The following is a 67500-nucleotide window of genomic DNA, read 5'->3' as shown; positions in this document are numbered from 1 at the left end:
AAAAAAAAAAAAAGAGTGCGCGTTTATCCTTTTAATTTTCTCTGACTGAAAGGTATTTCAGCATTCCTACAAATACCAATTTCAACAGATCTGTCCTTTCTGTGCCAAATTGACCAGGATTCTCAGGATTTAAAATTTTCAGTATATCTTAATTTTGCCTCTCAGTATTCATGTTCATCTTAGTTTATCTTTCCAGTACGTCCATTGATAAGATTTAACATGGCTGAAATACAGATTAATGCACCCAACGTCAAGATAACATCTACTTAGTCATAAAATACTCACCTTTTTATGTATTTCAGCCTGTAAAAATATCTGCTTGAGAGGAAATTCATTAATGCTCCGAGGATGAAAAAACTAGAATATCACTTAATTTGAATATGTTGACCCCTTTCTCCATTAATTTTCGTTTATATTATATACCTTAGCAACTCCATCAAAGAATAATGATTACATTCTTAATCTTGAACACCTTCACCTCTCTCCACTTCATTTTCCTTTCTAAGGAATGTTCGAATCAGTTCATGTATGTATCCATTTTATACTATTTCCTTTTTTTGGGGTTTGACGATAATAACAAACCTCGTAATAGGATTCCACGCGATGGCTGACGGGAGCAGAAATGGCATGCAGTTTCCCAGTGGCGAACTCTATTAATCTCTCCGGACTAAAGTGAAACCCAGTTACTGATATCAGGTTTCCAGAGGGTCATAATGTTGAAATGAACCTAAATAGGCGGTAGAAATTAGGTAGGGAAGGTGACATGAGTCAACTGGTCCTCCGGGTTTCGAGTGTTAATATGGGAGCTATAAAAAGCAAAAAAATATATCTACCTCGGAGTAGTCAATGGCCAGAAGTACCCGGAAGGCATCGAAAGGCCCCAAGTGAGGCAAAGTAATGAGATAAAGTGGAAAATAGTAATACTTAGGCAATTCTTAGGCATCATTGTGACTAATTGCTAATTTCTTTTCAAGTTTGTCGATTTTCATTAAACATGGAAGTATATACTGTAAATTTATCGAAGAAATATGTAATTAAGAATATTGAAAACACTGTTTTTAAAGCCAAAGAAGTTATTAGGCTTAAATCGCGCAAATCTGGCTATCAGACACTCAATTTCTTATATTCCACGAGTCAAGTGTCATCACATGAGATTTTCTTAAAAAATGTGAATTTCCTACTCAGAGAGAGGTGACTCCAGGAAGTACTAATCTAACGCGACTGGAATGTGGTTTCCAGCCCCATTCGGCTGTTCCAGAAAATTTACGAACCACCAAGTGCTTAACCATCTAACAAGAAACCATGAATTTTTCGAAAAATTGACCCTAGTCGGTCACCGAGAACAGATGACTAAAACTAGTATTGATGATTACATTTAGGCCTTAGCATGAGAAAGCTTGTTATTTACTTTTATATTTCCCCTTTTTTTATTTCTAATCTCATTTACGATTAGAAATAAATTATGAATATTGAAAGGTTGCAATCAGTACACTAGAAATCAATTTATAGATTTGTTCGAAAATCTGCCTGACAAATTATCATATATTATCGTCACTGACATCTAACCTACATAGCGTTTCTTAATGCTCCTGCAAAATATTAAATCCTGTTCGTCAAATTGGAAATTCCACGAATAATATCAGCAGAAAGGAAAATGGAAAAATAGCCTGATAGAAAATGCAAAGTCACCAGGAAATTACTATGCGCTACGCAAGGCGATTTAACCTGAAAGGGATGTCACTTTCGAACGCTGCCGATTTGAAAAGGGATGTTTTTTTTCGGTCCCGAGGGCCTTTCTAGGTCTTTCTGGGTCTTTCTAGGTCTTGCTCCCGTTACGGATCGCCTTGCATTATCTGGCGTAATGCGTCACTGATACTAAGTTTTTTTTTTCTTTTTCTCCAGAGGCTTTTCAGAGTTGTGCGGTCGAAAGTCTTCGGGAGATTGATAATAAATACTCTTTGAATAGGATTTGATATGGCTTTGCTCTTTTTTCAAAATCTCTCTCTCTCTCTCTCTCCTCTCTCTCTCTCTCTCTCTCTCTCTATATATATATATATATATATATAGTATGTATATATATATATATATATATATATATATATATATATAATATATATAAGTTTCCTACACTAACTTTCCCTAAGTTTACCTTTATTTTCTTCTCTTTCCCTTTCCCTGTCTCTCTCTCTCTCCGCTCTCTCTCTCTCTCGTCTCTCTCTTCATCTCTCCCATCTCGTCCCTTCTCCTCATCGTCTCCTCTCTCTCTATGATATTAATATATATATATATATCTATATATATAAAGATATATATAATATATATATAGATATAAAACATAACTTTGTTAAGTTTATTTATTAACTTTTCCTTTTCCCTTCCCTTTGTCGTATTCTCCTCTTCTCTCGCTCTTGATCGCTCACTCTCTCACTCTTCACTCCTCTCTATCTCTCTCTCCTCCCTCTCCCTAATATAATATATAATATTATAATATATATATATATATATATATATATCTATAACAACGACTTTGCTAAATTTATCTTTTTCTCTTTTTCTTCCCTTTGTAGTATTCTCCTCTCTCTCTCTCTCTCTCTCTCTCTCATTGGTCTCTCAAGTTTCTTAACGAGGGGTGTGGTTATAATTACCCGGAAACACATAACTATAAGAAAGTAACAACCTGGTAGATATCTTTGTTATGAAAAGACTGCAAATAATATAATGAACTATTTTTTTTGGTCATTTCTTTCTGTTATTTCGTTTTCGATTCATGCGGAGAATTCGATGCGCTGATCGGCCAACAAAAGGTAAACTTTGATTTAGTTTTAACTTTCTTGGAGGTCGTAATCTGGCCATACGTACATATATACAAAAACGTTTTTACTAATAATTTCAAGATAGCAGAATACATGCACAAATATATATACATATATATAGTATATATATATATATATATATATATATATATATATATATATATATATATATATACATATACATATACATATATACATACATACATACATACATACATACATATATATATATATATATATATATGTATATATATATGGTATATATCATATATATATATATATATATATATATATATATATATATATATAGATATAATATATATGTATTGACATTATTGATAAATTCATGTGACTGAGGAATAAATTCTTGATCCCTTTAATTCACAGTTACACCTGAAAATGAAATGGAAAAATAGGATGAAAGAAAGTTAACCAGCAAAAGTTGAACGACGCAAGAAGGCGAAGGTATTCATTTATTTTTGATGCTGCTCCAACCAGTCATCGGTGAAAAAGAAAATTTTTGGTTTCAGTTGGAAATGATTTCCTTCCTTAGGATTTCCTGGTCTGTCCGTTTGCCTGTCTTTATTAAATTCGATGTGGGAATGAATTAAACTGTAATGCTTATTTTTGCTAGTTTTGTATGATAAATTCAATGTGGGTACTGTTTTAGCTGGAAATGTATCTTATCAAATTCTTATTATATCATTAGATAGCAGTGTCCCGAAAGGTTAGGAATAAACAGGATCTGTTTACAGCTATGAATAGAAATGTTTTATGATATACGAAACAGGAACTGTTGATTAATGTTTTGTTGAGAGAAGGACTGATGGCTATGAATATTTTAATTGTTCTTATTTAAACTGTCATGAGCACTAAAAGATTGGTATCTCACGGATCATTGAAATCTCCACATTAGATCATAGTTACACCAACCTTTAGTCATTCCGCTTGTCAAAAACGGTTATAGAATATCATTCTGTATAATAACCAAATCATGAATTAACTAAAAGAGAGTAAAGCAGAGAAAGAAGTCTCCAACGTCTCGCAAAATTTACGACTGGCCGCGCTAAAAGATAGGTATCTTATAGATCATTGAAATCTCCACATTAGATCATATTTACACCAACCTTTAGTCCTTCCGATTGTCAAAAACGGTTATAGAATATCATTCTGTATAATAACCAAGTCATGAATTAAATAAAAGAAAGTAAAGCAGAGAAAGAAGACTGAGATATCTTGCAAAATTTACAACCACTGGCCGTGTGGACAAGAAACTCCAAATTCACAGGATCCAGCGAATTCGAAAGATTGACCGTGCAAGAAGATTCCAAACGTCGGTCTTAGTTTACATAACCGTCACGTTTTCTCTTGGATGAATCCCAAAAGGGAGCGTTTCCCCACTTGTCTCGAGGTAAATACTGCTGATCAGTCCAAGTAACGGTTACTGCATCGGACAAACTGCGAAAAATCGTTAACGGGAGAATGCTGGTATGCAAAAATTATGTGTGTGTGTTCATGCGAGTTTAGAAAATGAAGTTCTGCTCAGCTTGAACTAAGCCGGGATTTAATTGACGCAAGTATAAAGGATGTCTGAAATGAAAGTTACTTTAAGACATATGTAAAACATAAATTTTTATAGACACAGGGTTTTTTTAAGAATTGAATTTCAGTGCTTAAGGCGTCAGGAATTATTCTCAAAATCTAAATCTAAAACAGCAGACGCGTTTGATCTTAGATATGTCCACGAATAGAGTCAATCAAGATGAATGACACGGCATATTATGCATTATTCAATTCTTAAAGAACCTTTCACTTGAAAATAAAGAGAAATATTATGTGCAGCTGATTCTGAGCGAAATAAAAAAACTTAATAACAATGCAGATTAAATAGGTTTCTTGTTCTGCAGAAGCTACCATTATGCAGCCCCCTTCTTAAGTTGACTGCCCATCGCGATAAGGGATATAAACCTCTTTCAGTGTAAAAGGACCAAATCCCCTTTCACCTGATAAGGTATTGAAACCTCTTTCACCTTGAGCGATAAGTATCCAATCCCCTATATTGGTGCGTAACGAGTTCTATGGAAAAGCTCCGGGGATACTATGTTCCATTTTCCAATTAGGGACGTTACATACAATTTCTACGCAAAGAGAGAGAGAGAGAGAGAGAGAGAGAGAGAGAGAGAGAGAGAGAGAGAGAGAGAGAGAGAGAGAGAGAATTTCTCAAGGCATAACCATATTGAAGGAAATTTTCATATCGTAGGAAGTCCGCTTGCCTAAATTCAGTACACGTTGTCCAAAACGACCTACCTTGTTGCAATTTTAAGGCGATTAAATGAGACTAACCAAAACGACCAAATTTAATTCAGGCCTTTGACCTGCTTATGCCAACAGGGTCATCAGCCTAACTAAAGCCAAGTTGGCCATAACGGCCTGGATTAACTCAGGGCTGCGGTCTATTGTCTTTTGAAAAAACGAATATGTGAAAACTGATCTGTATACATTGTTGGATATTGTTTCTATCTCGCAAAGAACCGAATGAAGGAATGATTATGACATTTCTCTGGAGTTTCATAAGTGAATGAACACTTCCAATTGCTTTTCGAACATCATTTCAAATGAATTTTGTTCCATTATTCCTTTTGTTCTTACGGTATTTGGCATTTCAGCCAATGCCAATGACCTCTCTCCATACTGCATTTCCAAAACGTATATTCAAAAGACTTCTGAAAATTTCACTTAACACTTAATACTTTCCAATTGAGCTTCTTTAACTTAAAAATGCAACTCACTTTAACTCCTCTTTGTCACGAGAGTAGTTTCCTCCCCCCGCCCAACCCCTCCCGGCCCCGCGCCTTTTTTTGATCTGGAAAAGGGGAAAACGAAATCACCATAAAATGGAAATTTTATTGATTTCGAAGACGTGTTCATTGGGGAATCCCAAAACAGCACATATTTTCACTCTTTTAATTCAATAATTACGAAGTTATCATTTTTAATAAGTTGTGACCGCCACTTAACACTATTTAAGTCTAGAGTATGGCTCTGGTCTCCAGTATCAGCAACATTTTATAATTACCTGTTTTTGAGAACAGCGACCTCGACTAGGGATTAATCTGAGAGGATACGTCGTCGTCTGACTCTCCCCAAGCTGGACGATGGTGGGTTTTAACGTAGTATTCCCACCAGATTATCAATATATCGATAATATGCATTATATATCTATAGATATACACACATAAATATACGTCAATTTACTCAAGTTTTTCCGTTGCTTTTTCACTTCTCCTTTATACAACCTGGTAATGGATTTTCCTCTTAAGAAATAACATCAATATAATAAGAAAAGAAGAGTAAATGTTTCTGGAACTATTGAGGCATTCAGAGAATGACTGACCCTCGTTTTCGTGACGCCATTGACCCACGGAATAACTTCTGCATGAGCCTAGCATTCATGTGTGTGGATAATTCAGTGAAAGGTAAATAAAAAAGTAAACGTTGCATCAGGTTATTGCAAAATGCATTGTGAAGTATCTTACTCAAGGGCCTGTATAGTTATAAATATTCTGACCTGATATTGACAATCGTACAGAAAAAATTTTATAAACCTCCTTTTAGGATGCAAAGCCATATCGGGTATGTCATGCAAATATCAGCTTTCAGATGCCCGGTTTTCATAACTAGGTATTCATAACCGATATTTTAGCCATGCTGGTTGAAAATGCCTTTAGGCACACGCATGGATACCCGTTTCGAGACGAAGAAATACTCGTAATAAATATTGACAGCAAGGAATGTTCATTCGGTCATTCAGGCATGAACTTTTCTGTTAGGCAAGAAATCACTTGAACGAGGCTGAAATTTAACTGCGGATGTGAGCAGGGAAAGAGGAAAATAATTCAAGTAGAATAGTATTGATTTCAGCCATTTTCCCTCCCGTGTGTTACAGCGTTATTGCAAAATATCATTTATCACTGTAATGTTTATCATAATGCGTCAGGATTTTATTATTTCAGTAATTTTTTGTGCTGTGCGTTCACAGATCAGGCCGAGTGCTGTCATGTCTTTTGTCATGAAATCCTAAAGACGTGTTTATAAAACAAACTTTTCTAAAAAAAAAATAAGAGCACATTATATTAAAAGGTAGATATATTGTATTCCCAAGTCAGTACAGGATTCAATGAGCAAAAACTCAGCAGTTATTTCATAACCGTAAACTATAAAAATTCCTGAAAAAAATAAAGCTCTTTAGTGCAGGGGACACGATTTCATTGCAAACACACTACACACAAAGAGAAGTGTCTATACGCGAGCAAACTCTGACACATACACGCGCTCGCACATCAAACAATACGAAGACGCCTAAAAATTCGCGAGAAATGTATATGATATTTGATAACCGAGACTTCGGGTAAAAGTAAACTGAAGCATTCCTAAAGCAGGTCGATTTTTTTTTAAGGCGCTCGACTTTTCCTTTCATGAGACAATACGAGAGGCTTCAGCGCTCCTGCTGCCCAAAGAAAGGGTTTCCCCAACGGCAGGGATGCCATCTCCCCCACAGGGTTAAGACGCTGATTATGTTGGAAGTCGTTGGAGCTAAATGGATGAAACATTACTCTCAGCTGGTATTCGGCAGCGTTGAATGAATGGAACCTCTAAATTGGTCTTCGGTCTTGAAAGGATGAAATATCACCCTAAATTATTATTCGGGGCCGTTGACAGGATGAAATATTACTGTACATTGGTATTCTTCGTTGATTGGATGAAACATTACTAAACTGGTATTCGGTGGTGTTAGGAGGTGGAAACATTACCGTATTTTGGCACTGGGTGGTGCTGAAGGGATGAATAGTACTCTAAACTGGTATTCTGTGGCGCTGAAAGGATGGAATATCACTACATTGGTATTCGGCTATCTTGAAAGGATGAAACTTTGCTCGTAATAGGGAATCGATATATATGAGGGGATGAAAAATGACTGAATTTGCATTTGGTGGCGTTGAAAGGAAGCTTTGTTGTCAGTTATAATTGTGTGGATTGAGAAATCACTCTTAAGAGTGCGTTAGTATCGTGCGAAATAGGGACTGAAGAGCGATGAAATGGTAAGTATTGCTTTAAATGTGGATTACAAGAAATAGGAACGAGTTGTGTTGCCTAGTTAAGTACTGCATTGTGTCAAAATGATTAAAACAGCTCTGAAGAAGGATTCAATGAAGCTGAAATGTTAAATACTGCCTTAAATAACAATTCAGTGGGTTGAAATGACAAGCATTGCTCTTAATAATCAGTAAAGCCTCAGTGGTGTTAAATGTACAATGATATTGTTAATGCAGTTTCAGTTACGCTGAGGATGTTATTCGATAGATAAACGTTGCATTAGCAGGATTTCCTTACGTTAAGCGGATGAACTGGTCCTGCAAGACGGTCAACTGGCTATCGAATGTCAGACAGCCCAGAGGATCCTCCTTCTTCTTGTTTACAGCCATAAAAACGAGTTGCTCATTTTGCTGAGCAATTAGTATGGAACCCGATATGATGGATGTTTTGGTCACGCTTCATAAACATCTTTCATCGCCAGATCAGTGTCAGTGTAACCGCAAGGGTGTGAAATTTCAGGGTATACACTGTTGCTCACAACGGAGAGAAGCATTACTAAAAGGTGTTTGCAGGTTCCCTTCGGTCCCTAGTTGCTTCTGCTTTTTAAAAGCCCTGCGCTTTGCCTCGTTCCCGCTTCATCTCTCTGACTATTACTTCTTAATGCAACTGTTTAGTTTTGTATCAGTTATACCAGTAGAGTCTTGCACTTTATTTCCTTTATTTGCTGGATCTCTCTATATAGATTAAATGTTCTCACGGGACAACATAATCGCTAACACATTACCTACGCTTACAGATTTCAACCCAAATGACATTGACTTTGGTAGGAACAAGGTTGGGTTACCGGCTATAATTTGTGGGGCGGGGGTTAGTGGAGGTGGGATGTGGGAGAGGGGAGTTAATGGTCACGGGGCTTGTAACTTTATCCTAAAAAAGTCGCCATTTAGAAAACTAAATGTACCTTTTTAATGTTGCGCGTGTATAATTAATTAGGTGAAGTATGAAAAAGGCAATGAAGAGGGAATAAAGAATTCAGAAAAAACCATAATAGATACATTGCTGACAATGAATAAATAACAGCAAACGAGAATTCACAATTTAAGTAAGCCTCATCATGTCCTGCTTTTCATCATACTTGTTGAAGAAGATAGATTTTCTTTTCGAAATTCATTATAGGAAAAGGTTGGCAACCTGCTATTCATGTTGCGTAATATTATCAGAGTTGATGTTAATTAGTTAAACAAGCGGACGAATATAATATTTAGATATATTAAGAGACACTTCAAAGCATTTTTGACTTGAGAGGAATATTATCATTCTGAATAGAATGTGTAGAGTTTCTTGCTTCACTGGTGCGACTCATACAAAAAGTTGATATCCTTTCGAACACGAGTCTATTTTGGGTTTCCCCTAAGGCTGCGTCCTCATCACAAACAGGTTGAATGTAAATTGACAACATGTATTCAACTTGTATTCAGCTTGTATGCAGCACTGGTTAGAAACCAGTACTTCATGTGACTTGTTTTGAAATTGTTAGTGATCCGTATGTGACTTGTTTTCAAATTGTTTGTGGTATGTGTGTTGACTTGTTTTCAAACAGATTGTGTTATGTATGTTGACTTTTTCAAACTGATTGTGTTATGCATGTGACTTGTTTTCAAACTGTTTGTGATGTGTATAGGACTTGTTTTCAAACTGTTTGTGATATGCATATGACTTGTTTTCAAACTGTTTGTGTTATGTATGTGACTTGTTTTCAAACTGTTTGTGATGAGTGTGTTGACTTGTTTTCAAATTGTTTGTCATATGTTTGTTGATGTGTTGCTTGTTTTAAAACTGTTTGTTATATGTATGTGACAAGTAGCCGACGTGTGTTCATGATATGCATTACTGTACTCTGGAAGCGCTGTGATCCTGGTTGGCTTAGAACTCACCAGTTAAGTTCCTGATTGGTCTCTAATTTGGAAATCTGGAAATCTTTGCAGTCCAGTATTAAGGAGAATGCAGATTTATTTTGCAACTGGTGATAAGTCTTTAAATAATTCAAAATATGTCACTATAGCAGGAGCATACAAGTTTGGCTCTGAATCATAGGAATTATTAAAAAAAATTGAGGTTTCCTCGAGAATTTTCTTTTTGTCTTTTTTTGGGGCATATTTTGAGATAAAGATAAATTAAATCAGTTAAGAAAAAGCGAATATTTAGCAATAAATGATTTCCATTTTATGCTACGCATTCTTCAGTAATCGACATTGCATTAAGGTAGCTATTTCCTGTAAGTTTTCTTCACAAAAAAAAAAAAAAAAAAAAAAGCCGTCGGTATGCGATTAATTCCTAAGACGCCTCATGCTATCTGTACCGGAATTTACTATTACAAAATATTAAATATAAAACACTTTTGGGAATAAAATTAACTTTTGGGTATCTGAAAACTTATTGTGACCCATTACTAAAAGTATCAGGCCCCTTTATATTAGAGCGAATGTGTTCCCATGTCAATATTATATCTTAAATTCCTGTAGGTGCAGTTGTCTTCCGACCGTCTACTGGGTCTTACAAAGGGTTACATTTCTTCCATTAGACCTTCACCAGCAAAAATAGAGGAGATAAAGGAAAAAAGGAAAGAGGAATAGTGAAAAAAAACGATAAATACATGAAATCAAAGCTGTAGGATATTACGAAAATAAGATATCCATTTTATTCAATGTATAATCCAAGAGAACGAGTCTGGAATGAGAGATATCTTAATTTCAAAATCGTATAATTTCCCTGTGACTATAACTAAACCGAAATTTAATATAAACCCTTCTAAAAGTTCTTTGCCATTTCTTCCCAAACGTTGCGTTCCAAATCTGGCACCAGATACGCGCTAATGGCTTTGTGACTTTGTTCACAGGTTAAAGCATTTTGGTACATGTCTCATTTGCATATATATATATCAGGCCGAAATTGGGCTTCAGGTTCGTAATCGCTTTCTAACACCACTGCAATGCGGTCGTGACGGAGACTGTGCGAATATTTCAGAATCGTAAACGAGAACCGTATTCGAAGATACGCTGGGAATATTATGCCTGTTAAAAAAAAAAAAAAAAAAAAAAAAAAAAAAAAAAAAAAAAAAAAAAAAAAAAAAAAAAAAAACAAAAAAAAAAAAAAAAAAAAAACGTTCAAATAATAGGAAAGGTTAAAAAAGATTAGTGAAAATTAATTTCAGTACGTGTGAAAAATTATATTTAAAAAAATTTGTTACAATGAAATTGTTTACGCTAAGATTAAGGATAATGTTAAAGGGCTGCTGGTGCCTTCTATCTATTACATAAACTAAAGCAAATACTCCTATACCTATACTTACACACACTCACACACACACACACACACACACACACACACACACACACACACACATATATATATATATATATATATATATATATATATATATAAATATATATATTTACTTCTGGTTACACGTTCTAAAGTATGATATTAAATTATGTATCAATCAAGTTCTCTTACCTAAACACATTTTCCCCCCTTTGCAAAATCTCTCGTTAAATTATATATATAATATATATATATATATATATATATATATATATAGTTAATTATATATATAAATATATCTATCTATATATACATAATATATATATATTTTATATATATATATTATATATATATGTATATTTTATATACATATATAAAATATGTATATATATATATATACAAATATATATACTATTTATATATGTATATACATATATATTATAACATATATATATATATCATATGTATATATATGTATATACATATATAATACATATATACTATATATACATATATATGTATATAGATTATATATATACATATATATATATATATAATATATATATACTATCTATATATATATATATATATATATATATTTTTTATCTATAAAATATAACATATTTATATATGGTATATACATATACATATAATATATATATATATATATATATATATATAATATAATCTATATATATATATATATATACCGACGTACGCATATATTTATGTGTACGTTATACGTTACTTCAATATTTTCTTCCAGTCTGGGACAACTTTGCTTAGATCTGACTATTAATGTTATCTATTTATTATCAAGAGATAAAAAGATATAAGATACCCTCCCCGAATATATTCCACCTCACATGAAATAATAAATCTTGTAAAACAGGAAACAAAAGTAGACAGGTTAAGACCTTTTCAGTTGGGACAAGACAGCCAATGGCGAGACTATGCTTTCTGCTCTATTGTGGAAGTGGATGGGAAAATTTGAGACTGTGTCTAAGCAATGATGCTTCAGATTTAACGAGAGATTTCGCAAAGGGTGAAAAAATGTGTTTAGGTAAGAACTTGATTGATACATGATTTAGTATCATACTTTAGAACGTATAACCAGAAGTAAATTCGATGAGGACCGATAAGCTGAAAATTGAAACGCCAGGAAATATACGGATTTAAAACATGTAAACTGTTTCCAATGCTAAAAAAAAGAAGAAAACGATTGAATTAACCACCATTGACATAATGGAATAATGAAAACACTCTTTTACTTGAAATGTGTGAATATTTATGCCATAAATAACAGGAGATGAAAATAATTCAATGAACCACCATTCAGATAATTGAATCATGAAAACACTCCTTTACTTGAAATGTATGAATATTTATGCCAGTTATAAAGACTAGTGGAGCGTCTAATCGTAATGGGTGGCTTCGCGTCTTGACAAATGTAAAACAGATTCCACTCAGCTAGGTACAATGCGACTCAGACTTCTCTACCAGATAAAGAATAACATTCTTCTCTTAATGGTTTACTTCTTTCAAAGAACTACTTAAAATCGAATCTTAAGTTATCATTATTTGTTTATCTCATCTGTGTAAAGACGAAAAGTCGAACGGAAAGATGTTTAGAAATATCTTAAGGTTTGGGATTTATTAATTGGTTCCATTTCTTACACTTTGAATATTTCTAAGCTTGTGAGTTATTTTTCTCATAAAGGAAATATTACCTTTAAATCAAGACCATCTCAGTGATATAACTATTATGAGGATCAGTGTCCCTTTGAGGTTTAAATATTACAAGCGAATTGATGCGTCCGCCCACCCAACCTCACCAAAATAACTTTTGTAGAATAGATGACACAGAATCATCTACTAGTAGGTGAGATAGTTAAGAAAGGCGATTATTGTCAAAGAATAAAGAGGGTGAGGAATCAGAGAGAAAGAGAGAGGATATGAAAGAGGAGAGAGGATGGAGAAGGAGAGAGAGAGAGAGAAAGAGAGAGAGAGAGAAAGGGAGGGAAAGACGCAATCTAAGGAAGAAGGGGGCGTGGTCACCTGGGAGAAAGAGAGAGAGAGGAACAAGTATATATACCTGGAAGGTAACCGTCACTGACCATACCACTCATCTTCTCCCGCAATCATGAGGTTCCTGGTAAGTGGTCCTATCTCTCTCTCTCTCTCTCTCTCTCTCTCTCTCTCTCTCTCTCTCTCTCTCTCTCTCTCACTTGCACTTTTCCCGTCATTCTTTTGTTTTTGTTCTCAGACATCGGTCAAATGCCTAAGTATTACGCATGACAATTCACTTTCCGGTTGCTTACATCCCAACAGGATTACTACTTTCTCTCTCTCTCTCTCTCTCTCTCTCTCTCTCCTCAGACTCATTTTTCCATTTGGTACTCCTTATTACTTATAGAAAAACAACTATTATTCAGAATTCAGGACATATAATAATTCCTTTCGGAGAAAGTAATGATTTGGCTTTCTTTTACGTTTTTAATTTCCTTGATTTCTTTTTTTTTTGTATTTGAAGTTAATTGCTTTGTCTCACTCAAGAATTATTTCGGTTTTTCTTAGCGTACCGTTATCTTTATTTATTCTACACAATTTTCACGCATCATTGAGTAAGGAAGGTAATATTAAATGGCGTATACAGTCTAAGTACAACAAATCCTAGTTTTACTGTAAAAAGAAGCACTATAATTGATAAAACGTTATCCTACGTCCAGTTACCGCATTAAATTTTCGTTGCTCGTAGAGCTAAGTTCAATGCTTAAACCTTCGTGTGTTAGTTTTTAAACCAAACTAAAATATCCGACATTGCAGGTCCTTGTGTGTGCGCTCCTTGCTGCTGAAGCAGCCAAACTGGAAGGTTACGTATCCCAGCAGCCTGGTTCACCATTTGATTCAATACCACACATCCCTAGTGACGATTCTTCAGTGTTCATAGGCAGCATCCCAACAGATCCCCTTCCTGAGCAGTCAATCGCTGACGAAACACACTCTTTCGTTAGGTCTGGTCCTCTTATCTCTGGCCAAGTTGCTTCTGGTCAGGGACAGTTCTTATCTGACCAACCGCCATTCAATCCTGGATCATCTTTCTCAGCTCAGACTGTTTCTAAATCTGGACCAGTTTTCTCTGATCAATCCATTTCTGGTCCCGGGCAAGTTGCCTCTGATAAAACTGTATCACATTCTGGATCAATTTTCTTAGATCAGCCTACATCTGGTTCTGCGCCACTTTTATCTGAACAGTCTGCGTCCGGTGTTGGACCGATATTCTATGATCAGACCAATACTGGTTCAAGACAAGAGATTCACGGCCATGATATTTCCAGTTCAGTTTTCCAGCCATTTGATCCGTCATCTGCCCAGTTACTCTCAGCCACCTCACCTGGATTGTCAGTTTCTGGAAACCCTTTTGTTAACGACCAGTCCTCACTCACATTTTCCAACTCTCAGTTTTCTCAAGCCTCTAGTCAAACATACGGACCTCCAGCCCTTTCTCAGACGTTTGATTCATCTGCTCAGAGACTTCCAACTGCCTCGTCTGGACTGTCAGGATCTGGACACTCCTTTGTTAATGACCAGTCCTCACTAACATTTTCTAACACCCAAGGATCTCTTGGTCAAGGCTCTGGACTATATTCTGGAAGTGGTGATTTAGGTGACAGCTGTCTAGAAGGACAGATTCTTCACGTCGATGGTAGATGCGTAACACCCGAGGTCTCACGACACGTGTTTGTTTATGCCGCACCAAAACAAGAGAGCAAGGTTGTTGCGCCACCCAAGAACATTCCTCTGCCCAAGGTAGAACATAACATTGTCTTCATCCGCGCCCCAGACTCACCTGACGCCCAGGATCCTATCATTATTCCACCACCCCAGAAGAAGAATATCATCTACGTCCTGAATAAGGAATCTGAGATTCAAGGACCTAAGGTCATTGAAGTGCCAGCACCTAAATCTAAGAACCCAGAGGTCTACTTCGTCAACTACGAAGACGGAGAGAACCCGATTCTACCAGGTGGCATCGACTTCGAAACTGCCCTGAACTCAGCGGTGCATTCAGAGAGCCAGGTTATTGGTGGCGGTAGTGATATTGCCCTTTCTGGAGCGACTGCTGGATCTGGAGACAGAGTGATTGGAACCGGTGGAGCTGACTTCAGTGGTGCACTTGGAAGTGGTGTGATTGGAACCACTGGACCTGACTTCAGTGGTACCTTTGGAGATGGTGTGACTGGAACCACAGGACCTGCCTTCATTGGTACATTTGGTGGCGGGGTGACTGGAACAACAGGACCTGACTTCAGTGGTGCCTTTGGAGGTAGTGTGACTGGAACCAGTGGATCTGACGTCAGTGGTACATTTGGAGGTGGTGTGACTGGAACCACAGGACCTGCCTTCATTGGTACATTTGGCAGTGGGTTGACTGTAACCACAGGATCTGACTTCAGTGGTGCCTTTGGAGATGGGGTGACTGGAACTATTGGACCCGACTTCAGTGGTACATTTGGAGCTGGGGTGACTGGAAACACTGAACCTGACTTCAGTGGTACCTTTGGAGATGGTGTGACTGGAACCACAGGACCTGACCTCAGTGGTGCCTTTGGAGGAAGTGTGACTGGAACCAGTGGATCTGACGTCATTGGTGCCTTTGGAGATGGGGTGACTGGAACCTCTGGACCTGACGTCATTGGTGCCTTTGGAGATGGGGTGACTGGAACCACTGGACCTGACTTCAGTGGTGCCTTTGGAAGTGGTGTGACAGGTGCCAGTGAAGTTGACTTCAGTGGTGCAACTGGGACCACCAGCAGTGGATTCTCAGCCGTGAGTGAACCTGACTTCGGCGGAGAAACCTCGTCACTCAGCGAGGTACCTTCAACCCCAGTGCTGAACCCTGAGGAGTCTCTCCTGAGTAACGACCAGTTCTCTGGCACCTTTGGCAACGAAATCACAGGACCTTCGTTTGGAAGTTCTCCTGCTCCTCCCCCAGCCCTCATCGCGCGGGTTCCTCAACAACTCTATGCAGCTCCTTGAGTGGGTGACCTCTGACCGCGAAACGCGACAGCTGACCTTGTTATTCAGCCCCGAGTCTTTCAAGGGACAATCCCTATAGTCTTGATAATAATCGGATGCCTTAATTATTTGTTATTACATTTATGAAGTTATAAAGAAATGTTGACGTGTTTACAAAAATAAATATTTTACTTAATAGATCATTATATTACTTACCTATTTTTTTTTTATTTTCAAGAGTGTAGAGCAGTTCTGTATATTTATGCTCATGCATAAACAAACCAACACGCATGGAAAAATACGTGTTTGTGTAGTATACATACAAAGATAAAACTTCCGACACTTAGAACATGTCGCAATCTATAAGCTACTTGAAAATCATAAGTGTTGTAATTGAGAATCAGAGGTATTAAAACTGCATCCTAATATGCAGAAATAGGATGACAGACTGCATCTCACTCTCAATTTTGATGAACACAGGAGCCCTTGCAGTATCATAGATTTATTTCTGGAAATTTTCAACCATGATGAATTGAACATAAGCACTACTTGACTAATTTCTGATAAAAGCAAAGAGGGGAGGATCTAGAACATATATTGTATCGACAGTTCACGTCAGAAAGAATGAGACCAATACATAATATGGAAGAGTTGCTTCGAAGAATTTGAAATAAGAGGGTGCAGTACTTGAAATCTAGATCGTCGTTGTTTCATAATTTTGTATCCTTTCAGAGTTTTAAAACTAATTGAGGTGAATTAGAGACAGACCTAACAAAAGATAGGCCAAATAGGATATTTTAAGGAACCCTCCAAATAGCAAGTTTACTGATGTAAGGATTTTTGACTGGAGACTTGCAATGAAGGAAAACGGTTGAAGATTTAATTGAAAATGAAGTTTAAATTTATGGTTTTCTTTTTGATCTACGTACAAAGAAGGCCCTCACTGGGATTTTTAACAGCTTCAGGTATCCATAAACCACTAGATTAAGGAAATAATTTACGATCTATCGGAAATGTATTGTTGATTTGTTACAACCGAAGGTACATCAAAGGGTGTCAAATCATTACTATTTATACCGAAGGGGAAACCATTACGAATATATAAAGTCACACATTCCACCTTAGAATATATATATATATATATATATATATATATATATATATATATATATATATATATATATATATATGCTTATTAAAAAATCACAGTAGATGCACGTGACTTCATAAATAAGCGAATTCCACAGGAAAATGATAGTCAGAAATCCAAGCGCTTTCGTCTTTACTCAGACATTGTCAAGGAGTTAATGAGGTACAATTGGAGAGAAAGGTCTCAGGTACAACACAAGATCAAGAATACCAGATGGTTAATTGCCGAAAGGGTAAAATTTAAAAGAGATAATCCAGGATTATCGGATATCACACGGTCACAAACCTAAACAGATTGACCCTAAACCGAAACACAAGCAACGTTTCTTTAGTTTCCAAAACCAAAAAATGTAAAAACTGAATATATTAATTTTGTTGCTTATATTTATCTACAACTTTTTTCATTATGAAAGCATCAAGTTTAAATAAACCAAGACTTAAATTTAGAACATTTCTATTATTTGACTTGATGAAACAAGATTCAATGATATTCCTTTTAACTGTGTCATTACGTGGGATTAAGGCTCTTGCTTGACTCCGGTTAATAGGATGGTCTAAATCTCTCATATGCACGAATAATGCATTCGATATTTGCCCAGTTCTCACAGAATACTGATGCTGTTTGAGACGTTGTGAAAGAGATTTACCGGTTTGTCCGTAATAGACTATCACACTTTTTGCAAGGAATTTCATATATGCAGCCTGGAAGATCTTTAGGAGAATTTTTGATTATTCAAACTCTTTGACATTAACGATTCTGAAAACAACATTTATGTTAAAAAGCTTCAAATTCTAGGAATATCTAAAAACCTTTCATCATAGGGTAATTTTAGAATGTTATTCTTACTAAATTCAAGTTTGTCATTAGTTGAATAAAATGCTTTTCTAGCTCTTTTCCATGCCACATCTACAAAAGTCCTTGGGTATTTAAGTTTCATTGCAATATCATAAATAGTTTTAATTTCAGCATCCATAAACTGTGGGCTACAGACACAAAGCCCTTAGAAACATCCCAGAAAAAACAGAGAATTTAACATTTTGATGGTCATTGGAGTAGTAATGAACAAAAGAGGCAATGTTAGTTGATTTTCGAAAGACTGAAAATGGGAAATTTCTATCATTTCTATGGACAGTTACATAAAAAAAATTCAAATTACAATTTCTTTCTTCCCCTACGGTAAATTTTATAGAAGGGACTAAATTATTGAGATTATTAAGGAATTCCTGGAGATTTTCGTGAACTGGCCAAATACAGAAGATATCATCCACATATCTAAACCAAATAACTTTTTAGGGCAAATTCTTGGTAAGAGTTTTGTCTCAAAAAATTCCATGTAAATATTGCTAAGGACAGGAGATAAGGGATTACCCATAGCCATGCCAAACTTTTGTACAAAAAATTCCCCATTAAAACAAAATTTACTATCTTTGATACATAACCTTATGAGACTAATGAGGTTTGCCACACTTAAGGGAATGTCATGACGTTCTAATTCATCCTCCAAATATTCAAGTAAGTCATCTACAGGCACTTTTGTAAATAAAGAGACAACATCAAAACTAACCATATTAAAATCAAAATTCAAATTTAAACTATTCAATTTGTTTATGAAATAAACATTGTTTTTAACATTCGTGTTAGAAATGTTTCCTACCAAAGGAGTAAGAATTTTCACAAGCCATTTAGATAAATTATACGTAACTGAGCCCACTGAACTAATGTTTTAATGGGGAATTTTTCCAAGCCATTTAGATAAATTATACGTAACTGAGCCCACTGAACTAATGTATTAATGGGGAATTTTTTGTACAAAAGTTTGGCATGGCTATGGGTAATCCCTTATCTCCTGACCTTAGCAATATTTACATGGAATTTTTTGAGACAAAACTCTTACTAAGAATTTTGCCCCAAAAAGTTATTTGGTTTCGATATGTGGATGATATCTTCTGTATTTGGCCAGTTCACAAAAACCTCCAGGAATTCCTTAATAATCTCAATAATTTAGTCCCTTCTATAAAATTTACCGTAGAGGAAGAGGAACTCCTTGACAATGTCTGAGTAAAGACGAAAGCGCTTGGATTTCTGACTATCATTTTCCTGTGGAATTCGCTTGTAAATATATATATATATATATATTATATATATATATATATATATATATATATATATATATATACATATATATTATATATATTATATATATATATACATATATATATATATATCTATATTACTATATATATATATATATATATATATATATATATATATATATATATATATATATAATATAAGTACAGTATGCAGCAAAACTCGAGTGACCTGATTTCAGTGATTTTCGTTCAAAAAGGGACTAACTGGCAACTCTTACCTTCCTTCACATTTCTAATGACACTAAATTGCAACGGCGAAACATTTGAAACTTCGCTCAAAAAAAGATACAGTTCACTTAACATGGTTTTATAGTAAAAACCGCTATATTTTTTTGTATCAAAATATCAGCTAGATCATTAGAAAACATTAACACCTTAATCTTAATTATGGTAAATATGAAAAGACGTAAATACTTAACGAATTTTACTTTTAAGCCATCATAGTAGTTTATTTAATGTAATGAACGTATCGGAGATGCAGTTGTGGGCGTGGTCTAACAAGACGTCAACTGTGGTCATTTGCCAAAACATGGTTGGAGCAACCCGACAGCGACCGGAAACGTCACCCACACAAAACAAGGAAGCTATAGTTGAGCTCCATCTCGACAGATTTTCAAAAAAAAGGCATAGCTAATAGTCTTAATATCAACAAGACAACTGTGTATAGATAGCTAAAACGATACAACGAAGGAGAAGGATTGAATCAGCCATCCGATCTGGGAGACCCCGCGGCACAACCGCAGAAGAAGACGAAGTGTTGATTAACTTTATAACCGAACACCCATTTTCGTCATCATTTTCAGTGAAACGAGAACAAGAATACAAACATCAGTTGACATTGTAAGACGTCAGTTTCGAGAAGCAATTTTTCCATGTAGGAAACCTGCGCTCAAGCCTCTACTTACACAGACGCATATGGACCCATCGTCTCGGGTTTTTGCTCGAATATCTGTCCAAGAGCGAGCAGTTTTGGGAAACTTATATTTTGTGACGAGAAGACATTTGCAACGACCAACAGAGAAGACTGCACTGCTGGCGTCCAGGAAAAACCAGGTAATGAACATTTACTTATTTTGCTTTAATATATTTTTTACGTGGTAGCCTAGGTGTGATATACTTTGTTATAGGCCTAGTCTGTATATATGCTAAAGATTTAATGAATGATAATTCCTCTTTCACTGGTTTTTAAACCTGCTGACAAATATCTTTAATGGAAGTTTAGGATGTAATTCACGGAGAAATAATACAACAAGAAAGATATAATTAATTTGAGCTAGGGTGGGAGTTGGGAATTGTCATTACTGAAGAAGCAGTTTAAATTTCTGTGAAATCCCGCCTTCGCTTCGCAGTGTTGCTTGGCGAAACCAGTTGCAGAGGAAGTTCGTGCTAGCTTTCCTGAGTCTCGTGAATGTTTGAATACACATTGCACTGACTTAAAAGACGTTTAAGGTTACTATGCTATGACAACTTTTCTTATGCCTCTTTTCCGAATTCATATATATACTATTAGGCCTATATAACCAAAGTTTTCTTGTAATTATTTTACTGTAAAACTAAGTCTGGCAGAAAATACAACTGACGTAGCTGTTTCTATTTAAAATGGTTTGTAATTGTATATTATCATTTAATAGAGGAAAGGCGGCGGCGAAAAAGGTATAATTTTGTCTTTATAAGTTTTGATTAAATGCATATTAGAGAACTGTTTTTCTTTCTCGGAGAAAAAATTCAAATAGGCCTATACATACTTGTGGAGATTTATATATATATATATATATTATATATATATATATATATATATATATATATATATAAATATATATATATATATCTATATATATATATATATCTAATATATATATATATCTATATTCTATATCTATATATATATATAGATATATATATATATAGATATGATATATATATAGATATATATATATATATATATATATAGATAATATATATGATATATATATAAATCTCCACAATATATATATATAGAGATATATATATATATATATATCTTTATTATAGATATATATATATATAGATATATATATATATATAGATATATAGATTATATATATATATATATATATATATATATATATATAAATCTCCACAAGTATATATATATATATATATATATATATATATACTATATATATATATATATATATATCTCCCACATATATATCTATATATATATTATATCTATATATATATATATATATATGTAATATATATAGTTTTATAGAATAACCTTATATCTATTTCTTTTTTTCTTAACATTGCACTTCAAGTCTTAAAAGTTAAAAAGTTCTAGTGTTTTCTTACATGCCACTTCAAGTCTAAAAGTTAGTCTGTTAAAGGTATAGGCAATTAAATTAAAATGAGGTATGGCTTAATAAAAGCGCCAGTCCTTTTTTTTTCTTAATCCATAAGATTTATTGATGAGGAAGAACTGCAGTTAAAAGTTTCTTTTATATTTAAAAGTAAGCCCACTGTCATTGTTTCTCTCTCCGAATATCTGTAAATTTATATTTTCTCTAAATCCTTCTCTCTATTTTTTCAGGTTTGAGGATAAATATATCGAACCAAATCGACGAGGTGGGAGGATAACCGCGGGTCCTTTGGGGTTGGATGGCGTCTTGCGGACCAGTGCTTTAGTGCCAATCCATGAGCGATTAATGGCAGGCAGTATATTATGTTGACATTCTTGACGAGGTGCTGATTCCATCTGTTAGGATGCAACAAGATTCCGGAACCGTTGCCCATGTTCTTGGCAATGGACAACTCCTCTGTTTATAATAGCATGCCAGTGAGAAAATGGTTACACAGCATCCAAAAGTTATTCGGATCAACTGGCCTGCAAAATCTCCGGATCTCAATCGCATGGAAATTTGTGGCCATTTATGACAAAGGAATGGGATGGCTCGTTCTGAACAGTAAACAAGCCATCATAGCCATTGCTTGTCAGTATGGGAGTCTATGCGTGGGGAAAATATTTGTAGTAGACCTACGCTCACATACTAAATATCAATCAATTCTCTCTCTCGCTCTGTGTGTGTGTGTGTGTGTGTGGTGTGTGTGTGTGTGTGTGTAGCTTTATATATATGACGTGTTTTTAAAAGACGAAGTTGTGTTTACTCTATTTGTTTTGCCTGGAATTTGTATATTTTCCATTTTTCACAGGGACCTATGTATTTCAAGAATTATACGTATTTTTTAAATATTATAGTGGTATACTATTTACTTAACCTATACCGTTTTTATTATCAATTATATTCATTATTTGCTATTTGGTTTATTGATGCCTTTACTAAGTTACATTTCTTGAGATTTACCTAGATTTCGTTAGACCCAACTGGTGAAGGGTGCATAGTGGCCCGCCAATGGCTTAGTTTGCCTGCCTTCGCCTTATCCGTAGGCCAAGTGCACTCGCGCTTCTCGATTATATCATATAGGCCTAAGAAAAAAATAATGACGAAGTATATCACACCAAGACTGTGGAAGAATTTCACAAATCCTGCTTTATGGTCTTTTAGACACCCTTCATAAGTTGCAAAGATTTGATGCAACTTGTTGCAGTCTGTAATATAAGTCAACAGCATTGGCCTCGACATTATTGTTTATAATACGTTACAGTTGTCCTTCTGTAGAAATCTGCACTCGACAGTTGTAGCTGATAATATCACACCTGATTAGTCTTCCATTCGTAAATTAAAAGCAAAATAATAAAAAATTAATTGTATTCTAATATCGAAGATTACTCTTCACCTTGCTTATTTATTCACTTATTTATTATTTACTTTTCTTCAAACTGAAGAAACCCCTCGGGAGACTAGACTTATGTAGCACTGGCTATAACCTAAGCCTAAGCCATAATTTATTGCAAGTATCGAAATCATGATCCTGACTAACATTTGCTTTATACACAAAACTACAAAAGCGAAAAGTAATAACTATGAATTCATATCCCAAATGCATCAAATGTTATCATTAGACTATGCTCTGCTCAACTCTTCTCTTTCACTCCACCGCAATGTCCTCTTCCACTGTGTCCAGACTGACGATTCCACGACTCATGGAAGTACGGTGAGCAGAGGTTTTCATGCTACAGTAACATATTTAGTTTTCGTTCAGAAATATTGTAGCGTGAAATATTTTTGTTTTCCAGGTTCCAATATATTTCAATGATAAGATTCTATATGACAAGTGACCAACTTTTCTTCATACATACACATTTATAAAATATGAGATTTAATACTAATTGGCAACTTAAGAACAACGCTTGTCCAGTACAAAAATAAAAAAAGTCGCACGAGTTTTGCTGCATACTGTACAATGAAAAAATATCCTTTGAAACAAAACGAACTACAGAATTTAAGAAACATTTCCTCGGGGAGAGAAAGAATTCAATATTCCCTCGTCCAATGCCTTTTTTTTTTTCCAGTCCATTTTTTTCGTAAGAGTTTTTTCTTCTTTCCATCGCTTACTCAACTCCTCTCTCTCCTTTCCTGTCGTATTTTGCACATCATGAATGCTTCAACGGGCGTGACTCGAACCGGAAACCGCCGGTTCTGAACCACCTCGAACTCCTTCACAGGTCTCAATCAGTAACTGGCTGCCCAAGCTTCAAGGTGGTCACGCAACTGGCTTGCGACATGAGATGACCTCGTTCCAACGATCTCGAACGCGCGTGGCTACTGAAAGCCAATTCCTCTCGGTGCTTGATTATTATGATTATTATTATTATTATTATTATTATTATTATTATTATTATTTATTTTATTACCAAAGTAATGCTACTTCAGCAGCGTTACACTTGTAAGATTCTTCTCTATTTTGCGAATAGCGGCTTTTTCAGTGCTACTTAAACAGGCTAGTAGAGCGCCTATAGAGGTCATGGTAAAATACAGGGTCAAATAGGTGTATATATTTGAATTTTACAGATAAACTATGATACCATAGTCATCAAGTCATTAACGATTTTCTCTTCTCTCTCTCTCTTCCTCTCTCTCTCGCTCTCTCTCTCTCTCTCTCTCTTTCTTAAAGCGAGCTTTCGTCTGGAGCTGCCAGACATCCTCGGGCTGGGAAGCTGAGGGTGGACTGATCTTGGTGCGGTGTCCGTCCTCCTTATATCTGTGTTACAGCAGGGGTCTGCCCCATGCTTGTCCTCCTATTGGCTGGTGGCGGTGAGTCTTGTTTTCATTGGCTGCCTGAGCCAGGTCTCAAGCCACTTTCTTCGGGCCGATGGTTGCGTTGCAGCATATCCTGCAGCCGCCTGGACCTCCTAAGCGGCGCTGTAACATTGATGGGCGTTGCGCTACGCTGTGGGACGTCACGGCTACTTTGATTTCCATCGGCTGCAGGAGTACCATCGTTCGGGGGCGTTGTCATCCATAGAGTTGTCATGATCGGTGGTGTCATTGTTGGTGGCAGGTCTTCTCATACTCGTAGGGAGGAGAAATTCTTCCTGCGTCGTATTCAGAGTAGGTTTTATTTGCTGGATGAGTAGCGCCTCCAGCAGGCGCAACCGACGGGCATCAGGGGCCTTCCCGATGATCTTCGTGTTCTTTATGATGACATCTCGGGAGATGGCCTCGTGATGCTTGGTGCGGGCGTGATTTCTTTATAGCCCCCTCTTGGGCGTGGCACGAGAGTCTCTTCGACAGTCGCATGGTAGTCATACCTACGTAGGCGCCGCTGCATTCGCGGACTGGCATGTATATTGGTACACTACATGCGTCTGCTTCAGGGTTCTCGTACCTGTGGGAGGGGTTATTTTTCATAATAAGATCGCGCGTCCTCCGATTCTGGTAATATATGATTAGGTCGATATTCTTGGTGTCGTCAGTCGGGGATACATTATCGGAAATAATTTTCTTAATGGCGTCCTCTTCTTCACGGTAATGGGAACTCATGAAGGCTTTGTAGTACAGCTTGATATTATCCTGGGGCGGGGCTGCGGGCTCTCACTACCGTACCATTTCTCCAGGGCTGTGCGGACTTCCTTGCTGAATTAATTTATTCGAGTACCCATTATTCACAAGTACTTGGGAGGCGCGGTCGAGTTCCTGGTGAGTGTCCTGCCAGGTTGAGCAGTGGGAGAGGGCCCTCCTGACGAAGGCCCTGACGGTGGTGCTTTTGAATCTGGCGGGCACTCGCTGTCTCCGTTGAGGCAAAGTCCTAAATTGGTTTTCTTTGTGTGACTGAAGTACGGAGACCGTCTTCCGTCTTGCTTACAAGGACGTCGAGGAAGGGGAGCCGATCGTCGGAGCTGCGTTCGACTGTGTAATTCAGCACTACACATGCTGAAATGCTTGACGGAGGGCTTCTACCTCATCCTCGGCGTCGACTTGCACAAAGATGTCGTCAATATAACGTCCATATCTGCGGGGTTGCTGCATCCTGGCGAAGACCCGTTCCTCCACGGTGCCCATATAAAAGTTAGCGAAGAGAACCCAAAACCCCCAGTGGGGAGCCCATCGCCACGCCGTCCTTTTGGCGGAACATCTGGCCACGGTGGGTGGAGAAAGGAGCCTTCTTGGTGCATATCTCCAGCAGCGTACGGAGCGAGGCTTCCGGTATGTTGAGGGCGCCGTCGACTGATTCCTGTAGACACGATCAAGGATTATATCTATGGTTTCGTCGACAGGCACGTTCGTAATAGGGACTCTACATCCAGCGAGGCGATAATCCCGGTACCAGGGGCGTCCTTGATGGCTTCTAAGAACTCTGCCGAAGACTGCAGGCTGTACCGACTCGGGACGTAAGGGGTCAAAATTTGGTTGAGGCGTTTAGCCAAGGCGTACGTAGGGGCGGGCGTCTGGCTGATGATCGGCCAGAGGGGGTTTCCTTGTTTGTGGGTTTTTACATTGCCATATAATAACCCAGGCTGTAGTCTCCTTGTATGGGCGGGAGGTGCACAGCATTTGTTGCAGCATTCACTGCGCTGATGACTCCGTTAGCCTCCTCTGATGTCGTCTGTCGGGTTCCTCGTCAGGCGCTCGAACTTGCTCTCGTCAGACAAAATAGCATTCAGCTTCTCGTGATATTCGGCAGTATCAATCAAGACGAAGGCTACTGTCTTGTCCGCGCATCGCACTGTGATGTTCTCTATCTCCTTCAGTTCTTTTGCTGCTTTCTTCATCTCATTGGTGAGGATCCCACTGACGTGCGAGCCCTTCTCTGTAAGGGCTTCAGCAAGTAACAGGGGTTGAAGGGCTTTGGTAGTTCTTACGATGCTCTGGGCTTCGAGTTGCTGGATGGAGTCTAGGAGCAACTCGATTTCGAGTCTCTTGTCATGAGGCCCTGGGTCTCGAAATGAAGTGGCAATTAAGACCCAGCTTCAGAAGGGCGTCTTGATCGGGAGTGGGGGTCGTAAAATCGGTAAGGTTTATTTATTATATATTATTATTATATTATTATTATTATTATTATTATATTATAATTCATACAATCTCATAATGGCATGAGTCACTATAATGGTAAATATATATTACATTGTAGGTCTTTTAAATGCATATTTGCAACTATACCACCGTGGATTTCTTCACCATTATAATTAGTTTTTATTATTGTTATTATCATCATCATTATTATTATTATTATTATTTATTATTATTATTATTATTATTATTATTATTATTATTATTATTATTATTATTATTATTATGCATACAAATGTCATAATGGCATGAGTCACTAAAATGGTTAAATATATATTTTATTTTGGTTGCTTCTAAAATACATATTTACAATTACAGCATTAGATTTCTTCACTATCATTATTATATTATTATTATTATCATTATTATTATTATTATTATTATTATTATTATTATTATTAATTATTATTATTATTATTATTATTATTATTATTATTATTCATACAAATCTCATAATGGCATGAGTCACTAATATAGTAACTATATAATATATTTTGGTTCCTTCTAAAATACATATTTACAACTACACCACCTTGGATTTCTTCACCATTATTATTATTATTTATTATTATTATTATTATTATTATTATTATTATTATTATTTTATTATTATTATTATTATTTACGGACTAAAACTAGAGCACTCAAATTGCATGGCAAGGTCCCCCCCCCCACCCCCAGAATATATTTTGGCAGGTCACCTTCGCAAGAAGTGAGTCAATATTTCGTCATAAATTGACCTGATGATCATTGAGGTGGAAACGAAACTCTGGGTACTGTGTCAATGAGGTCCTCGCGGGTTGAAGTTTGAAGAATATATATATATATATATATATATATATATATATATATATATATATATTATATATATATACATATATATATATATATATATATATATATATATATATATATATATGTATATATATATATATATATATATATATATAGATATATATATATATATATATATATATCACTAAATTGAGAACTCTCTTCCTTTATCTGTTTTGACTGACTCTCAAGAAAGAGATATGTCTGTTTCCTCGTTATTTAGCCTCGTCTTTCTTCTGTTTTCATCTTTTTATCGTCTTCGTATGGGCCTGAGGTTAAAAAAAAAAATTACGTTTCCTGTCCCATTACCCCCCGGCTTTTGTAAGAAGAAGAAGAAGAAGAAGAAGAAGAAGAAGATGAAGAAGAAGAAGAAGGGTAAAGAGAATTAAATGCTTGATGTTAAGGAGAACGCACCCAAGTAGTCGAGACGTATTATATGCATCGGTGTCTCGCGGAGTAAAAAAAAGTCACCCCAGGTATCCTCCACGTATCCCACTGAGATGAGACCTTCTGGAAAGAAGGAATATCAAGTCCCACGTCACAATAGGGTTATTATAATAGTTCGTGGGAGGCACTCCATGTAAGAACTCCTGAAATGCTCTGGTGACGAAAAAGTCGATAAAAAAATGAAAAAAGTCGAGCGGTGTCACTCGGCTATCTCGAGGGGGAAAAGTGAATGCCTATGGGATTGTTTGAATGGGACAGGGGTCGTTTTTCCGTGGCTGTGAGTTGTTCGCGGATAAACAATGACTTGTATCTTCAATTGATATGTCATTCAGTTTTCGAATCGTGCTTTTTTTTTTTTTTTTCACGCCGTACCCATAGAAACCAGCTTCTCTCTCAGCTGCAAGACGACAGGAGCTCAATATAGAGTCGGTATGCATACGTTAAAACAGCTAGATTGAGGATAAGAATGTGATTCGATGTTCCGAAAGTATATGAAAGCTAGAAGACTTTGTTTTTTCTCGATCTGTCCTTTTTATTGGCGAATAAAAAGATGAACTCCCTATGCAGAAAGTAGCTACCACATCACGCACCAACATCTGCATAAAGCTCCCGAACGGAGTAAATAGATAGATAACTGAATGAATATACCAGAAGGGTCTCACATCAGCCTATAGCTACTTCGATATTTTCTGAAGCCATCCATAAACTGTCACATTTATAACGACCATTCACGAGGAAGATTCCCAGTAAAGAATAAGATCAATTGAAGCCTCAAATCGTCGATTTTCTAAGCATTGCTAAACAAACCACTAAGACAATAAAAAAGCAAAGTATCACGTTTTGAAATGCCATGAAAACACGGGAACGCCGACAAAGCTTAGCAAAGACGGGCCACGATGACCCCAGGGGAAAATGCTCCCGGGTAATCTTCGACTTGATCTCGCAGATAATAATCCTCAATGCAGACGATAGTCATCCTTAACTGCCAGATGAAAGATGACTCCTTGACGCTGTTGATGGAAGGCTATATATTTTGGGGAAGTATTATCTCGAGAGGTTTTCTCAGAGTACTAATCGAGAATTTCCATCCCAGTTGAAGGTAGCTGCAATTATCTCTGACTTACGAGAGAGAGAGAGAGAGAGAGAGAGAGAGAGAGAGAGAGAGAGACTCAATGTTCTGAGCTGTCTTTCAGACGTTCTGCGTATTTTCGTTTTGGAAAAAAGGTACCTACAATTATGTCTGGCTTAAGAGAGAGAGAGAGAGAGAGAGAGAGAGAGAGAGAGAGAGAGAGAGAGAGAGAGACTCAATGTTCTGAGCGATCTTTCAGTCGTTCTGAGTATTTTCGTTTTGGAAATGGAAAGTATATTGATATAAAATCACCGTTGAAGAAGAGAGAGAGAGAGAGAGAGAGAGAGAGAGAGAGAGAGAGAGAGAGAAGGTAAGGGTTACAGAAGGTTTCAAATTCAGTATTCTTATGTTTTTTCCAAAAAATTCAAGATTTTGAATTAGAGGAAGATTTAGTAAACGCATATCAATGCTTTAGATGCTGTGAAAACCTAACATTAAGATGAAAGTGAATATTATGCATATAAGTATCCGACGGTTATATTTTTAAAAGGAATAATATTTAGTTAGTATCTTCTCCATGTGCTTTTTCAAGTTGTTGATGTACGAACCTACTATTGAATTGCCATCTGTTCGTGTCTGTCTGTAGTATTAGAACATATCAGATACCTTAGCGAAGGAAAAATTTCCCAAAAGTAGTTCATACTTTGTACGAGCGTCGAAACATTCTCTTTCTTTCTCTCTCTACAGAACTAGTTTCCCAAGGGTCTGCCGGTTTCTGCTGAGACCTACTGGTAAAGATCAAACACGCCCTTCTTTGCCGCAAGATGATAAAATGAAGCCATTAGATGATAAAATCAAGCAATTGCAAAATAAAATGCCTCATTTCTCCGACCTATTCACGTTATCGTTTCGTTGTCTCTTTGGTCGCATAAGAGTTTAGCAATGTCAAGTTTGAGACATTCTCGTGGTTTTTCTTTAGTTGACGAACGTAATATAAATATATTACGCTCGTCAACAAAGGAAAATCACGAGAATGTCTCAAACTTGAGCGAATACCACAGGAAATTGATAGGCAGAATTCCAAGCGCTTTCGTCTTTACTGAGATATTGTCAAGGAATACCAGATGGTTAATTAATTGTCAAAAGGGTAAAAGCTAGAGATAATAGAGAACTATCGGATATCACACGGTCACGAAGTTAGACGTAGATTCAACCCTAACAGAAACTACAACGTATCAATATAATGTCCAAATCATGTAAAAACTAAATATATATTGGTACCGGTACATGTCTCAAATTTCTATTACGTATATACGCCAGTAAAAACTTGGAGATCACATATAGCACTCATGACCCGAAACGACAGACTTACATTTCGTTTCAAGTGACGCAATGGGCATGAATATTGCGCAATCTCGCCGTGAATGTTAAAATGCTATTACTATTCACTCGATATAATCCTACTGTGTAATTTTGTGCATGTCAGAGAGAGAGAGAGAGAGAGAGAGAGAGAGAGAGAGAGAGAGAGAGAGAGAGAGAGTATTGTCTGAGTAGTAAACGCATATTTCTTCATGTTCACCGTACCATAATTTGTTTAAAGATATTATTGAAATTTAAAGAAATGCCTGACGTCAACTTATATAAAAAAAAAAGGAGAAGTTAGTTCTACTCGGAACACGAAAGAAAATTAGAGACTGCAGAACAGGGCTGATTTTCTCTCTCTCTCTCTCTCTCTTTCTTATTTACCGGTAGTCTCTCTCGTAAATTGTATGTAGGTGGTAGTGATTTATAATATTCCATTGACAGTACTAGAAGACGATAAATTTCATAAATTTTATAAAAAAAATTAAATTAAGTTTAAAACAAAGACAATAAATGTTACTTAGATGCTTCACAAAAAGCACTGAAATTTCAGTTATGGTTTCAGCAAGACAATAGATATTTCTTTTTTAGTTCTAGAAAGATACTGAAAATATTTCTTTTATGGCTCCCGCAAAATATTATAGATATTTCTGTCAAGATTTAAGGCGTAAATCGTGTAAAAAAAATTTTTTATAGATTCAGCTGGCCAAATCCCTTAGAATGTTTTACAAGCTATCTTTCTATCATTATCATTTAGTTACTTTTAATGCAATAACTAACATCATTCTTACCTTGTTTATATCATGTGGTTATGAACAATTCATTGAGGGATTTCTGAACTTTGAATATAAGCCAAAAATATGCGTTTCTGATATGAATCCAAAGAGTATGCAGATGGCTGATTATGAACGACTTTAATGCTTATGTTTCATCCTCTCAAATTTAGCTTCTGTTATCTCGTGATCAGAATCTCGAAGTTCTGGCAGATAATCAACAAAGGCTTGACAATTCTTGTAGACGGACGTAAGACAAAACCACAAAAAAACAAACGTAATTTACAGAATTCTCGAAGAAATAATAATGTTCAAGATATACGCATTACCAAAAACAGCTAAGCCAGTCACATCTATGATAGATCAAGTTAAACTCTTCCATCTTGGCATTCAGTACGATCGACGGGAAATTGAACAAGCCTTAAGGGGATCTTAGATCTACCTCACAGGGTCTGGAAGGGAAATCAGTGTTCTTTTGACGTTTCTCTGTCTAATATCTGTTATCCCGAATTTCCTTCTATCAAATTTTCTTCGTGCCCCGAGGGACACTAGGCAAACTAACCGGTAGGGAGACGTCCCAGAAATATTTCTTTGAAGATGTTTCGGGCAGTTTCTCGTGAGCGGAGTTCGTTTTATTTTTGCTGTTTTTCAGGGAAAACTTTTCCATACATGATCTAAAATATACAGAGAAAGAAAACTATAAACTTCTGCCTCCTTTGACTTTTTTGTGGAGATCTCTGTCTATTTTCGTAAAATCTCTCTCCTCTCTCTCTCTCTCTCTCTCGTAAAAATTCTTCTCTTCCCCTCTCCTCCCTCCTCCTCGTCCTCTCTCCAATCCTCCTCTCTCCTCTCTCTCTCTCTTGTGCAAATTCAGGGTTACTCTGTCCGTTGGGATTTGACCGTATAATAAACAGATCATGAAATAAATAGCCTACTCAAATGTTTACCTGGTAAAATGTCCTCCCGTTCGATACTTCTCTTTCGTCAGTGACCTATGACTCTGTAACGCCAATTGAGTAAACTAATAAAACATCTACATTTCAAAAGAGTTCCCAGCGATACTCCTCACGTAATTTTCATTTTTTTGGTATATCAGAGCATCGCCATTACAGCGGAAAGATTAGGGAAAAATTACACGACTGGCTAAATAAAATGAGTATGAAAGAAATATTTCTCGGTCTTATTCCTGGACATCGGAGCTATTTTATGGCTTCCTTTGCCGCGGACAAAATAGTAGAGCAACGGAATGATTCGACATGGGCGAGATCTAAAGAAATGCTGAATCACGAACCAGCCAAGAATGACAGAAATATTTGTCGAAATATTTATGTCTACCACCGAACCTGAAATAGTTACCGTATCGGGACACATTGCCATGTTAGACGTAGAAGGAATGGCAGCGAGAGAGAGAGAGAGAGAGAGAGAGAGAGAGAGAGAGAGAGCCGGTGACGAAAGGTATGGTCAGGTAGATGAGGGAAAGAACGGTCGAAGCCCCGGAAGGGTACTGGGGACCCAAAATGAAAAAGAAATGAAAACCAGCTTGAAGGAAAAAAGGTGGAGTTAGGTAGCGGCGTAGAGGGAGGAGCTTAGATGTAGACCGAGATGGCCTTTCCAAGGTGAAATGGGTGTGTGTATATATAGCAGGAGATTATGCTTAGCAGTCACACTCATTCCTCTCCTGCTGACACCATGAAGCTTCTGGTGAGATGGAATCTACGTAGTTCGTTGATCTAGAATATCGTTGATTGATCTGTTATAGAACTTGTAATAAATTACTTTACAGTCGTGCTTATCAATCTTAGTTGAGTGACAGTTAAAGTGTAGCAAGCAAGTCTGCATAATAATAGGTCCAAGTCAGTAATCGATTCATAAGTGCCATCTGTATTATATCCTAGAAAACTGGTCAAGATCCGACAGGCTTCTCATTTCGCCTTAGTCACATAAAACGTTCAAAGTAAATTCACAATCTTAATTTTGTCTGCATTTAAGATGAAAGGCGATTAAAGAGAAAATAAGAAATCTATAATGCTTGAAGTCGAGTAATGTAGTACATTTTCTAGGCCTAGCTTTGCCTGCATGGAAAGGGTATAATTCCTTTTTGTCTAAAAGATACTCATGATAATATATCTTACTAAACTCCCATTACATTGTAGGTCCTCGTCTGTGCCCTCTTAGCTGCTGACGCAGCCAAGTTGCAGGGCTACAATATACCACGTCCTGGTTCAGCTGGAGTACCCCTTCCCTTATCATCTGGCCCACAACCATCTGTACTGACTGCTTCTGCAGGTTCTCATCAGCATGGCCTTCTGACCTCTGGAGGACAAGTCCATGGGCACTCTGGACCCTCCTTTGGTGGCTCAGGACAGATATCATCTGGAGGACAAGTCCATGGGCACTCTGGACCCTCCTTTGGCTGGCTCAGGACAGATATCTTCTGGAGGACAAGTCCATGGTCACTCTGAATCATCCTTTGGTGGCCCAGGAGAGATATCCTTTGGAGGACAAGTCCATGGTCACTCTGGACCCTCCTTTTCTGGCTCAGGACAGATATCTTCTGGAGGACAAGCCCATGGTCACTCTGAATCCTCCTTTGGTGGCCCAGGAGAGATATCCTTTGGAGGACAAGTCCATGGTCACTCTGGACCCTCCTTTGATGGTCCAGGGCAGCAAATATCACTCGGATCTGGAAGTGTCTCTCCATCAGGGTTATCTGGAGGCTTTTCGACTCACACTAGCATCGATGTCTTCCATGAAAGCTGCCCAGAGGGACAAGTTCGCCATTTCGATGGAACATGCATAACTCCCGAAATAACACGAAAAGTATTTGTTTTTGGTGCTCCTGCACAAGAACCCAGAGCCCCACTGCCTCCAGTAAATATCCCTGTACCCAAAGTAGAGCACAACATTGTCTTCATCCGTACCCCAGAGGGACTTGAAGGACCAGACCCCATCATTATTCCACCACCCCAGAAGAAGAACATCATCTATGTACTCAACAAAGAATCTGCACCAGAAGGACCTAAAGTCATTGAAGTACCAGCACCTGAGACCAAGAACCCAGAAGTTTACTTCGTAAACTATGCCGATGGAGAGACCCCAACTCTTCCCGATGGAATTGACTTCGAAACTGCCCTGAACTCTGCTATCCACTCAGAAGGTCAGGTCATTGGTGGCGGCGCTAGTGCGGCTACATTTGGCGGATCAGCCTCTGGAGTAGGCATCGGGGCAGTTGGTCCAAGCAGCGGTGGTTTCGGTCTTGTTGCTGATGACAGTGGCGAACTTCATCTTTCAGGCCAAGGAGGAGGAGCGGCATTTGGAGGAGGAGCTGCATTTGGAGGAGCAGCTTCACTTGGAGGAGGAGCAGCTTCACTTGGAGGAGGTGCAGCTTCATTTGGAGGAGGATCTTCATTTGGCGGATCATTATCTGGAGCAGGCATTGGGGCAGTTGGCCCAAGCAGTGGTGGCTTTGGACTTGTCACTGAATCTGATGACAGCAACGAAGTTCATCTTTCAGGCCAAGGAGTAGCAGGTACATTTGGAGGACCAGCTTCATTTGGAGGAGGAGCTTCATTTGGAGGAGGAGCTTCATTTGGAGGAGCACCTTCATTTGGTGGAGCACCTTCATTTGGAGTGAGCTCTGGCGCTCCACACAACTTTGTAAAAAACGACCGTTTCGCAGGCGGATTTAGTAATGCCGCTGCTGGTCCTTCAGCAGCTGCATTCCAGGCTCCAGCGAGCAACTTCGGTGGCGCTCCTCAGCGCCACTATTCTGCTCCTTAAACTATTTCGACTCCTGAACCCATAGGAACCATCCGAATCGATATCTATTTCTTTAATCATTTAATTAACTAGTCAAATGTTCATGAATCTTAAATAAAGTATTCATTAAATATATTTTACTTTTGATTGAATCCCCCTGTTATGTGTTTACAAGTTTCTATTAGATCTGATTTCTTATTGGCATTTCAAAGACTTAGATCGAAAGCATCGGTCGGGGTATTTGTGCTGTGAGCTGTACACAGCTTCCCACCAGCTGTCCAGCTTCTTGAATTTTGCCACTTTCCAGTTTCGACATTTCATTTCAGAAAGACTGTAAGGTCTTCAGAAGTAGTGAAACATCGGGTACAGGGAAGGTGGAACAACTGGAGAGTGGCCTCTGGAGTTCTTTGTGACAAAAGAGTACCAGAGGTTAAAAGGAAAATTCTAGAAGACAGTGGTAAGAACAGCAATGCAGTAAGAATGAGAAAAACAGAGGAGAAGAAGATGGATGTGGCAGAAATGAGAGTGCTGAGGTGGATGTCTGGGGTGACAAGAGAGGACAGGATCAGAAATGACTACATAAAGGGGTCGACTAAGGCTGGGAGACATACTATGGGGATGGAGGTTCAAGGAAGAAGAAGAAGAGGGAAACCAAGAAAAAGACAGAAGGACTGTGTGAGAGGAGATTTACATGAGAAGGGAATTGATGAGGCAGAAGCACTGGATAGAAATAGATGGAAACGACTCATATTTATGGTAAATATAATATTTATGATAATGATGATAATAGTAGTAGTACTTCAGCTTAACAGTTGCTTTGGTGGTCTGGCTTTCTGATAAGTAAGGAAGTCTGTAACGCAGGACCCTGTATCATCCCCCACAATTAAATATTCTCCATATATCTTATAGCCAACTGGGATTCTACAGTCACTAGTCTAAACCTAACTTAAACTTTACACATCACATTCAATTTGACAGATTTAGCTAAGAATATATTATATATAAACTGGTAGTAAAGCAATACGTAGTCAATATTATGTGAAGAACAGCACAGGAATCCGTTAAGTTTAGGCCCTTTATTGAGGATATATTAGAGATACTTAGATTTCTATAAATAGATTTCACCGGACCCTCACTTGATTTTTTGAGCTTTCATCGCATCCCAGTTATCCTGAAGACCTGGAAGATTTAATGATAAAAAGTGAAAGTAATAATATTTTGGTTTCATTTAGCATTAATACCAAAAGAGGATTTGATGTGGTCTGCTTCATTTCACACTAATAATAATAATAATAATAATAATAATAATAATAATAATAATAATAATAATAATAATAATAATAATAATAATAATAATAATAATAATAATAATAATGAAAAAATGGATAAGTATCAAGACCTGAAAATAGAAATAAGAAGGATATTGGATATGTCAGTGGGAACTGTACCAATAATTACAGGAACATTAGGCACGATCCCAAGATCCCTGAAAAGGAATCTGGAAAAACTAGAGGCTGAAGTAGCTCCGGGACTCATACAGAAGAGTGTGAGCCTAAAAACGGCGCACATAGTAAGAAAAGCGATGGACTCCCATGGAGGCAGGATGCAACCCGAAACTTCACACTATAAATACCACCCAGTTGAATTGGAGGACTGTGATAGACCAAATGATAATAATAATAATAATAATAATAATAAAATAATAATAATAATAATAATAATAATAATAATAATAATAAATACTAAAAATAATAATTATGTGGTGCCGTGGCAGAGTGGGTTAGGTCGTCAACATTGGGGCTGGTCAGTCGTTGGATGGGTGACCGCTCTCCTCGGTGTTGATTCCTTGGGAAAGGATCTTTACCATAATTTCCTCAGTCTACTCAGTTGTAAATGAGTACCTATTCCTGATGGGGTAGGGTCCAGCTATGGGTTAAATAGCAAAACTCAGCAATGATGGAAAGAAATGAAGAATTTAACAACAACAACGTAAATGGAACCTCTGGCAACAGAGGAACTTCATCCGGCAGCCAGGTATTCAGCCCAATTGAAGGGGAAGATGGTTAGGTACTTGGAGGTCGTCATCCAGCAACTGACCACCACAATGACAGTAACCAACAACCAGAGACTGGAGTTACAGAAGCAAACCAGAGGAAGAAATGGACAAGAGAAGAAAATAAGGTAATATGGAGATGCTACATCAGAAGCAACCCGACGGAGAGAGGATATAGAAGAAGGTTGGTCAACATCTGGAATGAGAGGAATAACACCCCACAAACAGAGCAGAGGCTGGCAGACCAAGTAAGGAACATAAAGAAAAAGAACTGGCTCTCCCCAACAGAAAGAGAGGAACTGGAAACGGAAATGCCACACGGCAACGAATTACAAGAAGACGAACTGAGAGACGATGCCACAGAATATGACAGGAATGATGAGGTATCAAACAACGACACACGAAGAAACACTGACGAAGTAACAGAGAGGACAGAATGGGTAAAAAAGATCAGACAATGGATGGAGCCAGATACAGAGAGAACAAAGATCCCCTCCATGAAAGCCTACAACACCAAGAAATTAAGGGAGGAAACAAGTGAGGTCAATGAAATAATGAGACTAATACATACCACCAATATTTCAGAAACAAATAACTTGACATATGCAGGAGCAAGATCAGTAACAGAACTGATGGGGACACGAACACCATTACCACCAGTACAACCAACCCAACAGAAACCAAAACAGCAACCGCCTTGGAAAAGGCACCTGGAAAAGCAAATCATGATGATGAGGTCTGACCTGAGTAAACTGAAAGAGATGGCAGAAAAAAGGCTAAGAAGCAAGAAAACAAGGGAGGAACTCAACGAGAAATACAAAGCACAGGAGAGGGGACTGAACAACACAATAGAAGATGTAAAACAGAGGCTTAAGGCCAAAGCACACAAGATCTAACGATACATGAACAGGAATACGGGATACCAACAGAACATACTATTCGGAACCAACCAGAAAAGACTATACAGCCAACTAAGAGGAGAAGACAACCACCAAGAAATTCCTGAAGCTGAACCAAGTAAGAGACTCTGGGAAAACATACAGAGCAATGCGGTATCACACAACAAACATGCAACATGACTCCAGGAAGTCAAGGCAGAAGGAACAGGGAGAATAAAACAAAGATTCACTGAGATCACGACAGACACCGTCAGACACCAACTAAAGAAAATGCTCAACTGGAAAGGCCCAGGTTATGATGAAGTCCATGGATACTGGTCCGAAAACTTCAAGGGCCTACACCCAAGAGTAGCAGAACAACTCCAGCATTGTATCACAAACCACGATGCGCCCAAATGGATGACCACAGGAAGAACATCCTTAGTACAAAAAGACAAGAGTAAGGGAAACATAGCCAGTAACTACAGGCCTATCACCTGTCTGCCAATAATGTGGAAGTTACTAACAGGTATCATCAGCGAAAGGCTATACAAATACCTAGAGGATACTAACACCATCCCCCACCAATAGAAAGGCTGCAGAAGGAAGTGTAGGGGCACAAAAGACCAGCTCCTGATAGACAAAATGGTAATGAAGAACAGTAAGAGAAGCAAAATCAACCTAAGCATGACTATAAGAAAGCCTTCGATACCACACACATGGCTAATAGAATGCCTGAAAATATATGGGGTAGAGGAAAACACCATCAGCTTCCTCAAAAATACAATGCGCAACTGTAATACAATACTTATAAGCTCTGGAATAAGACTAGCCGAGGTTAATATCAGGAGAGGGATCTTCCAGGGCGACTCACTGTCCCCACTACTCTTCGTAGTAGCCATGATTCCCATGACAAAAGTACCGCAGAAGATGGATGCTGGTTACCAACTCAAGAAAAGAGGCAACAGAATTAACCATCTGATGTTCATGGACGACATCAAGCTGTATGGTAAGAGCATCAAGGAAATAGATACCCTAATCCAGACTGTAAGGATTGTATTTGGGGACATCAGGATGGAGTTTGGAATAGAAAAGTGTGCCTTGGTCAACATACAAAAGGGTAAAGTAACAAGGACTGAAGGAGGGGATATAAAACACCGAGAAATGGACACAATCAGGAAAGAATATATGCAGAGACTCAAGGCGATACTCAAGTCAAAACTCAACGCCGCACATATGATAAAAGCCATAAACACATGGGCAGTGCCAGTAATCAGATACAGTGCAGGAATAGTGGAATGGAGGAAGGAAGAACTCCGCAATATAGACCAGAAAAACATATGACAATACACAAAGCACTGCACCCAAGAGCAAATACGGACAGACTATACATAACACGAAAGGAAGGAGGACTGTGTCAACATCGAGAACAGAGCACTGGGGCAATATCTGAAAACCAGTGAAGACGAGTGGCTCAAGAGTGCATGGGAAGAGGGACTGATATAAGTAAACGAAGACCCAGAAATATACAGACAGGAGAATCACAAACAGAACAGAGGAATGGCACAACAAACCAATGCACGGACAATACATGAGACAGACTAAAGAACTGGCCAGCGATGACACATGGTAATGGTTACAGAGGGGAGAGCTCAAAAGGAAACTGAAGGAATGATAACAGCGGCCAAAGATCAGGCCCTAAGAACCAGATATATACAAAGAACTATAGATGGAAATAACATCTCTCCTTTATGTAGGAAGTGCAATACGAAAAATGAAGCCATAAACCACATAGCAAGCGAATGTCCGGCACTTGCACAGAACCAGTACAAAAAGAGGCATGATTCAGTGGCAAAAGCCCTCCACTGGAGCCTGTGCAAGAAACAACAGCTACCTTGCAGTAATAAGTGGTAAGAGCACCAACCTGAAGGAGTGATAGAAAACGATCAGGCAAAGATCCTCTGGGACTATGGTATCAGAACAGATAGGGTGATACGTGCAAATACACCAGATGTGACGCTGATTCACAAAATCAAGAAGAAAGTATCACTCATTGATGTCGCAATACCATGGAACACCAGAGTTGAAGAGAAAGAAAGGGAAAAATGGATAAGCAACAAGACCTGAAAATATAAATAAGAAGGATATGGGATATGCCAGTGGAAATTGTACCTATAATCATAGGATCATAGGAACACTAGGCACGATCCCAAGATCCCTGAAAAGGAATCTGGAAAAATTAGAGGCTGAAGTAGCTCCAGGACTCATGCAGAAGAGTGTGATCCTAGAAACGCCGCACATAGTAAGAAGAGTGATGGACTCCTAAGGAGGCAGGATGCAACCCGGAACCCCACACTATAAATACCACCCAGTCGAATTGGAGGACTGTGATAAACCCCCCATCCCCAACCAAAAAAAAATAATAATATATGGCGCCGTGGCAGAGTAGGTTAGGTCGTCAATGGACTGGTTAAGCAACATTGAGGCTGGTCAGTCGTTGGATGGATGACCACTCTCCTCGGCGTCGATTCCTTGGGATAGGATCTTTACCATAAATGAGTACCTATTCATGATGGGGTAGGGTCAAGCTATGGGTTAAATAGCAAAACTCAGCAACGGTGGAAAGAAATGAGCTTCATCCAGCAGCCAGTTATTCAGCCCAATTGAAGGGGAAGACGGTCAGGTACTTGGAGGTCGTCATCCAGCAACTGACCACCACAATGACAGTAATCAACAACCTGATACTGGAGCTACAGAGGAAGAAATGGACAAGAGAAGAAAATAAGGAAATATGGAGATGCTACATCAGAAGCAACCCGACGGAGAGAGGATATAGAAGAAGGTTGGTAAACATTTGGAATAAGAGAAAAAGAACTGGCTCTTCCCAACAGAAAGAGAAGAACTGGAAAGGGAAATGACACACGGTAACGAATTACAATAAGACGAACTGAGAGACGATGCTACAGAAGAGGACAGGAATGATGAGGCATCAAATAACGACACACGAACACCGACGAAATAACAGAGAGGACAGAATGGGTAGAAAAGATCGGACAATGGATGGAGCCAGATACAGAGAGAACAAAGATCCCCTCCATGAAAGCCTACAACACCAAGAAATTAAGGGAGAAAACAAGTCAGGTTAATGAAATAATGGGAATAATACACACCATCAGTATCACAGAAACAAATAACTTGGCATATGCAGGAGCAAGATTAGTAGCAGAACTGATGGAGATACGAACACCAACACCACCAGCACAACCAACCCAACAGAAACCAAAACAGCAACCTCCTTGGAAAAGGCGCCTGGAAAAGCAAATCATGGTGATGAGATCTGACTTGAGTAAACTGAAAGAGATGGCAGAAAAAAGGCTAAGAAGCAAGAAAACAAGGGAGGAACTCAACGAGAAATACAAAGTACAAGAGAGGATTAAACAACACAATAGAAGATGTAAAACAGAGGCTTAAGGCCAAAGCACATAAGATCCAACGGTACATGAACAGGAATACGGGATACCAACAAACAAAGCTATTCGGAACCAACCAGTAAAGACTATACAGCCAACTAAGATGGGAAGACTACCACCCAGAAATTCCTGAAGCCGAACCAAGTAAGAGACTCTGGGAAAACATATGGAGCAATCCGGTATCACACAACAAACATGCAACATGGGTCCAGGAAGTGAAGGAAGAAGAAACAGGGAGAATAAAACAAAGATTCACAGAGATCACGACAGACACAGTCAGACACCAACTAAAGAAAATGCCAAACTGGAAAGCCCCAGGTCCCGATGAAGTCCATGGATACTGGCTCAAAAACTTCAAGGCCCTACACCCACGAATAGCAGAACAACTCCAGCATTGTATCTCAAATCACCAAGCACCCAAATGGATGACCACAGGAACAAGCACATCCTTAGTACAAAAAGACAAGAGTAAGGGAAATATAGCCAGTAAGTACAGGCCTATCACCTGCCTACCAATAATGTGGAAGTTACTAACAGGTATCATCAGTGAAAGGCTATACAACTACCTAGAGGAGACAAACACCATCCCCCACCAACAGAAAGGCTGCAGAAGGAAGTGTAGGGGCACAAAAGACCAGCTCCTGATAGACAAAATGGTAATGAAGAACAGTAGGAGAAGGAAAACCAACCTAAGCATGGCATGGATAGACTATAAGAAAGCCTTCGACATGATACCACACACATGGCTAATAGAATGCCTGAAAATATATGGGGTAGAGGAAAACACCATCAGCTTCCTCAAAAATACAATGCACAACTGGAATACAATACTTATAAGCTCTGGAATAAGACTAGCAGAGGTTAATATCAGGAGAGGAAAAGCAGTGAAGACGAGTGGCTCAAGAGTGCATGGAAAGAGGGACTGATAAAAGTAGACGAAGACCCACAGATATACAGAGAAAGGAGAAGGACAAGCAGAACAGAGGAATGGCACAACAAACCAATACACAGAGAATACATGAGACAGACTAAAGAACTAGCCAGCAATGACACATGGCAATGGTTACAGAGGGGAGAGCTCAAAAGGAAACTGAAGGAATGATAACAGCGGCAAAAGATCAGGCCCTAAGAACCAGATATGTTCAAAGAATGATAGATGAAAATAACATCTCTCCTTTATGTAGGAAGTGCAATACGAAAAATGAGACCATAAACCACATAGCAAGCGAATGTCCGGCACTGCACAGAACCAGTACAAAAAGAGGCATGATTCAGTGGCAAAAGCCCTCCACTGGAGCCTGTGCAAGAAACACCAGCTACCTTGCAGTAATAAGTGGTAGGAACACCAACCTGAAGGCGTGATAAAAAACGATCAGGCAAAAATCCTCTGGGACTATGGTATCAGAACAGATAGTGTGATGCTTGCAAATACACCAGACGTGACGTTGATTGACAAAATCAAGAAGAAAGTATCACTCATTGATGTTGCAATACCATGGGACACCAGAGTTGAAGAGAAAGAGAGGGAAAACATGAATAAGTATCAAGACCTGAAAATAGAAATAAGAAGGATATGGGATATGCCAGTGGAAATTGTACCCATAATCATAGGAACACTAGGCACGATTCCAAGATCCCTGAAAAGGAATCTAGAAAAAAACTAGAGGCTGAAGTAGCTCCAGGACTCATGCAGAAGAGTGTGATCTAAGAAAAGTGATGGACTCCTAAGGAGGAAGGATGCAACCCGGAACCCCACACTATAAATACCACCCAGTCGAATTGGAGGACTGTGATAAACAAAAAAAATAATAATGATACTAATAAAGATTTGATGTGGTCTACTGGGTAAACGTCACCAAACTGGTGCGTACTCTTTCTTACACTTAAAAATTGGCTTTCTGGCCTCATTGTGACTTATTACCTCTCGTACCAGACTGACAAAGTTTGTTGAATGTTTCATTAACGCTTGGTATTTGAACAGGGTAGGAATGCTGTAGGTTAAGGTTCAAATTTTCTATTACAACATTCGGTTTTGGGGCGATCATGATCTTAAGGATTAGTTTGAGCTTGGTTTTAACATAATGATGAGGTTAGATTGTATTCTGGATTTTACTGGTAGTTGTTAGAGCATTTGGAAAATATTTTTGTATGTTAAAATTGAAGCAGAATTCATTTTCATATAGAACATACTGGAAAGCTTCGATACAAAGCACGCAGTCTTATAAATATTTTGAGAGGGGATGCAAAGTTAAAAAATGCTAAAGAGAGAGAGAGAGAGAGAGAGAGAGGAGGAGGAAGGAGGAGAGAGAGAGAGAGAGAGAGAGAGAGAGAGAGAGAGAGAGAGAGAGAGAGTTCTCGTAACCATGTTGGACGGTATTTGAACGTCAATAAATGAACATGTGCTACAATTTCTTAGAAGAAAGGAAAGTAACGAAATATCTAAAGCAAAAGTACTGAAAGAGAACACAAGAATGGTGTTCTACAAAGAACGTTTTACATTACGGCCGGAGGAGATGGTAGTTGCCTGTTGGAGATTGTGGGGTAAGGATGACTACTCTCACCACAGAATGATTATAATTGACTGATGCTTCTTATCTCTTTTGTCTTGGCAACTTTCAGTATCAGCGATGATTTTCGATGTGAAACAAAATGAACTTTTATAAATTTTACGTTGGAGTTTCATTAATCGTAGACAGAAGTCTGTAGTATTTCTATCTCCGGTGAAAAGGAGTGTAACATTCACTGCGAATAATTGTGTTTAGATGCTGTTTTCATTAAGAATATACTTGTTACTCTTTTTAGTATTGTTATATCCAACAGCAGCAGCAGATGAATCTTAAAATGAACCTTGACAGTGATAACGCTAATTTCATGCTCTGCTTAGGAACTATAAATAAAGAGGTCGTGTTTTCAATTTGAAAGTCACATATCACTAAATTTTTTTCGATTTTGGAAAATATCATGAAATCGTTCGCTTTCTGTTGCCCTTGCCCTTTTTTTTTTTTTTTTTTTTTTTTTTTTGACCTTTCGTGTAGGGAGAGTTACTCGAAACACTGTGTGTAAATACAGGTAGTTTCTTTCCATTTAATTGATAATTAGTTTCGTTCATTCGATCACTAAGAGCATAGTTCGTTTTCACGAAACGGAGTATAGGCTCTCCTCATAATTTCCATGACATGAAAAGAAGTTTGCGTACAGCTGACATGGGTTATGAGAGATTAGATGAATTAATAATAATAATAATAATAATAATAATTATAATGATAATAATAATGATAATAATAATAATAATAATATTAATAATGATAATAATAATAACAATAATAATAATAATAATAATAATAATAATAATAATAATAATAATAGCTCACGTTTCCTTGATATGGCACAAAGTTCAGATTCAGTAGACAAGAAGGAAAATTCAGAAGACCCCAAATTCTGTCAGCAGTCGATAGGATCAGGAGAACCTAATATTTCTAGATGCTGGGGAATATTCTGAAAAAGAATGAGTGTTTTGTGGTTTGGTAAAGTTCAGGGGAATTGTCTTCTTCCTTTGGCAAGAGGTTAAGCTCTGAGGAGAAATTCAAATTTCTTTGATAACGTACAAAGAAGCCCATTGTTGCACAGTAGTTTTCAGATCTGTTATGTTTGTAAAGGATTCCCGATAGCCTCATAAAGAAGGTAAACGAGTTTATAGGCACCACGAGTTCAGAACAAGAAAATATGACCTGTTAAAGCTGACTATCAGGACTAGAATATATTTGTAAAATGAGCAAAACTCATATAAAAAGATAAATTGGAATGTGTTAATCTCTTCGTTTTTTTTTTATTCGACCACTTTTGACTGTTGCTTAACGAAGACAAATGAAGTTTTTTTTTATAGTTTAACGGTGAAATAATATGGCGTATTTTTATAGTTTGTAGTTTGTCCCCTGAGAATGCAATGATCACTATTTTACGATATCATAAATCATCCCCACAGTTTACTTAATTTGTAACATAAAATAAAAGAACCCTAATAATGAAAATTTTAAAATGGAAATCTTGTAAGAAGTTCCTGAAGAAACCCTTAAACCATCATTCTACGTAGTGTTTCCAAAGATGAGAAATGACAAAAAGATAAAAAAAAAATGAAGAAAGGTGGAGTTAGGTTACGAAGCGGGGTAGTGGATGGGTGGGGTAAGTGAAATGGAGCAGTGTATATAAAGCAGGAGATTATGCTCAGCAGTCACACTCATTTCTCTCCTCTCCTGCTGACACCATGAAGCTTCTGGTGAGATGAAACCTCGTTCGTTGGTCTTGGCGATAGATTGATCTGTTTCTAGAAATAGCTATGAATTTCTTTGCGATCGTACTCATCATCCGTAGCTGAATGACTGTTAAAGTTTGGTTCATATGTGTGCATATCTATAAGTTTTCATGTCATGAAAAAAAAAATGAAAAACAATTCAGATCATTATGCAACCAATGTTGCTCTGGTCACACAAAGTTTTAAAGTAAAGTAATTATCTTTATTTTAGGAGAATTTATGAAAACTAGAGATGGATAAAAAATGTAAATTAAATGGTACAAGTCAATTATTGTGGGAAATCGTTTAAGCAGGGTTTTGCTTGCAGGGAAAAATATTGTTTCTTTTTTTATAGACGCACACATCCGCACACACACACACAGCGACACACACACGCACACACACACACACACACACACATATATATAATATATATATATATATATATATATATATATATATATGATATATAATATATTATTTATATATAGATCATACAATTATACATAATATATAGTATATACATATATATATAATATATATATATATATATATCTCATATTATATATCTAGCGAGTAAACAAAAAAACAGAGAGAGAGGAGAGAGAGAGAGAGAGAGAGAGAGAGAGAGAGAGATTATTTTGCCATAAATCATAATTTAACTGCAAAACTCTAAACTCCCAATGCATTGTAGGTCTTCGTCTGTGTCCTACTCGCTGCTGAGGCAGCCAAGTTGCAGGGCTACAATGTACCACGTCCTGGTTCGGCTGGAGGTGACCTTCTGACCTCTGGAGGACATGTCCACGGGCACTCTGGACCCTCCTTCGCTGGCCCAGGACAGACATCCTTTGGAGGACAAGTCCATGGGCACTCTGAATCATCCTTTAGTGGCCCAGGGCAGATATCCTTTGGAGGACAAGTCCATGGTCACTCTGGACCCTCCTTTGATGGCTCAGGACAGACTTCCTTTGGAGGACAAGTCCATGGTCACTCTGGACCCTCCTTTGATGGCTCAGGACAGACTTCCTTTGGAGGACAAGTCCAATGGTCCACCTCTGGACCCTCCTTTGATGGCTCAGGACAGAACTTCCTTTGGAGGACAAGTCCATGGTCACTCTGGACCCTCCTTTGATGGTCCAGGGCAGCAAATATCACTCGGATCTGGAGGTGTCTCTCCATCAGGGCTATCTGGAGGCTTTTCGTCCCAACCTGGCATTGACGTCTTCCATGGAAGTTGCCCCCAGGGACAAGTTCGCCATTTCGATGGCACATGCGTAACTCCCGAAGTAACGAGAAACGTATTTGCTTATGCTGCTCCTGCACGAGAACCCAAAGCCCCACTGACTCCAGTAAATATCCCTGTACCCAAAGAAGAGCACAACATTGTCTTCATCCGTGCCCCAGAGGAAGCTGATGGACCAGACCCCATCATCATTCCACCACCCCAGAAGAAGAACATCATCTACGTACTCAACAAGGAATCCGCACAAGAAGGACCTAAAGTCATTGAAGTACCAGCACCTGAGACCAAGAACCCAGAAGTTTATTTCGTAAACTACGCCGATGGAGAGACCCCAACTCTTCCTGATGGAATTGACTTCGAAACTGCCCTGAACTCTGCTATCCAGTCAGAAGGTCAGGTCATCGGTGGCAGCACTGGTGCCGGTCCATTTGGCGGATCAGCCTCTGGCATAGCCCTCGGGGCGGTTGGTCTAAGCAGCGGTGGTTTCGGTCTTGTTGCTGATGACAGTGGCGAAGTTCATCTTTCAGGCCAAGGAGGAGGAGCTGCATTTGGGGGAGCAGCTTCACTGGGAGGAGGAGCAGCTTCATTTGGAGGTGCAGCTTCATTTGGAGGAGCATCTACATTAGGAGGAGGACCTTCATTTGGAGGAGCAGCTTCATTGGGAGGAGGACCTTCATTTGGGGGAGCATCTACATTAGGAGGAGCACCTTCACTGGGAGGAGCAGGTTCATTCGGTATTTCTGGTTCTATTGGTGCTGCCGGTTCTTCAGCTGGATTCCAGGCTCCAGCAAGCAACTTCGGTGATGCTCCTCAGCGCCTCTATTCTACTCCTTAAACCATTTCGACTCCTGAACCGATTACGAACCATCCGACTCGATATCTATTTGTCTTTCATTATTTATTTCAACAAGTCAAAATCGCTTATGAATCTTAAATAAATAAATTATTCACTAACATACATTTCTGATTGAATTCCCAGCTGATATTTTTTTTATTGCTATTATCTGCTTTATTGTCGAAAGGCCTGTAAGGCGGTAAAGCAACCAACTGAGTGCTTTGTCTTGTGAGCTATAGGTTGCTTCCCACTAGCTTTCCGACTTCTTGGTCTGTACTGTTTTCCAATTTTCACAATTCGTTCTGAGAGAAGACTTTCAGGTCAGCTCTAAAGGTCTAGAATTGCAATTATGTAATTAGTTCAAGTACATTATAATAATGATAATAATAATAATAATGATGATAATAATAATAATAATAATAATAATAATAATAATAATAATAATAATAATAATAATAATAATAATAATAATAATACCTTACTTCCCAGAGGCTTCAGGATCTGGTTTTCTGATAGTAATGAAGCTATTAAGTAACTAAAATGCTATGTGATAGCTTGCACTTGACTATGCTTCAGATATCTGACAGCTAAAAGCAATTTCATACAGTTCCTAACCTAAACCAATTCGTTCTCTACACTTGACATTTTCTTTGATGAACAATTGGTTATTTGTAGTCAGTCAGTCTGACGATCATTAGAGTCACCTTAGTTTAGGTAAACTTTATGTTTTCTTAACATGGCAGCAGGTTTATATAAAGTTGACACGATGCAGAGTCCAGACAAATATAATAATAATAATAATAATAATAATAATAATAATAATAATAATAATAATAATAATAATAATAATAATAATAATAATAATAATAATAATAATAATAATAATATTTTGGTAGAAGACCCTCTTTTATGCAAATGGAGTTAAAAAGAATGGCAGAATTAAGCAAGTTGATTTTATATATATTCTCTTCTCAGGTTCAGTGATGTTTCTGAGTAACTGTCCAATATTCATATTGGGAATTTTCAAAAAATTATAAATGCTGAAGGTAATCTTTTATTAGAACAGGATCTCAGGTCCAGGACAAGCAGGGGTCGTCGCCAGTGCTGGTATTATTCCGTAGACGTAGTTCAGTTCTGGGCCGGGGTCGTCTTTGGTGAAGGGCTGGTATTGGTGCTGGTATAGCTGGTATAGATGGTATCACGTGTCGTTTCGACCTTCTCGCAGGTCATCTTTGGACGAGTCGGTTGAAGGACTGTAGCAAGAAAGTCTGCGGGGGCGGTATTTATAGCAGCTCGGACCTAGAGTTGGATTCTCATTGGTCGGCCCGGTCTTGGGTGAAGTCGTGGATCTCGCCTCGAATGTCCTGGAGATTCTGTCATGCGAGCACCATAGTAGTGTGCCTGGGGATAAACGTCAGGAATTTCGTCTGTAGCAAGAGTCCTATCATCCTGTGGGGGCTCCTGATTATCTGGAATTGTCAGAGGGTCGTTTACTACTCTCCGGGCGGCGGTGGGAAGGAGAAACGTTTCCTGGGTGTCATGGTAATCGCTCTATAGTGAGGTAAAATATATTAAAGGAAAGGAAATGCATTTTCTCCAAGTAGGTCTGCAGCTAGGAGGCATTCGCACACGTGTTGGAGGCGCCTGTTCTCATGATTGTTCGAGAATTGCCATGTGGGATATGGAACTCAACAGGCGCCGACGTGTTGTTAGAAACGCTGCGAATTATGATGCAACATTTCGTCTAGATCCTTCTAAAAAGTTCCTGTTGGGAGTCTGTGACGTTCACTGTTATGCTCTGCCCCCTTCAGCCCCGCCCCAGATCGCCGTATATATACCCTGAGGAAGTAGAGATCAGCAAAGAGAGCGGCGAGAGATAAGCGAAGAAGGAAGAGACGAAGTATAAAAGAGGAAGAAGGTGCCCGAGAGTTTGATTAGAATCAGGTCAAGTTTTCCAGTCAGAGAGAGAGAGAGCAACAAAGATATTTCGACGTTGAGCAAGCCTTCAGAGAAGAAACGTCCTACAAGGTGGTTTTGAGGAGTAACCTGCCCTTCAAGTATCAAGAATAGACATTGCTTTCTGCAGTACGGAGTTAGGAAGACGTCTAAAGTTCTACAACTCTCCTTTGCGAAGCCATTGTTGCGAACATTGATTTTGTACAGCTGCAAAAAACTAGCAAGTATTTCATTACCTCACTGTTTCCCTAGTTCCCGTATTGTAAGATTTTACTTTTGTTATGTAAATAGGAGAAACCATTCTGCATTTACCTTTGTTAGTAGGCTTGTAAATAAACCTTTGTTCTGTTTGTGTTTCTTTCTATATTCGTATCCCCAGTTTCAACTGTTGGTGTTGAATATTATAACATCGAACCTGTAGAGGACCTCGGGTGTCCGTGACACTGGGTGATATTTAAATTGGGTGTCTCCTTTCCTATATGGAGATCTTCTAGGAGGCGCAGACGTCGGGGATTCGTTCTCTGGTCTATTATTTCGTAATAATAATAATAATAATAATAATAATAATAATAATAATAATAATAATAATAATAATAATAATAATAATTGTAGGGCCTACAACAAGAAATTAAGGGAGAAAACAAGTGAGGTCAATGAAATAATGGGCATAATACACATCACCAGTATCACAGAAACAAATAACTTGGCATATGCAGGAGCAAGATTAGTAGCAGAACTGATGGGGATTCGAATCATTCCAACCACACCACCAGCACAACCAACCCAACAAAAACCAAAACAGCAACCTCCTTGGAAAAAGCGCCTGGAAAAGCAAATCATGGTGATGAGATCTGACTTGAGTAAACTGAAAGAGATGGCAGAAAAAAGGCTAAGAAGCAAGAAAACAAGGGAGGAACTCAACGAGAAATACAAAGTACAAGAGAGGGGACTAAACAACACAATAGAAGATGTAAAACAGAGGCTTAAGGCCAAAGCACATAAGATCCAACGGTACATGACCAAGAATAAGGGATACCAACAGAACAAACTATTCGGAACCAACCAGAAAAGACTATACAGCCAACTAAGAGGGGAAGACAACCACCAAGAAATTCCTGAAGCCGAACCAAGTAAGAGACTCTGGGAAAACATATAGAGCAATCTGGTATCACACAACAAACATGCAACATGGCTCCAGGAAGTCAAAGAAGAAGAAACAGGGAGAATAAAACAAAGATTCACTGACATCACGACAGACACAGTCAGACACCAACTAAAGAAAATGCCAAACTGGAAAGCCCCAGGTCCCGATGAAGTCCATGGATACTTGCTCAAAAACTTCAAGGCCCTACACCCACGAATAGCAGAACAACTCCAGCATTGTATCTCAAATCACAATGCACCCAAATGGATGACCACAGGAAGAACATCCTTAGTAAAAAAAGACAAGAGTAAGGGAAATATAGCCAGTATCTACAGGCCTATCACCTGGCTACCAATAATGTGGAAGTTACTAACAGGTATCATCAGTGAAAGGCTATACAACTACCTAGAAGAGACAAACACCATCCCCCACCAACAGAAAGGCTGCAGAAGTAAGTGTAGGGGCACAAAAGACCAACTCCTGATAGACAAAATGGTAATGAAGAACAGTAGGAGAAGGAAAACCAACCTAAGCATGGCATAGATAGACTATAAGAAAGCCTTCGACATGATACCTCACACATGGCTAATAGAATGCCTGAAAATATATGGGGCAGAGGAAAACACCATCAGCTTCCTCAAAAATACAATGCACAACTGGAATACAATACTTACAAGCTCTGGAATAAGACTAGCAGAGGTTAATATCAGGAGAGGAATCTTCCAGGCCGACTCACTGTCCCCACTACTCTTCGTAGTAGCCATGATTCCCATGACAAAAGTACTACAGAAGATGGATGCCCGGTACCAATTCAAGAAAAGAGGCAACAGAATTAACCATCTGATGTTCATGGACGACATCAAGCTGTATGGTAAGAAAATCAAGGAAATAGATACCCTAATCCAGACTGTAAGGATTGTATCTGGGGACATCAGGATGGAGTTTGGAATAGAAAAATGCGCCTTAGTCAACATACAACAAGGCAAAGTAACGAGAACTGAAGGGATAAAGCTACCAGATGGGAGCAACATCAAACACATAGATGAGACTGGATACAAATACCTGGGAATAATGGAAGGAGGGGATATAAAACACCAAGAGATGAAGGACACGACCAGGAAAGAATATATGCAGAGACTCAAGGCGATACTCAAGTCAAAACTCAACGCCGGAAATATGATAAAAGCCATAAACACATGGGCAGTGCCAGTAATCAGATACAGCACAGGAATAGTGGAATGGATGAAGGCAGAACTCCGCAGCATAGATCAGAAAACCAGGAAACATATGACAATACTCAAAGCGCTACACCCAAGAGCAAATACGGACAGACCATACATAACACGAAAGGAAGGAGGGAGAGAGGACTATATTTTAGAGGGACTGAGTCAACATCGAGAACAGAGCACTGGGGCAATATCTGAAAACCAGTGAAGACGAGTGGCTAAAGAGTGCATGGGAAGAAGGACTAATAAAAGTAGACGAAGACCCAGAAATATATAGAGACATGAGAATGACAGACAGAACAGAGGACTGGCACAACAAACCAATGCACGGACAATACATGAGACAGACTAAAGAACTAGCCAGCGATGACACATGGCAATGGCTATAGAGGGGAGAGCTAAAGAAGGAAACTGAAGGAATGATAACAGCGGCACAAGATCAGGCCCTAAGAACCAGATATGTTCAAAGAACGATAGACGGAAGTAACATCTCTCCCATATGTAGGAAGTGCAATACGAAAAATGAAACCATAAACCACATAGCAAGCGAATGCCCGGCACTTGCACAGAACCAGAACAAAAAGAGGCATGATTCAGTGGCAATAACCTCCACTGGAGCCATGGGACACCAGAGTTGAAGAGAAAGAGAATGAAAAAATGGATAAGTATCAAGATTTGAAAATAGAAATAAGAAGGATATGGGATATGCCAGTGGAAATTGTACCCATGATCATAGGAGCACTAGGCACGATCCCAAGATCCCTGAAAAGGAATCTAGAAAAACTAGACGCTGAAGTAGCTCCAGGACTCATGCAGAAGAGTGTGATCCTAGAAACGGCACACATAGTAAGAAAAGTGATGGACTCCTAAGGAGGCAGGATGCAACCCGGAACCCCACACTATAAATACCACCCAGTCGAATTGGAGGACTGTGATAGAGCAAAAAAAAAATAAAATAAAAAATAAAATAATAATAATAATAATGTGGAAATTTTTAACTTCGTCCTCTTCCAGAAGGAATAAGAGTTTATACTGAACTTTTCATTTTGCTAAAGGAACGCCGAGTGTTTCTGAGAAAAAAAAAGAGAGATAAAATAAAATTCTCTTAGCAGCCAAAAAAAAGGTTTAAAAGCACCGAACATTGCCTTAGCTGGACGCAAAGATCAAAAATAAAAAATTAAAATAAAATTATATAAAAAATAAAAACAAATAAAATTCAGACAAAGTGAAAGGGAAAACAAGCAAAATTATTCCAAAACTCTTGTCAGAAGCCAATAAATTTTCGTATCCAGACAGCATCCATGACACGGCCATAGTTGTCTTAAGGAAATGCATTCATTATATGAGGCCGCGTCCAAGGACGACGTGTATCTGTCCCGCTAAAGTGAGTGAACAGCCACCTGGAATTAACTCACCTGGTAGACAGGTAGACAAGACAATAGTGAAGTGTATGGTCTCATAAATTTGTATGAGAGAGTGAGAGGATATTCTTGACATAAAGGAAATTTTTACTCGGTTATCTGGGATATTCTTTGCACCGTAAGTTCTTAAGAACGCTTAGAACTTGGAACACCTATATCTAAGAATATGCTCTTGTTATACAAAAATAGGGAAGAACATAGATGCACAGATATCGGTGCCTGAGAATATGGGTGCCCAAATCAAGCTGTTCCTGTAGACAAGCACGCCTTTTCAAAAGATACAGGTTAAAAAGTTTTAGAATACAGAGGAATCTAGAGAAGTTCACATTTTAGACGTGAATGGCTTCAAGAACATAAAACCAATGGACTCTTGGGTTCATGATTCATTTGATTGATTGATTGCCAAGTTACCTGGCGTTACAATTATTAGGATCATTAGTACCGTTTGAGACTTCCATATTATCAAAGAATAATCCAGCTTAACTTTAGTCATAAAAAAAAATCTTCACCAATTTATATTTCAAACAATATTATAAACGTCTGTAACAGTTTCCAAAACAGGTTTTTGCTTCCATTGACTGATGGAAGACTACAAATGATTTTGCGACGGTGTTTTAATTACTTTGACCGAGAAGAAAAAAATATCATTAAAATAAATGGGTTGGTTTTGAATGCCAGCAACATACTTACCACTCTCCTCCAGACCGACCCTCTAGAAGGCTCACGAACTTGTTTTTTTTAATAAATAGAAAACAAACGACCAAACTAACAAGCAGAAAAGCACCAGTGAAAGACCCGACTGCCTTGGCAGCCTAACGATCGAGAATGCTAAAAGATCCTTAGTGAAACTTGGGATTAGGAACGACGTAGCATCATCAGGGTCAGAACATTACCTCAGGCAATGTCTATGTTGGCCGTGACCTCAGGAAAAGAATGCCTGAGGATCTTCTCCCAGGGAGGATTAATTGAGAGAGAGAGAGAGAGAGAGAGAGAGAGAGAGAGAGAGAGAGACGCTTGAGCACTTCCTAATTATGTTACCTTACTTGTCATAATTATGTTCGCATCTTCAATCTTTGCCGAGGTCTAAGGGATTTTGAAACCTCACGTGAGCAAGAATTAAAGAAGCACATTTAGTTTGGTGTATTTTCGTCACCAGTGTGTGTGTATATATATATATATATATATATATATATATATATATATATATATATACATATATATATACTGTCATTATAACCGGTAATACCAGAGTAATAATTATGGTATACAATTATGAGACGCCTCCTATATTTTACTTTAGTTACATCAATAAAATGAAGGAAATTTAATTAACAATTTCTACCTCAGTTTTAAGCGTCAGCTTTTTTCTAATTTTTTCCTTTCAATGATTTTAGTAAAACATTGAGGGATATGTTACTCTTTTATTTTACGCGTCGGATTAATCTCCCAAAAAATGAAACTTTTTGAAAGTTGTTTTCCCAAACAAAGGCCTAGAGAGTAAAATTATACCCTGTTATGTTCTCTCATAGGTTACCGGGTTTGTAAAAGGATCAGCTCAATAATATTCATTTTTTTTATTTGTGGTAACTATGAAACAGAAATCTGCCTTAATTCCGAAACTAGTTGCATTTGCTAATTATATTTTTTTCATCAATAGATTGAAAGTATAACTCGACAGGCTGTTTCAATACTTTACAAAAATGATTTTATACTGTTTTGTATTATCTCTTCAGTTATTATATATATAGATATACAAAATGTATGCAAATCCCCAAATATTCACCCAGATATTTCGTTAATATCCAGTTCACTGTTCTGACGTATGTGAAAAAAGTTCACACACACACACGCACACACACAGAACACACACACACACACACACACACACACACACACACACATATATATATAATATATATATATATATATATATATATATATATATATATATATATATACATAAGATACCTTCTCAAACAAATATGTAAAATTTTTTCACATCAGATATTCAAAACTGAATGAATAAATTCTTAGAATATGAATATATGCCATCATTGAAACGTCAGAAAAATTAGAATACGACCTGGAATTATTTCAAGAGGCACAGATATTTCGGATTGTTTATGAACCTGGATTCTTGTTAGTCCTTGTCCTCGTTTCAGATCACTTTGCTTGCTTTCATCTCGGACTCTGGCGACTGCCTGCCTAAGGAACGTGGGGTTTCCCTTGATTATAAAGTCAGAGGAGAGAGAGAGAGAGGAGAGGAGAGAGAGAAGAGGGAGAGGGAAAGAGGAGAAGGAGAGAGAGATAGAGAAAATTTGGCTATTTGAAGAGGCGGGGGGGGAGGAGGGGGAGAGAGGAAGAGGAGGGGAGAAGAGAGAGGGAGAGGAGAGAGAGAGGAGGGAGAGATTGCTGCTATTTTCAGGATTTGATAAGTTTATTCTGGCAAAATTCTCTGGCAATGGTTGCTGGAGAGAGAGAGAGAGAGAGAGAGAGAGAGGAGAGAGAGAGAAGAGAGAGATCTGCTTGAAGGCGAAGGATATCTTGTATGAGGGCACAGAAAGAAACAGCGGTCAGGGCAATGTTGTAGGATACGTAAGGAATGGGATGGGCCGGGGATAGGGGTCTTTCCTGGGTTTCCTGAAAAGGCTGGGAGATGGGAGTAGAAGGGGTTGGGCGGGGGGTGAGGGGGGAGGAGTTGTGGGTTGTCTTGATTGGAGGTCAGGCAAGTAGAAGGACTCAAGGGAAGCCATCCTGGTATATATAAGCCAGAATGCTTATCCTATTCAACATTAGGTCTTCCATCCTCCAAGCATGAAGCTCCTGGTAGGTGCCTCCACTTGATTTGAATATTTAACAAAGCGTGCAAGTTGCGTTTTAGAAGCAAATTTGCTTGTATGCTGTAGTCTTTGAGTGTTCTTGTGTCTCGTGGCAGGGTGGGGCTACTCTGACAGGGGTTACTGTTTTGATTTTGACTGTGTGTTTGTGTTTGTGTTATTTCCTTGCAAGTTTCACAATTGCAACTCGAATAGCCTCTGGGACTTATTGCCTTATTGTCCTACTTAGCATCTTGCTCTAGAGGATCAAGGTTTTCTGAAATTATTAGTTTCGACTCTGGCTTTGTTTGTGTTTTGTTTTCTTGCAAGTTTCACTAACATGTGATTAATGCAGAGGCATTAACCCTCATTCCGCTCGCTTCATACAGGGCTCGAGACCTGAATGTGTACATGATTTTCTTGGCAGAGTTCATTGAGTAAAATATCTCTTCCAAAGACAGTAATTTTTTTTAGTGTTGGTTTATGTGTGTGTGTGTGTCCCCCTAACGCTTGTTAAAATAGCACTATGAGTGATATTTAATCACCGTATTTTTTTGCAAAATACTTTTATGAACATAGAAAAGTGAAAAGAATTGTTTCTAAACGAAAACATTATCGATTTTTTTTCTAGGAATCCCCATTCAAACGCTAACGTTAAAACGCTTCGTCCTCTATAATTACTTGGATTTTTAGGTAACTACTATATCATTAGCGACTATCATTACCTGGGGTATCCTTAGTAATAAGGGAGAAGGCGAAGGAGTACCAATGTATGATTTAAATCTTGAGTCCATAAACGAATCTTAATACCTCGTATAATTTTTTGTTTGTTAACTGAGGACATATTTTCTTGTAGGGATGTGTGTCACCCAGCTCTCCTACAACCTTGTTGGTTGTTCGTCACTTGTGGCTCTTCTATATTTTTAATCCAGTTGGATTTCATTCCAGATATTCATATGTGCGCTCGTGGCTGCAGAAGCAGACAAACTTGATGGACTTGGTGGCTACACACCACCAAGACATGGTTCGACAGATGTAACACTGTCGTCTTTAATCAGGTCTGATGGTGCAGGCCATCACTCCTCAACAGCAGGAAGTACCCGGCATTCTGCTGGCCAACAGCCTTCAGCCTTTTCTTCGGTAGGAGTTGGCCAGCAGCCCTCAGCCTTTTCTTCAGCAGGAGTTGGTCAGCAGCCCTCACCCTTCTCTTCAGTAGGAGTTGGTCAGCAGCCCTCAGCATTTTCTTCAGTAGGAGTTGGCCGACAGCCCTCAGCATTTTCTACTACAGGGGTTGGTCGACAGCCCTCAGCCTTTGGGACTGGCGGGTTATTCGGTGTTCATGCACATGTTCATGCACACCACTCACCCACTGGTAATGGCCAGCAACAAGCTTTCCAACAGACAAGCTTTGGTTCTTCTGGTATCCGCCATTCAGGTACTACTTCCGGTCACCTACGAGGATCTGCTCCATTCCCTGGAAAGTGCCCCGATGGACAAGTGCGCCACTTCGATGGGCGCTGCGTGACGCCCGAAATTTCAAGGAAATATCTGGTCTACACTGAGCCAGAAAAGAGAGCGAGGAAACTCCCTGCACCACCCGTGGATGTCCCTCTGCCGAAGCTAGAGTACAACTACCTCTTCATCCGCACGCAGGAGAAGGATGATGACGAAGCAGATCACATCGTTATTCCACCGCCCCAGCAGAAGCATGTCATCTACGTCTTGAACAAAGAGGCTCACAGCCACGAGCGAGAGCTGATTGAAGTACCGCAGCCCGAGCAACACAATCCAGAGGTCTTCTTCGTCAACTATGCCGAAGGTGAGACTCCAACGCTGCCCGATGGCATAGATTTCAACACTGCCTTGAACTCAGCCATTCCTGCAGAGAGTCACGTCATCGACAACAGCGGCGAGCTCGGTTTATCTCCTGGAAGGGGCGACTTGGCTAGCACTCACTTCGGTACTGGACTCACCGCCGTGACTGGATCACATTCTGGATCCCATTCCAGCGAAGAGCACCTCGGCGTAGATGTCAGGGGTTTCGGCAGTTCAGGAACTGATAGCCATTTCACAAGCAGCTTGGGTGATAGTACTTTTGGGACGCCCGCAGGAAGTGGTCACCACGACTCCTCAGCTGAAACCGAGAGTGGTCCTGTATTTTTGGGCACTGCTTCCCTGGGCTCACAAGCTGGCGTCAGGGGTGGTACCCCCTCACAGACTTATGGCACCCCTTGATTTATTCATTAACTTGAAATCCTTTTATAATTTATAGACCATATTATTTATTCATTCCATAATCATATGAACCATGTTGCTAATTATCCTGCTGCATGAACCAATATTATCTCCGATGTCAGAAAGATAAGTTATGATCTGTATTAGATTAAAAGTGAAACAGTGCAAATCAGTTCCATTGATTAGTTGTAATCATTACTTAAGCTATGAAATACTTAGGTCGCAGAAATAAATTTTGATGCATTTCCAATTAACATTTCTCGATTATCCCAAAAATCTCAGGACCATCCAATACAAAAAACCAAATTATTTCGAGATTTGAAGATATTTAGATTTAGCACGAGCATCGAAGTGCAAACCTTTCTTAATATTGCGTGACTTTTCATGGTCGCATAGTATGAGTATCTAGGGAATGAAATGAAGTGAATTCTTAATTATTTATCAAATTCGAGGTCAGGGAAGCAGGCTTCCGCTCATGGTTGGTCTTCATAAATACCATCGCTAAAATTTGTCTCCAGATCTGGTCTGGGTTCAGACCAAACCCGTGTCCAGATCCAAAAACCATTCCTGCACTTGAATCCAGACCTTTTCTTGATCTGTATTCAGACCAGTCATGGATGCGCAAATGCACCCCTTGTAATATATATATCAGATGCTTGAGTTTTTTCCAACACACATTTTAATCTGGCATTCGTCTTATCAGTTCAGTAATCCAGTGGATATTGCCTGCGGTGTGTATAATACTCGCCTATTTATTCTCAGAAAATGAGACAACTATTTTTTTCCTAATGCAATACCAACAAGTAAAAAATGTCCTGTGGTGTCCTCAGCCATGGCCCATAAAACTCGTGGACGCTGGCCTTGAAACTCAGCCACGGTCCCGTGTGGGCTTTGTTGTCAGTACCAATAGCGTTGCCAGAAGTACGATTATGACTAAATTTAACCTTAAATAAAATACCAACTACTGAGGCTAGAAGGCTGTAATTTGGTGTCTGATGATTGGAGGGTAGATGATCAACATACCAATTTCCACCCCTATAACCTCAGTTGTTTTTAAGATCTGAGGGCGGACGGACAGACAAAGCCGGGGAAATAGTTTTCTTTTACAGAAAACTAACAAACAAATAATACTCATTTGCATTCCCGTAACTTCAAACACTTAACGCTTGGGCAAACACAACTGCGGTACTGACGTTTATCTTTACGGTTTTTGCTTTAAATTCATTCTTTTGCATGTTTTGGTAAATGTTGGTTTAAGCCGGATAGAAAATAGTATTGTGCATATAATGCTTTAAATATTATATGTAAATGAATTGGTATATGCATCATTACAGCCTTGAGTAATGTGGATTATTTATTTTCTTAATGCTTTAAGAAATACGCACACAGATATATATATATATAATATATATATATATATATATATATATATAATATATATATGTGTGTGTGTGTGTGTGTGTATGTATATATATACACACACACACACACACACACACATATATATATATATAATATATATATATATATACATACACGAATATAGATAATTGCAGACAAAAACAAGACCATAGCCATTACCATAATCAATGTTAAACATCCACGTTCTGTATGCTTAGGCCGCACACAAGATCACTCTAAATCAAACAAATAAAACCACAAAGAGACCGTGGTAAACAATCATCAAACCTGAAACGTCTAATTTGCCCTTCAGCAAATGACTAACCGAATCACGTTCCAGGACGGCATTTAGATTGTGCAATACGAAACGTTGCGCGATTTCCTTATCACCTCCTGACCACAACAGGCAAGATCAATTTTTTATTTATAAAAGCCAAAAGGTTTGCAGTCATGCGAAAAATATATGTAGATACAAATTATCGAAAAAGATACACATCAAATGTTTACCTTTAAGTTCAGCTGTTGATATAGACCTAAGTTTTGTATGGACTTCTCTATAGCAACTTAATGTATAATTATCAGGGGAAGTTTTATCGAAACTTTTAAAATTATGCTGAAAATAATATTCAAACGGAATAAATCTTAACGCATGCGCGCAAGAGATTCAACATACTACAGATATTGATAATCTGAAAAATATATGTAGATACAAATTATCGAAAAAGATACCACATCCATGGTACTGCAAACATCAAAGTTAACTGCACATCATGTACTTTAGCACATCAAATGTTTACTTAAGTCAGCGTTGATATAGACCTAAGTTTTGTATGGACTTCTCTATAGCAACTTAATGTATAATTATCAAGGGAAGTTTTATCGAAACTTTTAAAATTATGCTGAAAATAATATTCAAACGGAATAAATCTTAACGCATGCGCGCAAGAGATTCAACATACTACAGATATTGATAATCTGAAGTTCCACATAAGTACATGATTATAATGGTGTTATAAAGATTGGCTGAAGAGAGCCAATGGGGTGAGTGAGGCCTTGTTATCTGTCTCTTTAATTTGAAGTTTTTACCTCAAAAATATTTTAGTATTTTCTATGAAATTATTGCTAAGCTTTGTACTCAGGGTTGCGCACAAGATTGTACTGAAAACGCAAATAAAAATATAGAATTTATTTTCGGAAAATCATCAACATATCGTAGTATTTTTAAATCGATATATATTTTCGAAAGGTCGAAAGGGTTAAGTCACTACAATCCATTATCATTTCGTGTCATGGGAGGTCAAGTGATCAGGGTGTGGTGTAGAGTCCTTGTGGCTCTGCTCCTACGGCGGGAACAGAAGGGGCTTGAGCAGCAGAAGTTACCCCTGGGTTGATGCCGTGCTGGACATGGATACCAAAGTCGTTTCCAGAACCAGCTGGAAATGCTGAAGGGCTTTGTACAGCATCAGCTCCTGCAGAAGTTACTCCTGGGTTGATGCCCTGTTGGAGATGGATACCAGCGTTGTTTCCAGAACCAGCTGGATATGCAGAAGGGCCTTGAACAGCATCAGCTCCTGCAGAAGTTATTCCTTGGTTGATGCTTTGTTGGAGATGAATACCAAGGTTGTTTCCAGAACCAGCTGGAAATGCAGAAGGGCCTTGAACTGCAACAGCTCCAGCAGAAGTTACTTCTGTGTTGATGCTGTGCTGGTGGTGGATACCAACGTCGTTTCCAGAGCCAGCTGGAAATACAGATGGGCCTTGAACTGTACCAGATCCAGGAGACGTTACTTCTGTGTTGATGCCGTGCTGGTGGTGGATATCAACGTCGTTTCCAGAACCAGCTGGAAATACAGAAGGTCCTTGAACTGCAACAGCTCCAGCAGAAGTTACTCCCGTGTTGATGCCGCGCTGGTGGTGGATACCAACGTCGTTTCCAAAACCAGCTGGAAATGCAGATGGGCCTTGAACTACACCAGCTCCAGCAGACGTTACTTCTGTGTTGATGCCGTGCTGGTGGTGGATACCAACGTCGTTTCCAGAGCCAGCTGGAAATGCTGATGGGCCTTGAACTGCACCAGATCCAGCAGACGTTACTTCTGTGTTGATGCCGTGCTGGTGGTGGATACCAACGTCGTTTCCAGAACCAGCTGGAAATACAGAAGGTCCTTGAACTGCAACAGCTCCAGCAGAAGTTACTTCTGTGTTGATGCCGTGCTGGTGATGGATACCAACGTCGTTTCCAGAACCAGCTGGAAATCCTTTATTCTGGTGGTCAGCAACAACTGGTACTGAGCTCCCTAGAGCTTCTTCAGCAGTGGTGACACTGAAATCAGCAACAACACCACCAGCACCGTCATCCCCATCGTGCTCACTAGAATCGGCAAATTGACCACCTATGAGTGTTCCCTCGGAGTGGATGGCTGATTTGAGGGCTTCCTCAAAGTCAATCCCGTCGGGCAGAGTTGGGGTTTGCCCGTCGGCGTAATTCACGAAGTACACCTCAGGGTTCCTTGGGGGAGGTGCAGTTACTTCGATGAGCCTTGGGCCTTGTTGTCCAGACTCTTCATTGAGGACGTAGATTATGTGCTTCCTCTGAGGAGGTGGCACGATTATTGGCTCGAGTCCTGCGTTAAGTTCCTCCGTGTGGATGAACACTATGTTATGTTCTACTTTGGGCAGAGGGAGGTCCTTGGGAGCTGTGATTATCTTGGGCTCTACTTCAGGGGCAGAATAAACAAACATGTTTCTGGTGACCTCAGGCGTTACGCATCGGCCATCGACGTGGAGGATTTGTCCATCTGGACAAGAGCGAGTGGATCCATCGAGCTCGGAGGGCTGCAAAGATTCATGACCAGCAGGATCTCTCGGAGATAGGCCTACTCCTTGGAGGTCATCTTCAAAGATGGGGGTATTGATTGGAAGCTGGGCAGATCCGTCAGCAGAAAAACCAGATAGTGAAGGCTGGATTGGTGCGTCAGCAGAGTGACCATGCACCGAATGGCGGATGGACGTGTCAAAAGAGTTCTGGGTAGAGCCATGAACAGAGAAACCAGGAGCCAGTTGCTGTTTGGATGCGTCGAATGAAGAGTGGGCAGGACCATCGGTAGGGTGACCAGGTACTGAATGCTGGTTGGACGTGTCGAGTGAAGGCTGTACAGAGATATCAACTGCTGAAAGCTGGTTAGTCAAAAGGACTGACTGGTCAGATGGGATAGATAATGGTCCTAGATCAGAGGCGAAGGTTTCCTCGTCAGAATCCACTCTGAGAGTTAATTCACTCTGTTCAGAGACGTCGGAAAGGGACAATGTCTTTAACGATACGTCTGCATGACCCTGTACTGGGGGAGGATAACCCTGGAGTTTGGCTGCCTCTGCAACGAGGAGGGCACACAGGAAGACCTGGAATTCAAAACAATGAGTATTACGGATACGGCTTGACTTTCAGCAATTAAGTGGACTAACGCAGGAACATCATCTACCTCTCATGGGTTCTCTTTCGAGATAATATCATGACTGAGATAAGAAAAATAATGTAAGCATTTAACAAAAATGGTTCATCTCATATTAAAAAAACATGTCATCTTGCTAATGGTTCAAATTCTAGCTAAGTTTTACCAGGAATCATTATTTTGTTTTGAGATAGAATATTTTAACATTCAAATGTGAATAACGCCAAAATTAGGTGATTTACTTATTAAAAGAAAAATAAATCGAAATGTTTAACAGTGTCTGAAATCTCACGGAATATAACTTAGTTTGTTTCATAGAAGGTAAACAGAAAGAGATATTAGAGCGCTTACCAAGAACCTCATGATGTAAGGAAGGAAGGAGAAGTAATGATGCTTGTATGAACAGATTTCGGGGCTTATATACTTCCATCTCTCTCTTCCTCTCTCTCTCTCTTGGGAAGCACACCCCCCTTCAGGGTATCCATGCTTTTCTCTCCCCTTTCCTCTCCATTTCCCTTTCTCTCTCTCTCTCTCTCGTCTTCCCTTTCTCTCTCTCTCTCTCTCTCTCTCTCTCTCTCTCTCTCAGCGATCCAAGCATACTGCTTTTGGCAGGAATCTTCGTCATACCTTGGAAAGCAAGTATGATGAGATCTGCTCCTCACTCACTTCCTTAATACTATTTTGGATGAAACCTTTCTTTATTTCTATTTGGTTTTTATGTTTCATCTTATTGTATTTGAGGGTCGGCATTTCTTTCCGGTGAATTTCTAAATATTTTCGTGGGCATTAACATATAGTCTTTCGTTTCTATTGGTACATTTTATTACGAAGCAGCCCCTCGTGTGTTAATATAAGTTCCTTATTGTGACCCATTAACGCTCGCGCCAAGCTACAAACGTTTGTCGTTTCTTATATTTTGCTATAATAAAAACCATCGCTTAACCCTCATCTTGTATTCGAACTTAAGGCCAAAATACGACTTAAAATTCACATGACAGAACAATTTTTTCGACATTATACCTCGCAGAACGTCAGCTGCGTTGGTTTTCCTATTATGGCTATTAGAAATGCTTTCAAGGACTCACCTATGCAAGATATTTGCATGATATCCCGTAGGATCTCAGTAAATTCAGAAAAAAACGAGTTTTTCATTCCTTAGGCTTCATTTCATTGTTTTGCTTTTGCATGCGACAAAGTGGGAGTGAAGATAAAGGAGAGTTATTTCTAGTGAAAATAAACGTCTGGAAATATGCTTTCAGGATTTGTTGGATATTGCATGGAATTTCTTGAAAAATACAAGGGCAATAAACAAGAAACTCTGATAAGTAATTGTCAATAAACAGTCGTAGCTTATTATTATTATTATTATTATTATTATTATTATTATTATTATTATTATTATTCATGACCAATAAAAGCATGGCATTGCCAAATATCTATCGTGTACTGCTATTAACATTATGTTAAATCATTTATTGCCTAGTAAGAAAATGCTTCATGATATATTATTATTATTATTATTATTATTATTATTAGTATTATTATATTATTATTATTATTGTTATATTATTATTTATTATTAGTATATTTTATTATTGCAAAAACCTTAAATAAGAAACAAAATATATATAAAAAGAATGATTAAAAAATTATAAAAGTACAAAATTATGTAATTTTTTGGAATATAAATAACTATGGATTGGACTCCCGTTCAGCTGACCTATACAAATTTTCATTTCAAAATGAAAACTAATTGTTTTACTTTGCTTCATTAAATTGCAAAGGATATCACCAAGTTTTCTTTCATTATTATTATTATTTAGAAGATGAAATTTACTCATATGGAACGGGCCCATAGGGGCCATTGACTTGAAATTCATGCCTTCAAAGAATATTATGGTATTCATTAAGAAAAAATAAGAGAGGGTTAAGGACTTGAAGACGTAACACCTTCATTATTATTTGATATCATCAGTATCTCGTGATCTGAAATAGAAAAATAAAGTCTACCTTGATCAGTTGGCCTCTTCAGCCTGAATATACATAGGAATGATAATACAATTAGGAGAAAGATACCGAAAAAGGGAAAAATGGTTGAAATACTGTGTTTTTCTTTCCTGATTTTCACAGAAATGAGATTATATATGTATATATATAATAATAATATTAATATATATATATATATATATATCCTATATACATATATTATATATATTATATATATATACACACATATATATGTATATATATATATATATATATATATATATATATGATATATATGTATATATTATATGTATGTATAGTATGTATGTTGTATGTAGTGTGTGTCTGTGTTTATAGATAGAGAAATAATTTTATGGTCTGATACAACAAGATAAACGGATTGAATCTGCGAATAAGATATTGGCGAACGGTGCATTTTATTACTACCGTCCCAATTAATTTATTATATACATATATATATATATATATATATATATATATATACATATATATATATACATATATATATATATATATGTGTGTATATATATATAAATATTATATTATATGTGTGTGTGTATATATATATATATATATATATATATATATATATATATATATATATATATATAATTAATTGGGGACGGTATTGATAAAAAATAAAATCACCGTTCGCCCAATACTTATTTTCGCAGATTCAATCCGTTGTATCAGACCATAAAATTATTTATCTGTCTATAAACACCAGACATATATATATATATATATATATATATATATATATATATTTATTTATATATATCTATGTATATATATATATACGTAGGTATGTATGTATGTATGTATGTATGTATGTATGTATGTATGTATGTCTGTGTTTATAGATAGGTAAATAATTTTACGGCCTGATACAACAAGATGAACGGATTGAATCTGCGAATAAGATATTCGCGAATGGTGTATTTTATTAATACCGTCCCCAATTAATTTCATATGAATTTAGTTTGGTTCTTCATTTGCGTCACGAATTGTACAACTGAGGTTTTTGAATCCACCTTCCCGTCCCCGATTCCTACCTTTAGTTTTACATTGCTAAAACGAGAAAGCAATTGCCAAGTTGCGGAATAACATGTAATGATTAAGCGCATTTTCGCCAGCTTAATTTATTCAGCCTTGTGCATTCGTAATGCATAGCAGAGCAATGAAAATAGCGAATTAAAATCTCACTCTTAGAGGGAATGATTTCAATATTCAATTTTGGTTTATTGTCGCTCAATAGGGAATTGATATGAAAGTAAAATGGATAACATTCCTCCTTTGCCCACAAAGTATATTTCTCTCTCTCTCTCTCTCTCTCTCTCTCTCTCTCTGTGTGGGTCACTGGATCATCATTTTCTAGGCGTCTCTTAGGTTGGTTTTGATGAATAATGCCTACAAAGTACTCTCTCTCTCTCTCTCTCCTCTCTCTCTCTCTCTCTCTCTCTCTCTGTGTGTGTGGGTCGTTGCTTCATCATTATCGAGGTGTTTTGAATTTTTTTTTTATATGTTTATGTTGTTATGAATGTTGCCTAAAAAATACTCTCTCTCTCTCTCTCTCTCTCTCTCTCTCTCTCTCTCTCTCTCTCTCTCTCTCTCTCTGTGGCTCACTTCTTCGTCATTGCCTGGGCGTTTCTTAAACTATTGTATTACTGTTGGTTGTGAATAACGGCGTACATAAATTACGGCGGTTTCATTCCAATTACCATCATCACAAAAATGACTGTACTACCGCCAATGAAGTCACTGGTATGAGTGCTTTAAGCGGATTTTAGTCCTTTATATATCTTTATATATGTTTTTTTTTTATCTCTACTG

General features: G+C 38.2%; 5 protein-coding genes across 5 annotated transcripts; 4 read left to right on the top strand and 1 right to left on the bottom strand.

The window, feature by feature from the left end:
- The first annotated feature begins 13352 nt into the window (after positions 1-13352).
- On the top strand, positions 13353-16445 carry LOC135204265 (nuclear pore complex protein Nup153-like). The gene is made up of 2 exons (XM_064234390.1): positions 13353-13383; positions 14055-16445. The coding sequence occupies exons 1-2, from the start codon at positions 13372-13374 to the stop codon at positions 16266-16268; spliced, it is 2226 nt and encodes a 741-aa protein (XP_064090460.1). The 5' UTR covers positions 13353-13371; the 3' UTR covers positions 16269-16445.
- Positions 16446-33149: 16704 nt separating this feature from the next.
- Positions 33150-35380, top strand: LOC135204264 (elastin-like). Its single transcript, XM_064234389.1, has 2 exons — positions 33150-33187; positions 33640-35380. The coding sequence occupies exon 2, from the start codon at positions 33815-33817 to the stop codon at positions 35264-35266; it is 1452 nt and encodes a 483-aa protein (XP_064090459.1). The 5' UTR covers positions 33150-33187; positions 33640-33814; the 3' UTR covers positions 35267-35380.
- An 11613-nt stretch (positions 35381-46993) lies between these two features.
- LOC135203868 (uncharacterized) lies at positions 46994-48140 on the top strand. The gene has a single exon (XM_064233818.1). The coding sequence runs from the start codon at positions 47005-47007 to the stop codon at positions 48010-48012; it is 1008 nt and encodes a 335-aa protein (XP_064089888.1). The 5' UTR covers positions 46994-47004; the 3' UTR covers positions 48013-48140.
- Positions 48141-56524: 8384 nt separating this feature from the next.
- Positions 56525-59060, top strand: LOC135204262 (uncharacterized). The gene is made up of 2 exons (XM_064234388.1): positions 56525-56585; positions 57524-59060. The coding sequence occupies exons 1-2, from the start codon at positions 56574-56576 to the stop codon at positions 58808-58810; spliced, it is 1299 nt and encodes a 432-aa protein (XP_064090458.1). The 5' UTR covers positions 56525-56573; the 3' UTR covers positions 58811-59060.
- A 2322-nt stretch (positions 59061-61382) lies between these two features.
- Positions 61383-64033, bottom strand: LOC135203867 (uncharacterized). The gene is made up of 2 exons (XM_064233817.1): positions 64012-64033; positions 61383-63610 (listed from the first exon to the last, which is right to left on the bottom strand). Exons 1-2 carry the CDS (start codon positions 64021-64023, stop codon positions 61517-61519), a joined length of 2106 nt encoding a protein of 701 aa, XP_064089887.1. The 5' UTR covers positions 64024-64033; the 3' UTR covers positions 61383-61516.
- Between the last annotated feature and the right edge of the window lie 3467 nt (positions 64034-67500).

This window comes from Macrobrachium nipponense, chromosome 44 (genome assembly GCF_015104395.2).
Source record: "Macrobrachium nipponense isolate FS-2020 chromosome 44, ASM1510439v2, whole genome shotgun sequence".
In the NCBI taxonomy this organism is placed as follows: Eukaryota; Metazoa; Arthropoda; class Malacostraca; order Decapoda; family Palaemonidae; genus Macrobrachium; species Macrobrachium nipponense.
Note: the sequence above shows the minus strand (reverse complement) of the source record. Positions and strands in the feature narration are given on the sequence as shown.

Coding starts and splice junctions, on each gene's coding strand:
- LOC135204264 (XM_064234389.1), top strand. CDS start 33,815: ATGGGCACTCTGGACCCTCCTTTGGTGGCTCAGGACAGATATCATCTG.
- LOC135203868 (XM_064233818.1), top strand. CDS start 47,005: ATGGCTCAGGACAGAACTTCCTTTGGAGGACAAGTCCATGGTCACTCT.